Here is a 72,089-nt window from a genome sequence, read left to right as displayed (position 1 = left end):
GACTCCTACTCCATCTTAATCCTCCTCAACCGCTCAGCTGTCCTTGACACTGTGGACCATCACCTTCTCTTCAACACATTACCCAACCTTGGCTTCATTGACTCGGTCCTCTCCTGGTTCACCTCTTATCTCTGTGGCTGTTCATTCTCAGTCTCCTTTGAAGGCTTCTCCTCTGCCTTCCACCCTTAACTGCAGGGCTTCCTTAAGGGTCAGTTCTTGGTCCCCTTCTATTCTCCATCTACATTCACTACCTTAGTGAACTCATTTGCTCCCACGGCTTCAACTATCATCTCTATGTGGATGACACTCAAATCTATATCTCCTCCCCTGTTCTCTCTCCCTCCCTCCAGGCTCACATCTCCTCCTGCTTTCAGGCATCTCTACTTGGATGTCCTCCCGCCGCCTAAAACTCAACATGTCTAAGACAGAGCTCCTTATCTTCCCTCCCAAACCCTGTCCTCTCCCTGACTTTCCCATCATTGTGGACGGCACAACCATCCTTCCCGACTCACAAGCCCGCGACTTCGGTGTCATCCTTGACTCTGCTCTCTCATTAAATCCCACATATCCAGTCCATCACCAATGCCTGCCAGTCTGACCTTCACAACATCACCAAGATCCAACCTTTCCTCTCCATTCAAACTGCTACCACACTAGTAAAATCACTCATCCTATCCTGACTGGATTACTGCATCGGCCTCCTTTCTGACTTGCCAACCTCCTGTCTCTCCCCACTTCAATCCATACTTCACGCTGCTGTCAGAATTATCTTTCTACAGAAATGATCAGGGCATGTCGCCCCTCTCCTCAAAAATCCCCAGTGGTTGCCTATCAACCTCCATATCAAACAAAAACTCCTCACTGTTGGCTTCAAAGCTCTCCATTGCCTTGCCCCTTCTTACCTCACCTCCCTTCTCTCCTTCTACAACCCAGCCTGCATACTCCACTGCTCTGGTGCTAACCGTCTCACTGTCCTTTGTTCTCACCTGTCCCACTGCTGACCCCTGGCCCATGTCCTACCTCTGCCCTGGAACGCCCTCCCTCCTCAAATCTGCCAAACAATGACTCTTACCCCTTCAAAGCCCTACTGAAGGCTCAGCTCCTCCAAGAGGCCTTCCCAGAATAAGCCTCCCTTTTCCTCAGCTCCCCATCCCCTCCGTCACCCCAACTCGCTCCCTTTGCTCTACCCCCTTCCCCACCCAACAGCACTTGTGTACATATGTACATATCTGTAATTTTATTTATTTATATTATTGCCTATTTAATTGCTTTGATGTGTATATATCTATAATTCTATTTATTTGTATTGATGCCTGTTTACTTGTTTTGATGTCTGTCTCCTCCCTTCTAGACTATAAGCCCGGTGTGGGTGGGGATTGTCTCCATTGCTGGATTGTACTTTCCAAGCTCTTAGTACAGTGCTCTGCACACACTAAGTGCTTGATAAATACCACTGATTGCCCTTCAGATGGGAAGGTGATGATCACCTTGTATCCTCCCCAGCACTTAGAACAGTGATTTGCACATAGTAAGCGCTTAATAAATGCCATTATTATTATTTATTATTATTACCGATGGTGAAATTCGATGGGTGTGGGGTCTGGTGGGGATGATAGGACCAGTGCGAAACTGACAGTTGCTTTTGCATATTCTGCAGATGAAGATTGCCCTCTACTGCACTGTGGCGTTTGTTACCCACAGTGCCTGGCGCTGTTGTAGTTTTTCCTTCTTGGTATCATGATCTTCGTGAAGCCACTTTTTCAAGAGCGTCCCCCTAATTCTGACTGCTGCAAGCCAGACTGGCCTGTCTCCTGTTGCTGCCCACAGAAATCACCCCACAGTCATACCACCTTATTTGAGGTTTCTCTTCACTGAGCCTTTTTCCCTCCCTGTTTCCCAGTTCTTCCATTGCTCTGGAAGACACTCAATTCAACCTGGGAAGATGAGGCGGGGGATCCGGGGAAAGAGGGTGATGGAAGTGGGGACAGCAACCCCAGGAGACTAGGGCCCTTAATAATAATAATAATAATAATAATAATAATAATAATAATAATAATAATAATGATGGTATTTGTTAAGTGCTTACTATGTGCCAAGCTCTGTTCTAAGTGCTGCGGGGGATACAAGATCATCAGGTTGTCCCACATGGGGCTTAGTCTTCATCCCCATTTTACAGATGAGGGAACTGAGGCCCAGAGAAATGAAGTGACTTGCCCAAAGTCACACAGTTGACAAGTGGAGGAGCTGGGATTAGAACCCATGACCTCTGACTCCGAAGCCCAGGTTCTTTCTACTGAGCTCTCCACTCCCCTTCACCTTAAATCTACCCATCCCCATTCTCACTGCCTCCTTTCCAAGAGCTTTTGTAAATCACACTTAAGTGTGAATCACAGCCCACCACCCTCCCCATCTCCAAATTAAAATCACATCTCCTCCAAGAAGCCATCCCTGACTAATCTCCCATTTCCCTCACTTGCTTTTGAACCCTTGGTTCACCCCTCCCTGAGCCCCACAGCACTTATGTACATGTCCATAATTGATTTGTATGAACGTCTTTCTCCTCCTCTATAAGGTTTTTGTGGACAGGGAACGTGTTTACCAACTCTTTTATAGTGTCCTCCCCCAAGTGCCTAGTACAGTGCTCTGTGCACAGTAAGTGCTCAGTAAATACAATCGATTATTATTATTATTAGTAATAATAATAATGGCATTTATTAAGCGTTTACTATGTACAAAGCACTGTTCTAAGTGCTGGGGAGGTTACAAGGTGATCAGGTTGTCCCTCGTGGGGCTCACAGTCTTCATCCCCATTTTACAGATGAGGGAACTGAGGCACAGAGAAGTGAAATGACTTGTCCAAAGTCACACAGCTGACAAGTGGCGGAGCCGGGATTTGAACCCATGACCTCTGACTCCAAAGCCCATGCTTTTTTCCACTGAGCCACGCTGCTTCTCCTGAAATTAACTGATATCCCCAACCTATTCACCATCCCTTTTGCATCACTGAAGCCACTGGGTCCATACCCCTTTGATACCCATTTTGATATCCACCCCAACCCCAGCCCCACACCACAATGTTCATATCCTTATATTCTGCCCCTTCCCAGGTCTGCAATTTACTTTACTGCCTGTCTCTCCATCTAGATTTTAAGCTCCTTTAGGGAAGGGACCATGCCTACCAACTCTATTGTATTGTGTTCTCACAACCATTTAGTACAGTGCTCTACAGGTAGTGAGCAGTCAATCAGTACCACTGATTGATTGATGGATTGATGCTGTAGTAAGCACCAATCTGTGTGGCTCCACACTATGGACTTTTGAAATCTGCCCAGTCTGGGGAGCTTCAGCATTCAAGACTCCCTCAGTAGGTGGAAATGTTTACCAGCTAAAGATACAATGATGTACCCTATTAGACTCCTATTCACTTTACTGAGAATGTATTAGTCATTTTTAAAAGCATAATAATAGTAATAAGGTTTATACTTCAAGACTGTGAGCCCATTGTGGGTAGGGATTGTCTCTGTTGCTGAATGGTACTTTCCAAGCTCTTAGTACAGTGCTCTGCACACAGTAAACGCTCAATAAATACGACTGAATGAATAATTGTGGTATTTGTTATGAGCTTACTATGTGCCGAGATGATGATGATGGCATTTATTAAGCACTTACTATGTGCAAAGCACTTCTCTAAGCACTGGGGAGATTACAAGGTGATCAGGTTGTCCCACTGGGGGCTCACAGTCTTCATCCCCATTTGTCCAAGGTCATACGGCAGGAAAGTAGTGGAGCCAGGAATGGAACCTGGGTCCTCTGGCTCCCAGGCCCACGCTCTATCCACAATATCTTTCCCCTCACTGCCCATGGAAATTGAAAATAAACCAGTCTCATGGTATTGATTTGACAGACTTCCTGCCAAATCCAGAGAGGCCAGTTTGGAAACTGTCTTTGCCTTCAATTAATTATTAAAGTGTTGAGAACACGAGGCTTAATGAATTATGTTTGAATGTGAGTGGAGCCTCTAGGTGTTTCGATGTGAAATACACTTTCTCTCACTGACTCTAGACTGTAAGCTCATCATCATCAATTGTATTTATTGAGTGCTTAGTGTATGCAGAGCACTGTACTAAGCATTTGGGAAGTACAAGTTGGCAACATATAGAGACAGTCCCTACCCAACAGTGGGCTCACAGTCTAAAAGGGGGAGACAGAGAACAAAACCAAACATACTAACAAAATAAAATAAATAGAATAGATATGTACAAGTAAAATAAATAAATAAATAGAGTAATAAATATGTACAAACATATATACATATATACAGGTGCTGTGGGGAAGGGAAAGAGGTAAGATGGGGGGATGGAGAGGGGGACGAGGGGAAGAGGAAGGAAGGGGCTCAGTCTGGGAAGGCCTCCTGGAGGAGGTGAGCTCTCAGTAGGGCCTTGAAGGGAGGAAGAGAGCTAGCTTGGCGGATGGGCAGAGGGAGGGCATTCCAGGCCCGGGGGATGACGTGGGCCGGGGGTCGATGGCGGGACAGGCGAGAATGAGGTACGGTGAGGAGATTAGCGGCAGAGGAGCGGAGGATGCGGGGTGGGCTGTAGAAGGAGAGAAGGGAGGTGAGGTAGGAGGGGGCGAGGTGATGGAGAGCCTTGAAGCCCAGGGTGAGGAGTTTCTGCCTGATGCGCAGATTGATTGGTAGCCACTGGAGATTTTTGAGGAGGGGAGTAATATGCCCAGAGCGTTTCTGGACAAAGGCAATCCGGGCAGCAGCATGAAGTATGGATTGAAGTGGGGAGAGACACGAGGATGGGAGATCAGAGAGAAGGCTGATGCAGTAGTCCAGACGGGATAGGATGAGAGCTTGAATGAGCAGGGTAGCGGTATGGATGGAGAGGACAGGGCCGATCTTGGCAATGTTGCGGAGCTGAGACCAGCAGGTTTTGGTGATGGCTTGGATGTGAGGGGTGAATGAGAGAGCGGAGTCGAGGATGACACCAAGGTTGCGGGCTTGTGAGACGGGAAGGATGGTAGTGCCGTTAACAGAGATGGGAAAGTCAGGGAGAGGGCAAGGTTTGGGAGGGAAGACAAGGAGTTCAGTCTTCGACATGTTGACCTTTAGGTGGTGGGCGGACATCCAGATGGAGATGTCCTGAAGGCAGGAGGAGATGCGAGCCTGGAGAGAGGGGGAGAGAGCAGGGGCAGAGATGTAGATCTGGGTGTCATCAGCGTAGAGATGGTAGTTGAAGTTGGGATAGTTGGGAGTGGGCAGGAAACATGTCTACCAACTCTTCTATAATGTACTCTCCCAACCTCTTAGTACAGCATTCTGCACACAATAAAGCGCTCAATAAATACCACTGATGGATTGTCTCTTCACCTAGTGACAGTCAAATATTCCTTGGTGTGACCAGAGTCACTCTCTTGTTGAACTCTTGTATCTTCAATCACATATTAGCCAAATAGACTTACTTCTAATCTCTTGATAAACTAAACAGTTAGTGATTTCCAACGAACGGCTTTGGTGACTAATCTCATATAAGAGTACAATACCAGAGTGGATTAGAAAAGATTCACATCTTTCAATATTTGCCTTAAACTTGGCTCTGTAGTTGAATTTGATTTTCCACAACAAGAGGGCACTTTTAATAGTAAAATTATCCATCAGAAACACACACTTCTCACATAATAATTAAGAAACCTGAATTGAAGTCTGCCTGTAGCTTAGTCAAATGTTTGTCTAGCTCCCAAGCTTTTGTCCGTTGTACGGATGAAGATGGATACAAAGGTTATAGATTTCTTGGTATGTAATTTATGCTTGTTTATTAAGTGCTTGCTGAGTGCAGAACACTGTACTAAGAGCTGGAGAGAGTAAAATAGAGTTGATAGACATGATCCTTGCCCTTGAAGAGCTTACAAAGAAACTGAGGCTCAGAGAGGCAAAGAGACTTGCCCAAGGTCACCCAGCAGGCAAATGGCAGAGCTGGGATTGGAACTCAGATCAATTGATTCCCTGGCCTGTGCTCTTTCCACTAGGCCAGACTGCCTCATCCCTTCCCCTCTGGACTGCAAGCTCATTGTGGACAGGGGAAGTGTCTACCAATTCCACTGTATTGTACTCTCCCAAGTGCTTAGTAAAGTGCTCAGCACACAGTAAACATTTTTGGTTTTTGTTTTTGGGTGTTTTTAAGTGGTATTTATTAAGCACTTATTATGTGCCAGGTGATTCCCAAGCGCTTAGTACAGTGCTTTGCATACAGTAAGCACTCAATAAATACAATTGAATGAATGAATACAAGTTCATCAGGTTGGACACTGCCCCTGTCACACACAGGCTCACAGTCATCATCATCATCATCATCATCAATCGTATTTATTGAGCGCTTACTGTGTGCAGAGCACTGTACTAAGCGCTTGGGAAGTACAAGTTGGCAACATATAGAGACAGTCCCTACCCAACAGTGGGCTCACAGTCTAAAAGGGGGAGACAGAGAACAAAACCAAACATAATAACAAAATAAAATAAATAGAATAGAATAGAATAGTCCAAAACAGAACTCCTTATCTTCCCACCCAAACCCTGTCCTGTCCCTGACTTTCCCATAATTGTAGACAGCACCATCATCCTTCTGTCTTGCAAGCCTGTAACTTGTGTTATACTCGACTCCTCTCTCTCATTCAACCCACACATTCAATCTGTCACCAAATCGTGTTGGTTCACCCTTCACAACGTCACAAAAATCCACCAAACTGCCATCCTCTCCATCCAAACTGCTACCCTGTTAATCCAAACACTTATCCATTCCTGCTTTTATTGCTGTATCAGCTTCCTTGCTGATCTCCTGTCTCTCTCCACTCCCATCCATACTTCACTCTGCTGTCCAGATCATTTTTCTACAAAAACATTAAATTCATGTTTTGCCACTCCTCAAGAACCTCCAGAGATTGCCCTTCTACCTGCACGTCAAACAGGAACTCCTTACCCTCGGATTTAAAGCAATCACCTTGCCCCCTCCAACCACACCTCACTGATTCCGTACCACAATCCTGCCCGCATACGTCACTCCTCTAGTGCCAGCCTGCTTGATATGTTTCGATCTTGTCTATCTCACTGCCATCCTCTCAGCCACATCCTGCCTCTGGCCTGGAACATCCTCCTTCAGATCCAACTGGTGATCACTCTCCCCACCTTTCAAACCTTATTTAATAATAATAATAATAATAATAGCATTTATTAAGCACTTACTATGTGCAAAGCACTGTTCTAAGTGCTGCAGGGGGGGATGCAAGGTGATCAGGTTGCCCCACAGGGGGCTCACAGTCTTCATCCCCATTTTACGGATGAGGGAACTGAGGCACAGAGAAGTGAAGTGACTTGCCTAAAGTCACACAGCTAAGTGGCAGAGCTGGGATTTGTACCCATGACCTCTGATTCCAAAGCCCGTGATCTTATTTAAAGCACATCTTCTCCAAGAGGCCTTCCCTGACGTAAGCCCTCATTTCTTTTTGTCTCTCTTTCTTCTGCATCACCCTTGCACTTGGATTTGCACCCTTTATTTGCCCCTCCCTCGGCCCCATGGCACTATGTACATATCCTATTTCATTTATTTCTATTAATTAGAGAAGCTTATTAATTAGAAGCTAATTAATTAATTTCTATTTATTAGAGAAGATTATTGGAGAAGCAGCATGACTCAGTGGAAAGAGCATGGGTTGTGGAGTCAGAGGTCATGGGTTCAAATCCCAGCTCAGCCAATTGTCCGCTGTGTGACTTTGGGCAAGTCACTTCACTTCTCTGGGCCTCAGTTCCCTCATCTGTAAAATGGGGATTAAAACTGTGAGCCCCCCATGGGACAATCTGAGCACCTTGTAACCTTCCCAGTGCTTAGAACAGTGCTTTGCATATAGTAAGTGCTTAATAAACCACTAGTCAGCAGGGGTGGAGAGATGATTGTAAAGGGATGTATTCTGCCCTTATCCCAGTTTTCAAAAGTAGCTTTTAAACGCAGCCACTCTTACTAATTACGTTTTTGCTAACCATCTTTTAATGGCAATCTGAAAAATCAATCAATCAATCAATCAATCAATCGTATTTATTGAGCGCTTACTATGTGCAGAGCACTGTACTAAGCGCTTGGGAAGTACAAATTGGCAACACATAGAGACAGTCCCTACCCAACAGTGGGCTCAAACTCTAAAAGGGGGAGACAGAGAACAGAACCAAACATACCAACAAAATAAAATAAATAGGATAGAAATGTACAAGTAAAATAAATAAATAAATAAATAAATAGAGTAATAAATATGTACAACCATATATACATATATACAGGTGCTGTGGGGAAGGGAAGGAGGTAAGATGGGGGGATGGAGAGGGGGACGAGGGGGAGAGGAAGGAAGGGGCTCAGTCTGGGAAGGCCTCCTGGAGGAGGTGAGCTCTCAGCAGGGCCTTGAAGGGAGGAAGAGAGCTAGCTTGGCGGATGGGCAGAGGGAGGGCATTCCAGGCCCGGGGGATGACGTGGGCCGGGGGTCGACGGCGGGACAGGCGAGAACGAGGTACAGTGAGGAGATTAGCGGTGGAGGAGTGGAGGTTGCGGGCTGGGCAGTAGAAGGAGAGAAGGGAGGTGAGGTAGGAGGGGGCGAGGTGATGGACAGCCTTGAAGCCCAGGGTGAGGAGTTTCTGCCTGATGCGCAGATTGATTGGTAGCCACTGGTGATTTTTGAGGAGGGGAGTATTATGCCCAGAGCGTTTCTGGACAAAGATAATCCGGGCAGCAGCATGAAGTATGGATTGAAGTGGAGAGAGACACGAGGATGGGAGATCAGAGAGAAGGCTGGTGCAGTAGTCCAGACGGGATAGGATGAGAGCTTGAATGAGCAGGGTAGCAGTTTGGATGGAGAGGAAAGGGCGGATCTTGGCAATGTTGCGGAGCTGAGACCGGCAGGTTTTGGTGACGGCTTGGATGTGAGGGGTGAACGAGAGAGCGGAGTCGAGGATGACACCAAGGTTGCGGGCTTGTGAGGCGGGAAGGATGGTAGTGCCATCAACAGAGATGGGAAAGTCAGGGAGAGGACAAGGTTTGGGAGGGAAGACAAGGAGCTCAGTCTTCGACATGTTGAGCTTTAGGTGGCGGGTGGACATCCAGATGGAGATGTCCTGAAGGCAGGAGGAGATGCGAGCCTGGAGGGAGGGGGAGAGAGTAGGGGCAGAGATGTAGATCTGGGTGTCATCAGCGTAGAGATGATAGTTGAAGCCGTGGGAGCGAATGAGGTCACCAAGGGAGTGAGTGTAGATTGAGAACAGAAGGGGACCAAGCACTGAACCTTGGGGAACCCCCACAGTAAGAGGATGGGAGGGGGAGGAGGAGCCTGCAAAAGAGACTGAGAAAGAACCACCGGAGAGATAAGAGGAGAACCAGGAGAGGACGGAGTCTGTGAAGCCAAGGTCAGATAGCGTGTTGAGGAGGAGGGGGTGGTCCACAGTGTCAAAGGCAGCTGAGAGGTCGAGGAGGATTAGGACAGAATATGAGCCACTGGATTTGGCAAGCAGGAGGTCATTGGTGACCTTTGAGAGCGCAGTTTCCGTGGAATGAAGGGGACGGAAGCCAGACTGGAGGGGGTCGAGGAGAGAGTTGTTGTTGAGGCCACGGGCTAATCAGCTGATACCGCTGGGCTGGAATCATTTGGCAGGTAACTCTCTCCAAAAGGAGCATGGGCTAGGATGGAGAGAAGGGATTTCAAAAGAGGAGACCCAAGCATTCCCTCCAGTTCTACTAATCAATTAACTAATCAATCAGTGTTATTTATCGAGTACTTACTGCACGCAGAGCACTGTACTAAATGCTTGGGAAAGTGTAATAGTTAGTAGACACCATCCCAGCTCTCCGGGAGCTTGTAGCCACGCTTGCAGCAGCGTGGCTCAGTGGAAAGAGCCCGGGCTTTGGAGTCAGAAGTCGTGGGTTCGAATTCCGGCTCCGCCAAATGTCTCCTGGGTGACCTTGGGTGAGTCACTTCACTTCTCGGAGCCTCAGTTACCTCATCTGTAGAATGGGGATGATGGCTGTGAGCCCCACGCGGGACAACCTGATCGCCTTGTATCCCCCCAGTGCTTAGAGCAGTGCTTTGCACAAGGTAAGCGCTTAACAAATGTCATTATTATGATGATTATTATTATTACTGTGTGCAGAGCACTGGCCTAAGCATTTGGAAGAGCACACTAGAGTTAGAAGACATGATCCCTCCCCTCAAGGAGCTTATGATGATGCTGGCATTTATTAATAAATATTAATATTAATATTAATAAATGCCATCATCATCATTAAGCGCTTACTATGTGCAAAGCACTGCTCTAAGCGCTGGAGAGGTTACAAGGCGATCAGGTTGTCCCATGGGGGGCTCACAGTCTTCCTCCCCATTTTGCAGATGAGGGAACTGAGGCCCAGAGAAGTGAAGTGACTTGCCCAAAGTCACAGAGCTGACAACTGGCGGAGCCGGGATTTGAACCCATGACCTCTGACTCCAAGGCCCGGGCTCTTTCCACTGGGCCACGCTGCTTCTCTGAGCTTACAGAGCTACAGTCTACTTGGTGCAAAGCACTATACTAAGCACTTGGGAGAGGACAACTGAGTTAGTAGACACGCTCCCTGTCCTCAAGGAGCTGACAGTCAAGAGGAGAATAGTTTTTTGGGTTTTTAAAATAGAATTTCTTAAGTGCTTACTATGTGTCAGACACTGTACTAAGCCCTGGGGGAGATACAAGCTAATCAAATTGGAACCAGGCCATGTCCCACAGTCTTCATCCCCATTTTACAGATGAGGTAACTGAGCCACTGAGAAGTGAGGTGACTTGCCCAAGGTCACACAGCAGACAAGTGGCAGAGCTGGGATTGGAACCCAGGTCATTCTGACCCCCAGGCCCATGCTCCATCCACTAGGCAACACTACCTCTCTAGTAATTCCATGTTCCACACTGCAAACAGCACACTGATCTTTTGTCAACTCACAAATTGGAAAAGGTCTGGAGGACTGGACATCCAAAATATCAGGTCAGTCCTGAAATGGTTCCCAAAACATCATTTTGCTCTTTTTCCCCAAATTTTGAGTGTCAGAATCACACATGGCAAGAGCTGGAAGGAACTTCAGCTGGCCATTCCCTCCAGGCCCCTGCTTCCATGCAGATGAATGACAAAAATCATCCCACCTAGAAGGATAATAATGATAATAATAATGATGGCATTTATTAAGCGCTTACTATGTGCAAAGCACTGTTCTAAGCGCTGGGGAGGTTACAAGGTGATCAGGTTGTCCCACGGGGGGCTCACAGTCTTCATCCCCATTTTGCAGATGAGGTCACTGAGGCCCAGAGAAGTGAAGTGACTTGTCCCAAGTCACACAGCTGACAATTGGCGGAGCCGGGGTTTGAACCCATGACCTATGACTCCAAAGCCCGGGCTCTTTCCACTGAGCCACACTGCTTCCTCCAGGCCCCTGCTTCCATGCAGATGAAAAACAAAAATCATCCAACCTAAAAGGATGGTGCCTCCCCTATCCCCTCAGGCCGTGTTCATTCATTCATTCATTCATTCATTCATTCATTCGTATTCATTGAGCACTTACTGTGTGCAGAGCACTGTACTAAGCGCTTGGGAAGTGCAAGTTGGCAACATATAGAGACGGTCCCTACCCAACAGCGGGCTCACAGTCTAGAAGGGGATGTGATGATCTTGACTGTGAGCCCGCTGTTGGGTAGGGACTGTCTCTATATGTTGCCAGCTGGTACTTCCCAAGCGCTTAGTACAGTGCTCTGAACACAGTAAGCACTCAATAAATACGATTGATGATGCTGATGTGAGCACCAAGACAGCAAGAGTACTTATTGAGGCCCTCTAATAGTCTGGAACTTTGTATGGACACATTAACACACATGTCCACCTCCAATTTTAGTGAACAAGTGAATACTAACTTTAATGCATAATAAAAAATAAAACCTAGTGGGTATTTCCCCTGTGAGCATGACTTGCATTTGATTGCCTGTCCATTCCAGGTGACAATCACAAGTTTTTTGTTCTGATACTATTAGGAAGACCTTGTAGTTAGGAATTGTATCTACCACCTGAACTGCCCTCTCCCCAAGGATTAGTACACTGCTCTGTGCACCGTAGGGGTTAAATAATTACAACTGGTTGATTGGTGTATATATGTATATATGTTTGTACATATTTATTACTCTATTTATTATACTTGTACATATCTATTCTATTTTATTTTGTTAATATGTTTGGTTTTGTTGTCTGTCTCCCCCTTCTAGACTGTGAGCCCACTGTTGGGTAGCGACTGTCTCTATATGTTGCCAACATGTACTTCCCAAGTGCTTAGTACAGTGCTCTGCACACAGTAAGCGCTCAATAAATACGATTGATTGATTGATTGATTGATAAATGCCATTATTATTATTATTATTATTAAGGTCTGTCTCCCTCTCTAGATTGCAAACTCACTATGGGCAGGGAACATGTCTATCAACTCTGTTATATTGTACTCTCCCAGGCGCTTAGTACAGTGCTCTGCACACAGCTCAATGAATATGATTGATTAGTACAGTGCTCTGCACACAGTAAGTGCTTAATGAATATGATTGATCGATTCATTTTACAGGTTTGGGAATGAATTGAGAGGCCCCAGTGAGTGGCTAGTGTGACATCACAGTGGCCCTTTGCCCTGCTGCCTGTAGGAGACATGAGGGCTCCTGAAACTCACTTTGACTGAAACTGAACATCCCAAATCCACCTGACCTCCACATGACCTTCCCATCTTCTTCATTGAAAAGGCTCCCACCAAGGCTCAAGTTATTTATTAATTTATTTATATTAATGTCTGTCTCCCCCTCTTGACTGCATGCTCATTGTGAGCAGGGAATGTGTATACCAACTCTGTTATATCATTGTATTGTACTCTCCCAAGTACTTAGTACAGTGCTCTGCACACAGTAAGCGCTCAATAAATACCATAGACTGAGTGAACCCACTCCTCCCTGGGACTCGCTGGCTCCAGCCTTGTAATAACCTCTACCACTGTTCCTATCATCAAGGGCCTAGTATGGCCCAGCTCCATGTTCCACGCTGGGGTCGATTCGAGTGAATCAGATCGGACACGATCCCTGTGTCACGTGGGGCTCACAGGATGAGACGTCTTCCTGGAGCATCCCTTGAGATGAGTCTCTCCACTCCTCAGAGCCCCCCAGTAGACACCCAACCCGCTTCAGCCAGCGGAACCTCCCACCCGTTAGCCCTCAAGGCCCTCTGCCAAAGTTTTCCAACTGACACATCGGCCCCCTTTGTCCACTAACTCCCAGCTTGCACTGTTCGCTCTACTCACGTTGACTTGGAAACAGCCCACTCTCCCCCTCCCTTCCCCTCCTCTGGCCCATCTCTTACACAACAATAGGGGTAGGGTTGATTGGGCTGGATGGCTCCAGCTTCAAGCGCCACAAGGCAAGAACTGAGAAGGGAGCAAAGGTGACGTCACAGAGGCCCCAGGGTGGGTGGGTTATAAATACGGGCCTGGTGGGCTGTCTGAGCCTCAGTTGCCAACCAACTCCTGAGAAGACCTGACCTGATCGCGCCAACATGGCTAGGACCAGAAGAGCCAGACGTCGCTATCTTAGAAGACAAACTGAGATGGAAGAGAGAAGATTAGCCATGAAAACCACCCGGTCCAGACAGCGCAGAACTAGGCGGAGGACGAGAACTAAGAGAGGTAAGCTTGGGTTCCAGACGTGGGTCCGGATCACCTGGGGGGTGGGAAATGGATGCCCAGAGAGGCCTGAAAAATAAGCCTTTCTAATCAACCCCCCAAATCCCATCTATAGTTCCCAAAGGCAGCAGAAGGTGGTGTGCTATCCCAGGAAGACAGTGATCCTTCAGCTGCTCCCAACGATCACCCAGGCTCCAGAAGATTCCAGAAGAGCCATGGAATATCATCCCAAGATGACTGAATCCACGAGTGAATGGGTCCAACACCTGTCTTAGGAACCTATAATTGTAGTGTTTTCGGGTGGCATTAAACTGATTGAAACTAACTTTCCTTGGTTGTGAAAGTCTTTTCTCCAGGCCAGATGTGTGGATATGGGAGAAGGCCGGGGAGGGGAGAAGGTGGGGGAAACCTCCACCTTGGCTGCTGCCTCACGCGGTCCTGGTGCAGAAGGGGCCATGGGCCCAGAGCCCCCCAGCTTGAGGTCCATTCCCACAGCCCCGGCCTGCGATCGGCTCGGCGAAGGTGCCCCCCCCCCCCCCCACCCCCACACACAGACAGAAGGGGGGGCACCTGCCCCTCCTTGCCACCCTGTGGGCCCTCCGCCTGGTGCCCCACAGACCCCCTGCCTGCCCCTCTGTGCCACCCCACGACCACCCCTTGTGGCTCTGTGGCTTGGCCCCTCCAGCCCCTTTGGAAAATTCTGCCCAACCGACCAAATTGGAGGGAACACTTTATGAGGATTCTGTCTCTCAAGGACAAAGATCAAGTGGTGAGAGACCTGGAGGCGAATGAAATGCGGTGATTTCTGGTTGCTTTGGGCCGGGGCAAATAGGAAATCTCGAGCAGTATCGCGCACCCCCACCTGTCATTGCATCTGTTCTTTCGCATGTGGCTTTCACGAGGAGCTAGGATATGGCCAAGTGGCAGGGTTGCCTACCAGGAAACCAATTCCGATCAAGCACTTACAGCGGAAGACTGATTTTCAAATTTGTCACGACTTTACGCAGGTGGTGGTAGCCCACCACTTTTGCAGGGAGGTAGGGGGGGCGGGGGGGAACCTTTTTTTGTCCACAAACCAGCTAAATGCCATCACATCCATGGGCCATATTCATTCCATCTTGCCGAGGCAGGTCCTTGAGTCATGGTTTTGTTGAATTCATTTTCCATTATGCCTCCTAATACAATGTTTTGACCGTGTATGATTATAGAGCTCACTCCGAGTGGAGAAAATTACCCAGTCATTTAGAAAAGCATTCCACGTCTCAGTCTGCAGGAATCTGCTCTTCAGTTGAGAAAGAAATTTGCAGAATCTGATTGTTTTTGCGAGTGATAAGCATTGTTTAATGTTTTGACCTGTACTAGCCTGACACATTATAGAAGCAAATGTGATTTCCTGTCGGTGTCTCCATTTTTCCCTATGCCTCTCCAGGAATTCCAGTAAGTTCAGAAATAATCCTCCATTTTAGTTCAAGCCTGGTGCTCCTAACAGGCTATGGATAACTTGTAAATTCCCAATACACCCCCAATGATAATAGATCAATCAGTCATATTTATAGAGCACTTACTGTATATATGTATATATGTTTGTACATATTTATTACTCTATTAATTTTTTTTATTTTACTTGTACATATCTATTCTATTTACTTTATTTTGTTAATATGTTTGGTTATGTTCTCTGTCTCCCCCTTCTAGACTGTGAGCCCACTGTTGGGTAGGGACTGTCTCTACATGTTGCCAACTTGTACTTCCCAAGCGCTTAGTACAGTGCTCTGCACACAGTAAGCGCTCAATAAATACGATTGGTGATTGATTGTGGAGCACTTTATTAAGCACTTGGGTGAATGCAATGTAACAGAGTTGGTAGACACGTTCCCTGCCCACAATGAGTGTAAATACTACTACTACTACTTCTACTAAGGATGATTAATAATAATAATAATGATAATAATGGTGTTCGTTAAATGCTTACTTTGTGCCAGGCACTGTACTAAGTGTTGGGGTACATGCAAGAAAATCAGTTCCCAAATGGGGCCCAAATTCTCAATAGGAGAGAGAACCAGATTTGCAGGTCCATTTTGCTGATGACAGAAATGAGGCACAGAGAAGGTCAGTGACTTGACCAAGGTCAAACAACAGGCAAGTGGCAGAGTCAGAATTCAAACCCAAGGCCTCGGACTTGGAGGCCCATGCTCTTCCCACTAGACCGTGCTGCTTCCCTAACCTAGGTCTATAATTTCACAAGGTCAAAACACGGTGACTATTTTCCCTATGATAGGGGCAAAGTAGGCCACCCTGTCAGGGAATCAGTTGATCTATCAGTAGTATTTACTGAGCGCTTACTGTGTACGGAACACTGAACTCAGTGTCTGGGAGATAAACTACAACAGAGTTAGTAGACACAATCCTTGCCCACAAGGAGCTTCCAGTCTAGAGGGAAACTCGGCCATTCACAGGACATATCAAAAGGGTGCCCATCTTCAACATTGCTTGGCCAGACAAACCACCCGCAATATTGGGAAAATTGAGCATGCCATCACTTCATGCCACGGGCCCCTTCTTCCCAGACCTTCTGTAGAATAACTCTTGTCACCTAAACTCTTCTCATCCAGAGAAGCAGCATGGACCAGTGGAAAGAGCCCGAATATGGGAGTCAGAGGACCTGGGCTCTGATCTTGTTTCTGCCACTCATCTGGTGCTGCTGTGTGACCTCGGGCAAGTCACTTCATGTTTCTGTGCCTCACACCTACTCACTGTCCCTCGCTCTCATCTCCCCCACTGTTGACCTCTTGCCCACGTTCTGCCTCTGGCCTGGGACTCCCTCCTCCTTCACATCCAGCAGACCACCACTTTCCCCACCTTAAAAGCCCTGCTAAAATCATATCTCCTCCAGGAAGCCCTCCCTGACTAAGGTCTCATCCCCTAACCCCCATCCTATTTGCCCTCCTTACTGCCTCACTCATGCATCTAGTCTCACTCCCTTAAACACTTAGGTACTCACCCCACCCAATCAATCAATCAATCAATCAATCAGTCAGCAAATCAATAGACTTTTGGAGCACTGTGAACAAAGCACTATAGTGAACTTCTGGGAGAGCACAACACAATACCCCCTCCTACCTCACCTCCCTTCTGTCCTTCTACAGCCTAGTCCACACCCTCCGCTCCTCTGCCGCTAATCTCCTCACCGTGCCTCGTTCTCACCTGTCCCGCCATCGACCCCCAGCCCACGTCATCCCTCTGGCCTGGAATGCCCTCCCTCCCCACATCCGCCAAGCTAGCTCTCTTCCTCCCTTCAAGGCCCTACTGAGAGCTCACCTCCTCCAGGAGGCCTTCCCAGACTGAGCCCTCTCCTTCCTCTCCCCCTCCTCCCCCCTCCATCCCCCCGCCTTACCTCCTTCCCTTCCCCACAGCGCCTGTATATATGTATATATGTTTGTACGTATTTATTACTCTATTTATTTATTTTACTTGTACATATTTATTCTATTTATTTTATTCTGTTAATATGTTTTGTTTTGCTCTGTCTCCCCCTTCTAGACTGTGAGCCCACTGTTGGGTAGGGACCGTCTCTATATGTTGCCAACTTGTACTTCCGAAGAGTTTAGTACAGTGCTCTGCACACAATAAGCGCTCAATAAATATGATTGAATGAATGAATTAATTAATGAACAGAGTTAGGACACACAATTCCTGCCCTTAGGGAGCTTACAATTTAGTCAGAGGGAGACCATTATTAAAGTACATTGCCTTCTTGTCTTATGCCGTCGAGTCGTCTCCCACCCATAGCGATGCCATGGACATGTAATAACAATAATAATAACAATGATGGCATTTATTAAGCACTTACTACGTGCAAAGTACTGTTCTAAGCGCTGGGGAGATTACAAGGTGATCAGGTTGGCCCACCGGGGGCTCACATTCTTCATCCCCATTTTACAGATGAGGGAACTGAGGCCCAGAGAAGTTAAATGACTTGCCCAAAGTCACACAGCTGACAATTGGATTTGATCCCATCACCTCTGACTCCCAAGCCCAGGCTCTTTCCACTGAGCCATACTGCTTCCAGAACGCCCCACCTCCACCTGCAATCCTTCTGGTAGTGTATCCATAGAGTTTACTTGGTAAAAATACCGATGTGGTTTTTTACCATTGCCGCCTTCCACCGAGTAAACTTTAGTCTCCACCCTCGACTCTCTCCCATGCCGCTGCTGCCCAGCACATGTGAGGTTTGACTTGTAGCAGATTGCCTTCCACTCGCTAGCCACTGCCCAAGCTAGGAATGGAAATGCCTCTGCTTGACTCTCCCTCCCATAGTCAAGGCTGGTAGAAAATCGGAAACTCTCCTGGTGCGACCCTGAGAGGGGTAAAGTGAGTTACAGTTAGGGAAAGCGGCAAAGTATAAGGATATATATGTGAGTAATGTGGGGGGTGGGGTGAATATCAAAGTCCTGAAGGGATGCAGATGCAAGTGTGAAGGCCAAACAGAATAATAAATAATAATAATGGTATTTGTTAAGCACTTACTATGTGCCAGGCACTGTACTAAGTGCTGGGGTGGATACAAGCAAGGGAAGTAGAATAGGGTGGGGAAATAAATGGACAGTCAGGGAAGGCTTCTTAGAGGAGATGGGATTTTGGTAGAATTTGGAAGATGGGGAGAATGTTGGTCCACTTCCACAACACTTACATACACATCCCTATATTCGGTTGCTTCCCTTTTCTGAAATTTATTTTCATGTCTGTCTGCCCCTCTAGACTGTAAGATCCTTCAGGGCAGGGATTGTGTCTACCAACTGTTTTGTACCCTCCCATGTGCTTAGTACAGTGCTCTGCACAAAGTGCTCAATTACTATCACTCATTGATTGGGGGGTAAAATACCTGCTCTCCCTCCCTTTTAGATTGTGAGCCTCATCTGGGATAGAGACTATCTGATTATCTTGAATTTACCCTAGCGTTTAGCCCAGGGCCTGGTATGTACAACGCATGGCGTACATAGCAGTTTTATGATAAGGTGATCCAATCCTGGCTCTGCTAATTGTCTGCTGTGTGACCTTGGGCAAGTCACTTAACTTTTCTAGGCCTCAGTTCCCTCATCTGTAAAATAGTAATAATTATTATGGTATTTAATATGCACCAGGCACTGTTCTAAGTGCTGAGGTAGATACAAGATAATTGGGTTGGACACAGTCCCTGTCCCACAATCCCCATTTTACAGATGAGGGAACTGAGGCCCGGCAAAGTTAAGTGACTTGCCCAAGACCACACAGCAGACAAGTGGAGGAGCCGGGATTAGAACCAATGCCCTTCTGGCTCCCAGGCCGGTGCTCTATCCACTAGGCCACGCTGCTTGGGGATTAATATTGTGAGCCCCATGTGGGACATGGACTGTGTCTAACCTGATTATCTTGTTTCTACCCCAGCGCTTAGTACAGTGCCTGGCATATAGTAAGCGCTTAACAAATATCATCATTATTATCTGTCACCCACATGACAGCTGTTCTTTAGGGTGGGAGTGGCTGCATGTATGTCTGGGGAGGTATGGGGATTGGGACGAGAGGGAGAGTATGAGAGTGGGTGCTTTTGGTCTCTTTCTGTTCCTCTCATCTGCTCTCGCTCTCTCTCTCCCCCTCTCTTTCATCTGTCTCTCTCTTTCTGCTAATGTTGGACCACCAATCCTGCTCCCATGGAAACATTGTATCTGCAAGATCATCATAAAGAAAGGTCAAATCACCCATTTCATTTCCTTTCATTCATTTTAGTAGCAAGGCACTAGGTTGCTAATAATTGTACAAATAATTTATTAGAGATCTGCAGCTTTCTGAAAGTGGGGCCCAACGTACCGATCAACCACAAACAGATAACTCTCAAATCTCAAAGGTTAAATGAGATTTCTAAAGAAAGCAGAGGCAAAGTCCTGGGAGAATCATTCTGTCTTTAATTTCCCTCTAGACTGGAAGCTCCTGTGGGCAGGGAATGTGTCTTCCAACTCTGTTCTACTGGAGTCTCCCAAGCCTTCGTACAGTGCTCTGCACAAATACCATAAAAACAAACACACTGTAAACACTCAGTAAATATGATCGATTGATTGCATTCCTAAAAGCGCAACGCACTGTTTGTGGAGAGACCCAAATATCCCCTTTGCAGACCCAGGTCAAGTATGCCCAGAAAAAGTAGTTGCTTTGCCCTGTGTCTGTGGGGATTTCATAATGATAATAATAATAACTGCAGTATTTGTTAAGCGCTTACTATGTGCCAAGCACTGTTCTAAGAATCAGGGTACATACAAGGCAATCCGGTTGGACAGATCCCTGTCCCGCATGGGGCTCATACTCTTAATCTCCATTTTACAGATGAGGTAACTCATGCACAGAGACGTGAAGCGACTTGCCCAAGGCCATGAAGAAGACAAGTGATGGAGTCAGGGTTAGAACCCATGACCTTCTGATTCCCAGGCTCATGCTCTATCCTCTACACTATGCTGCTTCCCTTGTAAAGATGAAACTATCAATCGACTAATACATGGTATTACTGAGCGCGTATAGTTTTCGCACTCCATCCACCTCCACATCAGGCAGCAAGGCTCAGTGGAAAGAGCACGGGCTTTGGAGTCAGAGGTCATGGGTTCAAATCCCAGCTCTGCCAATTGTCAGCTGTGTGACTTTGGGCATGTCACTTAACTTCTCTGTGCCTCAGTTGCCTCATCTGTAAAATGGGGATTAAGACTGTGAGCCCCCTTTGGGACAACGTGATCACTCTGTAACCTCCCCAGCGCTTAGAACAGTGCTTTGCACATAGTAAGTGCTTAAAAAATGCCATCATAAAAAATAAATAAACAAAAACTCCTCACCGATGGCTTCAAAGCACTCAACCTCCTTGCCCCCTCCTACCTACTCCTACTCCAACCCAGCCTGCATACTTCAGTCTTCTAACCTTCTCGCTGTGCCTCGATCTCATCTACCTCGCTGCCAACCCCTCACCCTCGACCTGCCTCTGGCCTGGAACACCTTCCTTCTTCAAATCTGACAGACAAGCCTTTTTGAAGGCGCACCTCCTCCAAGAGGCCTTCTCTGACTAAGCCCTCCTTTCCTCTTCTCCCACTCTCTTCTGCATTGCCCTGACTTGGCCCCTTTACTCATCCCCCCTCCCAGCCCCACAGCACTTATGTACATATCTGTAATTCATTTATTTATATTAATGTCTGTCCCTCCCTCTAGACTGTAAGCTCAATGTGGGCAGGGAATGTTTCTGTTTATTATATTGTACTTTCCCAAGCGCTTAGCACAAGGCTCTCTCTGCATGCAGTAAATGCTCAATAAATATGATTGATTTGATTGCTTTGGGCAGGGAACGTGTCTACCGACTCAGTTGTATTGCACTCTCCCAAGCACATAGTAAAGGGCTCTGCACCCAGTAATACTACTACTAATAATAATGATGGCATTTATTAAGTGCTTACTATGTGCAAAGCACTGTTCTAAGCACTGGGGAGGTTACAAGGTAATCAGGTTGGCCCACGTGGGGCTCACAGTCTAAATCCCCATTTTACAGATGAGGTAACTGAGGCACAGAGAAATTAAGTGACGTCCAAAGTCACACAGCTGACAATTGGCGGAGCCGGGATTTGAGCCCATGACCTCTGACTCCAAAGCCCGTAAGCGCTCAATAAGTACCACTGATTGATTCAGAACTCTCCATTTCCAGCTGAGGAGGAAGAGTCATACTCCTTGTGTGAGGCTCAGGCAGAGACAGCATCCTTGAGTAGCAAAGGGAAACTGATGTGGTGTGGGGATTTTAAAGACGTTTTACAGAGGGGCCTGGGAGTCAGAGGTTGTGGGTTCTAATCCCCACTCGGCCACGTGACTGCTGGGTGACTTTGGCCAAGTCACCTCAATTCTCTGGGCCTCAGTTCCCTCATCTGTAAAATGGGGATCAAGATGGTGAGGGACAAGGACTGTGACCAATCTGATTACCTTGTATCTACTCCAGTGGTTAAAACAAGAGCGCGGGCTTGGAAGTCCAAGGTCATGTGTTTGAATTCCGGCTCATCATTTGTCAGCTGTATGACTTTGGGCAAGTCATTTCACTTCTCTGTGCCTCAGTTCCCTCATCTGTAAAATGGGGATTAAGACCGTGAGCCCCACATGGGACAACCTGATAACCTGCTTAGAACAGTGCCCGCATATAGTAAGTGCTTAATAAATACCATCATTATTATTATTGTATCTACCCTAGCGTTTAGAACAGTGCTTGGCACATAGTAAGCGCTTAACAAATACCATCATTATTATTATTAACAGTGCTTGGCACATAGTAAGCATTTAACAAATACCACAATTATTATTATTATCATCTGGGCTCTAATCCCGACTCTGCCCCTTATCTGCTGTATGACCTTGGGCCACTCATTTCACTTCTCTTTGCATTAGTTCCCTCATCTGTCAAATGGGGATGAAGACTGTGAGCCCCATGGGGGACAAGGACTGTGTCCAACCTGGTTACCTTGCATCTACTCCAGTGCTTAGAACTGTGCTTGGCACATAGTAAGCGTTTAACGAATACCACAATTTATTATTATTATTATTATTATTATTATTATTATTATTATTATTGCCTTGCTGAAACCCCAGGAGTGGGAAAAGGGGAGTCTGGGGGTTTCACCTCTTGCCCCAGCTGAATTTCTTTCTGTAAAATAAGGGAACGGTGTCTTCGATGACCATCTCCCAGACTTCCCAGGCCCTTACAGGAGAGGTAGCTTCTCACTGAGATAGCAAGCCTGGGAAATAGTGTGTTCACTTGCTTCGACCATTGCCTTTTGATCTCAGTTAGCCTGAACTTGATAGGTGGTTGTCATAGATGGGTTTCAGCAAGGTTGATTTAACAATAATTGTGGTATTTGTGTCTGTCCCCAGTCTCCTCTTCTATTCTTAGGTCATGAACCCCTTCAGGCCAGGGAAAATGTCTAATTTCCCCCTCTCCCTTCTTTTCTAGCACTTAGTACAAGTGCTCTGCACACAGTAAGCTTAATGACTACTACTACTACTATTACTACTACTGTACCACTACTACCACCGGCATGCTCCTGGGCCAATCAGGAACCATTCCAGGGAAGACACCTTGTAGATTTTAAAATAAAAGCCTCCACAAAAGGGCTTTCAGGTGAGCCACCTTTGGTTTGATTTTTTTATGGCATTTGTTAAGCACTTGCTAGGTGTCAGACACTTTTCTAGGCACTGGGGTAGATACAACTGAATTAGGTTGGACACAGTCCCTGTCCTGCATGGGACTCACAGTCTAAATAGGATGGAGAATAGGAGAACTGAGGCAAAAAGAAGTGAAGTGACTTGCCCAAGGTCACACAGGCAAACATTTGGCAGAGCTAGTATTAGAACCCAGGTCCTCCGACTCCCAGACACATTCTCTTTCCAGTAGGCCATGCTGCTTCTCATGAATGAAAAGGAGCCAGGGACTGTTCTATTGATGTAAATTTTGATTTATTTTTTCAAACAAATAGCTGCAAACCTGGCCATCACTATTGAAGTGAAGTAAATTGATCACATTGAGATAATTGCCAAGTCCCCCTCCAGGGGTGGGGGTGAGGGGACATGATAGATAAGGATCAAGCCATGGGGAGGGGGGTATCTTCCTATGCGCCAAGCACAACTATTTAATTATATCAACCCCTGAACTTAATACAATGACTGACACATAATAAGTGCTTAATGACTACCATTATTATTATTATTATTGCATTATCATTTTTAGATTGTAAGCCCCACTAGGGGCAGGGATTGTGCCCAATTCCCTCTAGACTGTAAGCTCACTGTGGGCGGAGAACGTATCTACCAATTCTATTATACTCTACTCTCCCAAGTGCTTAGTACAGTCCTCTGCACACAGTAAGTGCACAATAAATATGATTGATTGACCTGCTTATTCTCTCCCACTCATTGTGGCCAGGGAACAGGTCTACCAACTCTGTTATATTGGACTCTCACAAGCACTTAGTACATTGCTGTGCACACAGTAAGCCTCAATCAATAGGATTGATTGATTGATTAATACAATGCTCTGCACACAATAAGTGCTTAATAAATACTATTACTACTTATCCTTCCTGGATTTCAAGCTACAGAGAAGCTATACTTGGGCTCTGAGCAACAAGGAGTGCAAAAGAGAAAACTGAGCCCATTAATTCCTATTAAAAAGGGAAACGTTGTTTCTGCTACGTAATCATTTCAACCCAATCCTGGACAGCACAAACTTTAAATCACAATTACTCGTTGAAGTAATCAGAGTTTCTAGAGTTTCTTTGGGAGCTGTAATCCAATTCACCTAGCTTCCTTTCTGGTTGGCCAGAAGAGTCACAAGAGGTGAATGTTTAAACCGAGCTTCTATGGAGAGTCCTTTCTCAATCAGCCAGTTGCTGGTATTTCTCGAGTGTCTACTGAACGTCAAGTACTGTACTAAGCCCTCTTCCACTTTTCCCTTTTACGAGGTTTCTGTCTCTCTCAATCTCTACTCCACACGGCTGCATGGTTCATTTTGCTGAAGCTGGAAGCACACATCCTGTCGGTCCCACCTTCACAACATTGCTAAAATCCACCTTTTCTCTCCATCCAAACTGCTATCATGTCAATACAATCACTCATCCTATTCTGCCTGGATTACTACATCAGCCTCCTTGCTGACCTCCCAGCCTCCTGTCTCTCCCCACTCCAGTCCATACTTCACTCTGCTGCCCGGATCATTTTTCTATGAAAAACATTCAGGACATTCATTCATTCATTCAATTGTATTTATTGAGCACTTACTGTGTGCAGAGCACTGTACTAAGCTCTTGGGAAGTACAATTCAGCAATAGGCACAATCCCTGCCCACACTGGGCTTACAGTCTAGAAGGGGGAGACAGACATCAAAACAAGTAAACAGGCATCAATATAAATAAATAGAATTATAGATATATGCACATCAAAACAAGTAAACAGGCAATAATATGAGTAGAATTACAGATACGTACATATATGCACAAGTGCTGTGGGGTGGGGAGATGGGGGCAGATCAAAGGGAGCGAGTCGAGTCGAGGTGACACGGAGGGGAGGGGGAGCAGAGGAAAAGGGGGGTTTAGTTTGCGAAGGCCTCTTGGAGGAGGTGAGCCTTCAGTAGGGCTTTGACGGAGAGAAGAGTGATTGTTTGGTGGATTTGAGGAGAGAGGGCATTCCAGGCCAGAGGAAGGACGTGGGCCAGGGGTTGATGGTGGGACAGGAGAGAACGAGGCACAGTGAGAAGGTTAGCACCAGAGGAGTGGAGTGTGTGGGCTGGATGAAGAAGGAGAGAGAGGAGGTGAGTTAAGAAAGGGCAAGGTGATAGCGATCTTTGAAGTCAATAGTGAGGTCATGTCACTCCGCTCCTCAAAAAACTCCAGTGGTTGCCCATTCACCTCTGCATCAAATAAAAAATCTTCACCATTGGCTTTAAAGCCCTCCACCACCTTGCCCCCTCCTACCTCACCTCGCTACTCTCCTTCTACAACCCATCCCGTACACTTTGCTCCCCTCATGCTAACCTTTTCACGGTGTCTCAATCTGTCCTATCTCACCACCAACCCCTGGCTCACGTCCTGCCTCTGGCCTGGAACGCCCTCCCTCCTCAAATCCAACAGACAATTAGTCTCCCCCACTTCAAAGCCTTATTGAAGGCACATCTCCTCCAAGACACCTTCTCAGACTAAGCCCCTCTTTTCTCTTCTACCACTCCCATCTGTGTCATCATGACTTTCTCCCTTTGCTCGTGCCCCTTCCCAGCCCCACAGCATTTATGTACCTATCTGTAATTTTATTTATTTGTATTGATGTCTGTCTTCCTCCCTCTAGACTGTAGGCTCATCGTGGGCAGAAAATGTGTCTGTTTACTGTTGTATTGTACTCTCCCAAGCACCGAGTACAGTGCTCTGCACACAGTAAGCACTCAATTACAATTGAATGAGTGAATGAATGAATCATTGCCCATCGCCCTCCACCTCAAAGAGAAATTTCTGACTGTTGACTTCAAAACTGTCCACTGGATCTTGCCATCTTCTACCTTGGATCTCTTTCGTTTGCTACTCCCCAGCTGTTGCTCTTGCAATCTTCCAAGCTCAACTTCTAATTCTATCTCACTCTTGACTCTCCTGCCTCCATCCCTGCTTGGGGAAGCAGCATGGCTCAGTGGAAAGAGCACAGGCTTGGGAGTCAGAGGTCAGGGATTCAAATCCCGGCTATGCCAATTGTCAGCTGTGTGACTTTAGGCAAGTCACTTAACTTCTCTGGGCCTCAGTTACCTCATCTGTAAAATGGGGATTAGGACTGTGAGCACCCTGTGGGACAACCTGATCACCCTGTAACCACCCCAACCCTTAGAACAGTGCTTTGCACATAGTAAGCGCCTAATGCCATTATTATTATTATTATTATCCCAATCAATCAATCAATCATAGTTATTAAACACTTACTATTTGCAGAGCACTATACTAAGTGATGATGATGATTATGGCATTTGTTAAGCACTTACTATGTGCAGAGCACTGTGCTAAGGTCTTGAAAAGTATATTATAATCAGTCACATTTATTGAGCACTTACTGTGTACAGAGCATTGTACTAAGCACTTGGGATAGTACAAGACAACAGAGTTGGTAGATATGTTCCCTATTCATTTGTATTGTGGTATTTGTATTTTCATTTGAATATTTCATCCTGTCACTTGTGAGCTACTATCTGTTATATTCTTATTCGCCCTCCTTCTGCCTCTATTTAAAAATAGCCTAATCTGTCACCTCCCTCCATTGGATTGCAGTTATTTGAGGACACGGCTTGTGTCTTCTGATTATGATGTACTCATCCAAGTGGTCCTCTACTATGTAAACTCATTGCAGGCAGGGAACACGTCTACCAAATCAGTTACAATGCACTCTCCCAAGTGCTCAGTACAATGCTCTCTACACACAGTAAGCGCTCAGTAAATATGATTAATGCTGAAGGTACTCATAAAATTTCCCTGATTCATTGACTGAGCCTAATACATAAAATGTGCTCATGGAGGCAGCATTATTCTTTCCATTACTGAAGCACATTTTACTATTTTAGATTTTGTTCACAATCAATCCATAAAACCTGGTCCCTTAAATTCATTTCCCTTTGAAATTGGGACCATTACTTACCACCTCCCCCACCCCATCGTCCCCCAAAACCTCTCATCTACATGGCTGACCTCAGCACAGTATTCTGTTTGAAGTGAGTGGGTATTTCTTGTTTGATTTAGCTGTCTGCGTTCAGGTCTCCAGGGTCAAAGTGGAAAATTGTGGCAATTTAGGCACAAACACCGGTTTCATTTGAATTACCTGATCTACTTCAATTTACTTTGTCTGTGGAGGCTTGGCCTGTGGGTCCTGAGGAGAAGTAGCAGATTGAGAATGGGCTAGAGCAAGTTTCAAAGTTGAGACACTGGAATCTTTGCTTTCTCAACTAGCAATGCTTTTTCTGTCTTTTTTTTAATGTTCACTGTGGTAAACAAGTAAAAGGAGAAATGGAAGCTCTGTGTTGTCAGTGACCACAGAGCCTCTTTGCAATCTTTTCTGCTTTGTGCTCCTCTAATGGATGTGATTCCGCCTATTAAGAGTTGGGAGAGAAGTTATATGTTACAAAACTTCTACCTCCAACTTATTTACAAGGATAGGTTAGAGTTAGGGTTAAGATTAGAGTTAGAGTTAGAGTGTCTGTTCCTGTTGTTCATTCAACCGCTTAAGTATTTTCAGGGGTCATCTAGAATTTTAATGCCCAGTCTGCGGAATGAGGTGGCCATTCATCCACCAGTGTCATACCAGAAGGTCTGAGGGATTGGCCTGGTGTTTCTGGTTTGTGGGGGTGGGGGTGGGGGAGGGCATTTTCAGACCACTTAGCTGTTTTTCTTGGCAGTGGATCATTTGATCATCGTGAATTATTTCTCTCTTTTTTTCTGGTCAGGAAAATTTGCTGAGCTCTTAAACTGACCTCCCACTTGGTGACGACAGCGGCCCTGCTTCCCGCCCATTTCCCGTGGATATAAACTCAACTGCAGTAACCTGCAGCTCATTTTCAAGATCCATCTAGAAGCGGCTATCTGTTAGCAAAAAAGTGAAACGAGACAGGACACTGGACTCAACCATGGCTAATACTGAGGCAACACAGAAGGCAGCGTGGCCTAGTGGAGATCTTGGGCATGTCACTTAACCTCTCTGGGCCTCACCTGAAATTGGGGATAAGATATCTGCTCTCCCTCCCTCTTAAATTGGGAATGCTGAATGGCATGGGGACTGGGTTTGACTGGCTAATCTTGTAGCTATTTACCCCAGGGTTTCACAAATAGTAAGCGTTAAATGATGACCATCATTGCAAGACTCTGAGGCTGTTGAAAAATTGCTTCAGTGATTAATTCATTCATTCAAGCGTATTCACTGAGCGCTTACTATGTTCAAAACACTGTACTAAGTGCTTAGCAGAGTACAATATAGCAATAGACAGACACATTCCTTGCCCACAACCAAGCGACCTGGCCATAGATGTGGTCAGAGAACGTGGGCTCTCAACTCCGCTGCATTGTCCTCTCAAAAGTCCTCCGTACAATGGTCTGCCCGCAGTAAGCGCTCAATAAATACCATTGACTTACTGACTAATGTGGCAGCTTCTTCTTCTCATGACCGCTTCTGACAAGCAGGGACGAGGCAAATAGTGAATGATGGTTTTGAGAATGAGAAAGGAAAGGAAACCAACCCTTCAAGCCTTCTCCCACGGGATTTTCCCCTCATGCCATAGAAGTCGTGACAGTAAACTGGGCAATATTCTGCCTGAATATTCATTTAGGTAGGAAGCGGCTGATCCAGGTTTTTTTATTGGGTTTTTTTTTTTGGGGGGGGGAGATGGGGGGATGGCTATCTGAATAATAATCTGGGGTTAACAACAGTAATCTGTGTCTGCTTTTCATGTCTCTGGTGAATTTCAGGGAAAAAAAGAGTCGTAAACTACTTTCCATCTTGGAAACTTCTAGTGATTATATCGCATTAGAAAAAATAAAGTCTTTTCTGCCAAGAAATTTTCCTCCTATCACCCACAGCTCAGAAGCCCCCAAAATAAGTCTGCCAAACTTTCCATTTTAGGCTTTGGATTTCCATATTTTCGGAAGCAAATCTTCAGTGTCATTTAAAGCAGATATAATCTCCAAAGATTCCGCTTCTTATTAATGAGGAGGAACAGACTCTGATTAGTGTTGATTAAATGTGAAATTTATTATTGCTTTCCTGAGACATGAGGAAAAGGGACCTGTCTCAGAGAGTGAGACTTCACTTTGTCCCCGACCAGCTGTCTGACATTTTCAATTCTCTTGGAATCTGAGCTGAGAGAGCCTTTCTAGCAGAAACTGAATGAAATGTTTTTCCATCGGTTGAATTCCTTTTGATTTTCCTAACTCCAGGAAATATCTTTGGTCTCTTTGCTCTCCTTCCCAGGGAACCAGGATGGCCCAGTGGAAAGAGTTCGAGCCTAGGGACAGCAAATGTGTCTACCAAGAAGCAGCATGGCCTAGTGGAAAGTCTCCAGGCCTGGAAGTCAGACGACCTGGGTTCTAATCCTGGCTCCGCCACTTGTCTGCTGTGTGACCTTGGGCAAGTCATTTCACTTCTCTGGGCCTTAGTTACCTTATCTGAAAAATGGGGATTAAGACTGTGAGCCACATGTGGAACAGGGACTGTGTCTAAACCAATTAGCTTGCACTCCACCCCCAGCACTTAGAACAGTTTCTGGCACATAGTAAGTGCTTTAAAATTCCATTTATCATTATTATTATTATTAATAATAATAATAATCCTAGCTCCTCCACCTGTCTGCTCTGCAATCTAGCTCAATTCACTTCAATTCTGTGTGCCTCTGTTTCCTTGTCTGCAAAATGGGGATTCAATTCCTGTTCTCCCTCCTTCTTAGACTGTGAAGCCCATGTGGGACCTGATTATCCTGTTTCTACCCGAGCGCTAAGTACAGTGCTTTTTTATGGTATTTGTTAAGCACTTACAATGTGCCAGGCATTATACTAAGTGCTGGGGTAGAGACAAGGCAATCAGATTGGGGACAGTCCTTGTCCCACAAGGGACTCTCAATTTTAATCCCCAATTTACATATTAGGGGATTGCTATATAGAGAAGTGAAATGACTTGCCCAAGGTAACACAGCAGGCCAGTGGCAGAGCCGGGATTAGAACCCAGTTCCTTCTAACTCCCAGGCCCAGGCTCTATCCACTGGGCCACCCTGCTTCTTGGCACATAGTAAGCGCTTAACAAATGCCATGTTATTATATTGTATGCTCTCCCAAGTGCTTTGTACAGTGCTGTGCACACAATGAGCACTTAATAAACAGCACTGATTGATTGATAAGCACTTCATATTACTAGACTACTGTTAAGCACTTACTAAGTGTTAAGTACTGTACAAAGGCCTGGGATAGATCCAAGAACATCAGATTGGACACAGTCCCTGCCCTACAGAGAACTAGCCATCTAAGAGGTGAGAAGAGCAGGGACCTCATTCCCATTTTACAGATGAGGAAATGGAAGTTTAGACTGGTTAAGTCACTTGGCCAAAGTCATGCAGAAGGCCAAATGCAGAACTGGGTTTAGAACCTGCGTTTCCTGACTCCCAGATTCATACTCTTTCCAGAAAGGTCAGAGTACATAGAGAAGGAGGGCAAGTCAGTTCACTTCTCTGTGCTTCGGTTTCCTCATCTGTAAAATGAGCATCAAGACTGTGAGCCCCATGTGGGACATGGACTGTGTCCAACATGAGGAACTTGTATCTACCCCAGTGCTTAGTACAGTGTCTGGCACAAAGTAAGTGCTTAACAAATGCCATTAAAAAAATGGGGCAGGAGCTAGGCAGGATCCAGAATTCAGGAAAGGTTGGTGAACAGAGGGAGGCAGTGTCTCACAGCCATGAAATAAGTTGGATACAATTGAACTTCACACTTTCTTATGAACTTAAGGAAGTAGAAGCAGTATATGTGACTTGTTCAAAAATAATTATGAGAGAACAACATGAGAAATGTCATACAGTCATAGGGAGTCATCATCCACTTCATTGTCATGTAGTGGCAGTGTCTTCTTTGTGTATGGAGCTTAGATGTATGTATTGTTTTCATCATTGGTGGTTTGGGGTTTGTTCACCACGATTTGGAGGTGCACAGAATCCTGATGTTCATCTCATGAATATTTCATCCAGAAAATGGTATGCCAAGATTCCTACTTATTCCAAATGATCCTGCTTTTGCAAGAACAAAAGGTCAGTTCACTTCGACAAAAATATTGAATACTGTAGCTTTGACAGGCTTCTCTTCTACAATGAGATACAGAGATTGTCGTTAAATTGATTTTTATGTAAAGACCACATCCTAAAGTTAGTCATCTGAACTCAAAGCCCAACATTCAACACGTTCAATTTTCCTCATTTTTGGGGAATGGTATATTTTAATTGCCAAAGGATTAAATCAACCATACTGGTTCCTCCACCAGATCCAGATTCGGTGCTTAGAACAGTGCTTTGCACATAGTAAGTGCTTAATAAATGCCATTATTATTATTATTATCTAAGAAAAGTAATAGTAATCGAATCCACATAGAGGAAATACATCCCAGCCTCACAGGGTCACTCCCTAACTGCCATCTTCAACTGTTCACTCTCCAATGGCTTCTTTCCCACTGCTTTCAAACGTGCCCATCATCAATCGTATTTATTTATTGAGCGCTTACTATGTGCAGAGCACTGTACTGTACTGCCCATGTTTCCCCTATCTTAAAAAAAACCCTCCCTTGACCCCACGGCTCCCTCCAGTTATCTCCCCATTTCCCTCCTACCATTCCTCTCCAATGAATGAGTCAATGAATGAACACCAGGAAGATGGTTGTTCTTCCATTTCTAAAAGATGAAATAGAAGCCTCTATAAATGACCAAGGAAAACTGTTCCAGTATTTCGTAAAGTAGGAAAACTATGGTGAAAATATGAATCCTTTCTTCAGTGAGAGGAAAGTGTTCTCCTGATGTCTACAATTTGTAAGCATGCCTCTGTTCAATCATAAGCTCTTGGAGGGCAGGAACTGGGTCTTTTATGTGTATTGTGCTCTTCCCAAAACCCAACACAGTGCACTGCACAGAGTAGGCCCCCAGCTCAGGGCCCTACACACAGCGGACACACAGTGCAGCGCCTAGTGCAGCATACTTGTAGTTTGTGACTTTCTCCCCAGAGCTGTAATATGATTTCTGCTTGCAGGATTGTTGACTCATCAAACACCTGAGAAGTTCCAGGAACAAAATCAAGACCGCTACCTGCAAGTTGGCAGTTCCCAAGGGACTCTGAGCTGTCTGATCCTTTTGTCTCTTTAATATTTGTATAGGCCTTCTGAAATTTCTCTTGCCTAGTTCCTCATATCCCTAGCATTTTCCCTTTAAGCAATAGCCAGGTTCAGAAAAATTCCATGCCCATTGACTTTTCTCAGGAATCTTTGCCGTTAGGGAAGTTCTCCCTCCTACTAAGCTCCATGTGGGACAGGCATTAGGACCGACCTGATTAACCCCAGTGCTTAGATTAGTGCTTGACACATAGTAAAAACTTAACAAATACCATTTTAAAATGTGAAAAAAAGAGCTTGATACTGGTCACTGATCCCCCCTTGGAAAGATGCTTGACCCTCTGGTAAATCCAATAAAGCTGTCTTCCAGGTTATGTTTGCTAGTAAGGCAATCAACCAAGCAAGCAAGCAGTGGTATTTATTGAGTGCTTACTGTGGGCAGAGCACTGTACTAAGTGCTTGGGAAAGTATAGAGAACAGTGTTCAGTGCTTAGAACAGTGCTTGGCACATAGTAAGTGCTTAACAAATACTGTCATTATTTCAACATCAGAAACAATCCAGTGGCCCTCCCAAATCCCAAACAGGAATTAATCTCTCATGGAGAATAGCAAATCTACCACCACCGTTATAGAACTGAGATGATAGTTGGTGTTTTGTTTTTTCTGGAATTGAACATGAGGATTGTTCCCTGGAAAAAATGTTCTTTTTCTGTACTTTTATTTAAGAGTTAGAAAATGTTCACCAGCAAATTCTTTAATACTTTCCTTGGGCAAATCATCCCTATGGTGCACTGTTTCATATTTATGGAGTGCCACCCATGGTTCTGCATCAGATAGCATTTAAAACACAAAATAGACATAATTCCCCACTTGGAAGGTGAGATTCTAATGAAGACAGAAGGAGAACTAGAAGAAAGTGCTTTCATCAACAACAGAATTCATCGAGTGTGGACTAAGCACAAATCTTGTTATTAGTTCCTCTGGGAATAAGAGAAGGCAAGGCACAGCTTTGTCCTTCAAGGAGTTTGCAATCTACTGGGACAAAAAAAGTACCCAAAAGGCATTGGACACTTGCCATTTTATCCATCTTTAACTTGAGAATAGATAAAAACAGGTGCCAATACTTGCAATTAGTTGTAATATTTTCTACTGTTCCTTGTGGGCAGGGATTAGATCTATGAATTCTATTGTTTTGTGCTTTCCCAACTGCTCAGTTCAGCACTTAGAGCTCAGTACGCACTCAAAAGATACCCTTGGTAGATGGCATCGAGGGTTTGGAGGTGGCTATGGGATACTTTGGCTCAGAGAGCCATGTTTGAAGCAGAGCCAAGTTTGAAGCAATGAATGACCATCCAGTGAGTCGAGTTTTGATCTTTCAAGCTCTCAACTCACAAACAGTTCGACCTCGGCGAAGGGAAGAGCTGGGACATGGGTGAGAGGCAGACGAGAGAGGCCGAGGAGCTGACGGGAAGTCAATCAATCCGCTGTATTTACTGAGCGCTTGCTTTGTGCAGAGCACTGGACAAGGCTCTTGGGAAAGTTTAACAGATTGGTAGATGCAATCCCTGCCCACAAGGAGTTTATAATCTACAGGGAACCTAGTTTACAGCTGAAGTGGTTGAAACAGGGACGCGAAGGCTGGCATTAGGGAGTTTCTCAAAGAGCTGGAGTAAAACCAGGGAGACTTGAGGGGAGCAAGTTGGAAGCTGCCACAGGGCAGAAAGTCAGAGGACTTTCTGCGTGGAACCTTTGAAGCCCGGTGAATGGGAAGATTAAAATTGGGGGGAGTAGTAGCAGACGTAGCCGTACTTACTGAATGCTCATTTGGCTCAGGCAAGCAATTAGTGGTATTTATTGAGCACCTACCATGTGTGGAGCACTGTGCTGAGTGCTTCCGGGAGTACAATACAATAGAGTTGGTAGATACGATCTCTGTCCACTAGTAGCTTACAGTTTAGAGCGGGAGACAGACATTAAAATAAATTACGGGAGTGTACATAAGTGCTGTGGGGCTGAGGGTGGGGTGAATAAAAGGTACAGTTCCAAGTGCAAGGGTGATGCAGAAGGGAGAGGGAGTAGGGGAAAGAAGGGCTTAGTTGAAGAAGGTTGCATGGGAAATAATGTTTAATAAGGCTTTGAAGGTGGGGAGAGTGATCATGTATCATATATGGAGATGAAGGGAGTTCCAGGCCAGAGAACAGATGTGGGTGAGGGGTTGGCAGCGAGATAAGATGAGATCGAGGTGCAGTGAGTAGGTCAGCATTAGAGGGCATTGGGCTAGGCTTTTGGGAAGTACAGAATGAAGAAGTGACAGGTTTCCTGCCCACATGGAGTTTCCACTCCAAAGGAGTAGATTACATTCATAGGGTTTTTTTTAATAGTATTTGTTAAGTGTTTACTATGTGTTCAACACTGTTCTAAATGCTGAGGTAAGTACAGGTTAATTAGGTCAGACACAGTCCCTGTCCTGCATGGGGCTCACAGTCTAAGCAGCTGGCTCATTGGAAAGAGCATGAGCTTTGGAGTCAGAGGTCATGGGTTCAAATCCCGGCTCCGCCAATTGTCAGCTGTGTGCCTTTGCGCAAGTCACTTAACTTCTCTGTGCCTCAGTTACCTCATCTGTAAAATAGGGATAAAGACTGTGAGCCCCCCATGGGACAACCTGATCACCTTGTAACCTCCCCAGCGCTTAGAACAGTGCTTTGCACATAGTAAGCACTTAATAAACACCATCATTATTATTATTATTATTAAGTAGGAGGGAGAACAGGTATTGAATCCCCATTTTACCATTGAGGAAACCAAGGCCCTTAGAAATGAAGTGACTTGCCCGAGGTCACACAGCAAACAATTGGCAGAGCTGTGATCAGAACCCAACGTCCTTTGAATCCCAGGTCCGGGTTCTTTCCACTAGGCCATTTCGCTTCTGTTTTTACTAACAGAGTGAATTATTATTAACTCTATCACTCATGCAGACTCAGCTGGACTTTCACAAAACTCACCGTATGACGCCATGCCGTGATGCAGAGCACACGCAGTGTCCCGTGTGTCGGGGTGGCAAATTGTTTCTCGCCTCAGGACGGCCAGATGTTTGATGCCGTGCCTCGGACCCCGCGTAAAAGCCGCCCTTCCCCCAAATCACCACGAGGCAGAGGAAGCGGCCGATGAGCAAAAATTGGAGTCAAGCAGGCACCTTTGCAACTGTATGAGCTCTTTTGGGCCAGACGACTCTACTACTGTAATAGCTCAGATGCACTGCTTTATGAAGGGAGCGCATCTGGATAATTACATTCTAGGAGAGAATCCGCACTTTCTGACTTCATAAAACCCCCATAAAATATACTATCCTGATCCACAGAAAACACAACCACCACTGAGAATATTGAACAAAGCCTTCGGAGAGAGGCACCAATTAGTGCAATGACCTGAAGGCTGTTTTCTTTCATTTCCTCTTTATCCTCAGGCAGCCACAACATAATCTTTGAAAATCTCCCTCAAAGGAGGGACTGAGATGACCTCCAATTTACAGAGGGTTGGGAGGCAGAGAGGACTGTCCAACTGGGAACAACCGGGAAGCAGCGTGGCCTAGTGGGAAGAGCCCAGGCCTGGGATCCAGCGGACCCAGATTCTAATACTGGCTCCACTACTTGTCTGCTGTGTGATCTTGGGCAAGTCACTTCACTTCTCTGAGCATGAAGTTCCCTCATCCGTAAAATGGGGATTAAGACTCTGAGCCTCATATGGGACATGGACTGTGTGTCCAACCTGATAAGCTCATATCTATCCAGAGCTCAGTACAGTGCCTAGCATAAAGTGCTTAACAAATACCTTAAAAGAAAAAAATAAACAAAAATAAACCTGTGGAGAGAGTGAGTGTGGTCTGGTGGAAAGGATAAAGGCCCAAGAGTCCGGAGACCCAAATGCAAGTTTTGGCTCTACCCCAGGCCCACAGTGTGACCTTGGACAAGTCACTTCACCTCTCTGGATGCTGGCAACCTCATCTGAAGTAATGGCTGCCTCTCTGTATCTCCCAGGGATGTTGTGAGGACAAAATGAGATGTCATGTGAAAGGGCTTTGGGAAAATGGAAGGTGCAGAAAGCATTACTACTGCCCGTTAGCCCAGATTTTCAGTGAGTAAGATCAGCAGAAAAATCAATGGCAATGCTTCTTGGTTCCTCCCAGTTCTCCTGTTGATCAATCAATCAATCAATGGCATCAATCAATCAATCAATCTATCAGTCAATCAATCAGTCAGTAAATGGCATTTACTGAATACTTACTATATGCAGAGCACTGTACTAAGCACTTGGGAGAGTACAATGTTACAGATTTAGCAAACATGTTCTCTGCCTATAATGAGTTTACAGTCTAGAGGAGGAGACAGACATTAATATGTCATTTATAATATATAATTAAATCTCTAGACTTCTAGACTGCAAACTCATTGTGGGCAGAGAACATGTCTACCAATTATGTTATACTGTAATAACAATAATAATTATAGTATTTGTTAAGTGCTTACTATGTGCCAAGCACTGTACTAAGCGCTGGAATGTATACGATCAAATCAGGTTAGACACAGTCCCGGTCCCACGTGGGGCTCACAGCCTCACTCCCCATTTTACAGATGAGGTAACTGAGGCCAAGTGCTTAGTACAGTGTTCTGCACACAGTAAGTGCTCAATAAATACAACTGACTGACTGATCAATTGGCATAATGGGGATTCAATACCTGTTCTCTCTCCTACTTAGACTGTGAGCCCCATGTGAAACCTGATTATCTTGTATCCACCCCAGTGCTTAGAACAGAGTGTGGCACATAGTAAGTGCTTAAAAAAACCCATTGTTATTATTATTATTATTAAGGTTGTTAGTATTATTACCAGAGTCAGTAGACATGTTTCCTGCCCACAAGGAGCTAACAGTTTAGAGGGGGAGGGGGGAAACAGACGTTAATATAAATACATAAAATGCAAATATAGACAAAAGTGAAGTGGGACTGAATAATAACAATAACAATGATAACAAAAATAATAATAGTTATGGTATTTGTTTAGTGCTTACTATGTACCAGGCACTGTACGAAGCACTGGGATTCATTCATTCAATCATTCAATCGTATTTATTGAGCGCTTACTGTGTGCAGAGCACTGTACTAAGCGCTTGGGAAGTACAAGTTTGCAACATATAGAGACGGTCCCTACCCAACAGCGGGCTCACCATCTAGAAGGGGGATAGATACAAGCAAATCTAGTTGGACACAGTCGCTGTCCCACGTGAAGCTCACAGTCTCAAATCCCCATTTTACAGATGAGGAAACTGAGGCACAGAGAAGTGAAGTGATTTGTCCAAAGTAACACATCAAGAGCTCGTAGGGTACCGATCCAACAACCACCCCTGTGTTCAGCATAGTGTTTGGCACAGGGTAAAATGCTCAATAAATGCCATAAAAATGCCACTGTGCCTAGGTAGCATGGCTCAGTGGAAAGAGCCCAGGCTTGGGAGTCAGAGGTCATGGGTTCTAATCCCAGCTCTGCCACTTGTCAGCTGTGTGACTTTGGGCAAGTCACTTAACTTCTCTGGGCCTCAGTTCCCTCATCTGTAAAATGGGGATTAGGACGTGAGCCCCACGAGGGACAACCTGATTACCTTGTATCCTCCCTAGCACTTAGAACAGTGCTTTGCACATACTAAGCACCTAACAAATGCCATTATTATTATTATTATTATTATTAGGTAGGGCAGATTTCCACAGGCTTAGCTATTTCAAGCGCTTAGTACAGTGCTCTGCACAGAGTAAGCACTAAATAAATACGATTGAATGAATTAATTTGGTGAATCCACTTATGTTTACTCTGCTTTCCATCGCCCCTCTTATTGCTCTGGAAATGTAGGGGCAAACAGGTTTCTAAACACATTTTTGGTGAAAAAGTTCCATAAAATCGACTGAAAGGGTAATGGTAATGAGGAAACATACCAACCCGTGTGAAATCAAATAAGAGAAATTAGTCATAAGCTAGTTATGGTATTTATTCTCCACCTCCAGACTGTCAGCTCCTTGAGGGTGAGGATCATATCTATCAACTCTATTGAGTGGTGCTCTTCCAGTCAATTGTATTTATTGAGGGCTTACTCTGTGCAGAGCACTGTACTAAGCGCTTGGGAAAGTACATTACCACAGAATTAGCAGGCACATTTCCTGCCTTCTGGACTGTGAGCCTGTTGTTGGGTACGGACTGTCTCTATATGTTGTTGACTTTATACTTCCCAAGGGCTTAGTACAGTGCTCTGCACACAGTAAGTGTTCAATAAATATGATTGAATGAATGAATGAATGAATGAATGAAAGAATGAATGCCCACAACGAGTTTACCCTACCCAGGGAATGCTGGTGGTGGCAACCATTGATTAGCTCAATAAATACGATTGATTGATTGATTGATTGATTAGCTACTGGAATGGATTGATAGCCCAGCAACCAATGGAAGGCCATGGAAGATTCATTCATTCATTCATTCAATCGTACTTACTGAGTGCTTACTGTGTGCAGAGCACTGTACTAAACGCTTGGAAAGTACAATTCGGCAACAAATAGAGACAATCCCTACCCAATAGGCATGGGGTCAATAATAATAATAATAATAATAATAATAATAATAATAATAATAATAGCATTTATTAAGCACTTACTATGTGCAAAGCATTGTTCTAAGCACTAGGGAGGTTACAAGGTGATCAGGTTGTCCCACTGGGGGCTCACAGTCTTAATCCCCATTTTAGATGAGGTAACTGAGGCACAGAGAAGTTAAGTGACTTGCCCTAAATCACACAGCTGACGATTGGCGGGGCCAGGATTTGAACCCATGACCTCTGACTCCAAAGCCCGTGCTCAAGGAGAGGGATTGGGTAAATGTTCAAAATAATAAAAGGGCCAGATTTGTACTCAACAAGTGCTCAGCGCCTGGTTCTATGGAGGCCTTCCGGCAGGGTGGGAATAAAAGTGCTGGTTTGAGAATGAGTTGCTGTTCACCTGTTTTTTATGCTAGGCTCTTCCAGGAGGGGTAGCAATAATCTAGGTGCTAAGTGCTGAGGTAAATAATCACTTTGGACACAGTCATCTCTTCCACCTGGAACTGACTTGCCCAAATTCACACAACAGGCAGAAAGAGATCCAGGACAGCTCACTTCCTCCAGGAGGCCTTCCCAGACTGAGCCCCCTTTTTCCTCTCCTCCTCCCCATCCTCCCCCAGCCCTATCTCTTTCCCCTCCCCACAGCACTTGTATATATTTGTACAGATTTATTACTCCATTTATTTTACTTGTACATATTTACTATTCTATCTATTTTGTTAATGATGTGCATATAGCCATAATTCTATTTGTTCTGACTATTTTGACACCTGTCTACATGTTTTGTTTTGCTGTCTGTCTCCCCCTTCTAGACTGTGAGCCCGTTGTTGGGTAGGGACCATCTCTATACGTTATCGACTTGTACTTCCCAAGCACTTAGTACAGTGCTCTGCACATAGTAAGCGCTCAATAAATACGATTGGATGAATGAATGAATGATTCTCAGTCCTCTACCCTTCCCACTAGACCACACTGCTCCTTCTCTAGAATACTTACAAAAGGACAGATAAAATCCTCCAGTCAAATCAAAGCAAATAAAAAAGATTATGCTTCTAATTATATCAATTCATCTTGACTAATCAGCTACATCAACATAAATATCAAAACATATAATCTTATGACAGACCATATAAAGAACTCTGTCGAGCAGAAATAGGATCTGGGTCAAAATCACTCAGTAAAACACATTAGTTTTTTTCAGGATGTTTTTTTTCTTTGTGTACTGATGAAGTTAATTATAATTCTTATTTGAAATACATTTGATGAGCACAAAAACTTTTTTTTCAGCTCCTTTGCCTTCCATGGCACACTTTTCCAGTGAGCATTCAGCTAAGAAGGGATAGAAACAGATCTTTATTAGCGGTTGTCTATTCTTCCATCTTCTCCTCCACCTCCATATATGCTTTTGTGGCTTTTACGTGTTGTAAGGGAAACCGGAATCCAAATGACTTTGAGTGAAACATGATCAAGTAGCTTTCTGAAAACCTCCAATGTTTCATTTCTTTGTGATTTCTTCAGTTGCACAATTAATTTGTTTTCATATTGGATTTCACTTTTGGTTTTTCCCCAAGTGCTCATCGAAAGTACCATCCAAGGAAGGTCACACAAGACAAACCTTGAACCATTATGCACAGGCAATGCAAGAGGGTCTCACCAATTCAAATCCACTGCGAATGAGATTTCCAGTTTATTGTGGTATTTAGTTTGTGCCCACTGTGTTCCAAGTGCTGGGGGTGATACAAGATATAATAAGATCAAACATAGTCTCTGTCCCACATGGGGCTCACAATCTATCTCATCGCCATTTTACAGATGAGTAATCTGAAGCCCAGAGACTAAGCCACTTGAGAAGCAGCGTGGCTCAGTGGAAAGTGGCTTTGGAGTCAGGGGTCATGGGTTCAAGTCCCAGCTCCGCCAATTGTCAGCTGCGTGACTTTGGGCAAGTCACTTCACTTATCTGTGCCTCAGTTACCTCATCTGTAAAATGGGGATTAAGACTGTGAGCCCCCCGTGGGACAACCTGATCACCTTGTAACCTCCCCAGTGCTTAGAACAGTGCTTTGCACATAGTAAGCACTTAATAAATGTCATAATCATTATTGTTCAGGGTTCATGCAGCAGGCTAGGAATAGCAGGGAAGGTTTTAGCGTGTTCCGTGTTCATCTTCCCTCTGCTCCTCCCATTTCCCTACACTTATCTTGGAGGAGAGGAAGAAAGAGGTGCACTGTGACTCCATTACGGAGCTTCCAGCTCAAAGAAAGGGGTTCTCTCTACCATACCCAACTGGAAGGGGGAATCAGGAAAAGAAGGAAAGGTAGGTTCCCTCTCCTGGGTATCAAGAAGGGCACGGATTAGTAGTGTTTAATTAATTAATTAATTAATTAATTAATTAATTAATTTTTTAAGTGGTATTTGTTAAGTGCTTACTATGTGCCAAGCACTGTTCTAGGCACTGGGATAGATACAAGGTAATCAGGTTGTTCCACGTGGGGCTCACAGTCCTAATCCTCATTTTACAGGTGAGGTAATTGAGGGACAGAGAAGTTAACTGGCTTGCCCAAGTCACACAGCAGACAAGTGGCGGAGCCAGGATTAGAACCCACGTCCTCTGACTCCCAAACCCGTGTTCTTTCCACTGAGCCACGCTGCCTACTGGGTACTGAGCACTGTACTGTTTGGGAGAGGACCATAGAGTTAGTAGACAGGAACCCTGCCCTCAAGGAGCTACTGTGTCTACTGTGCCCTGTGTGCAGGCCACTGGACCGAGTGCTTGGGGAAATACAATAGAGTTAGTTGACATCATCTCTGCCCGCAAGGAGCTTGAAGCCCAATGAGTGTAGAGTACTGTATTGAGCACTTGGGAGAGAAGAACATGATTATTAATAATAATAATGATATTTCATAAGTATGATATTTGTTAAGCACTTACTATGTGCCAAGCACTGTTCTAAATGCTAAGGTAATATTAATAATAACAATGGAATTTATTAAGCACTTACTATGTGCAAAGCACTGTTCTAAGCACTGGGGAGGTTACATGGTGATCAGGTTGTCCCACAGGGGGCTCACAGTCTTAATCCTCATTTTACAGATGAGGTAACTGAGGCACAGAGAATTTAAGTGACTTGCCCAAAGTCACACAGCAGACAAGTGGTAGAGCTGGGATTAGAACCCACGTCCTCTGACTCCCAAGCCCGTGCTCTTTCCACTAAGCCATGCCGCTTCTCTGTATTTGTTAAGAGCTTCCTATGTACCAGACACTGTACTAAGCACTGGGGTCGATACAAGCTAATCAAGTTGGACACAGTCCATGTCCCACATGGGGCTCACAGCCTTAATCCCCATTTTTCAGGTGAGGTAACTGATGCCCAGAGAAGTGAAGTGACTTGCCACTGTCACACAGCAGACAAGTGGAGGAGCCAGGATTAGAATCCAGGTCCTTCTGATTCCCAGGCCAGTGCTCTTTCCAGGATGCCACTCTGCTTCTCTACTCTATGCTACCGCGGGGAGAGAGGGTCCTTGGTGGGCCCAGGAACTCTTTATCTTCCTGCCCTGAATTTCCCAGGGCTGTCCAGGAGAGGAACAATTCACTGGCAGGTGACAACCATTAAAAAAAAATCTCAGCCTAGAGAAAAGACCGGAGGACCTACTGTGTGACCTTGGTTAAGTCCCTTAACTTGTCTGTGCCTCAGTTTCCTCACCTGTAAAATAAGGACTAAAGACACACTTTCCCTCATACTTAGACTGTGAGCCCCCTGCAGGACAGGGACTGTATCCAACCTGATGATCTTGTATTTACCCCAGCACTTAGTTCGGTGCTTGGCACATAGTAAGTGATAAATAAATACCCCCATTACTATTATTCATCCCCCAAACATCTCCCTGAGGACTACCACACTTTGTAAACCAACCAGCAGAGTGGAGGGGAAAAACCAGAACATCAAAAGATGCTGATTTGCACGTGGCAGGCAGAGACGGATCATAAACTGAGGCAGAACAACTGTCTAAAATGAAATCCTCAGACACCCATCACCTAATGTTCACTTTGACAGCTCGGTCTCTGTGAAAAGCGGGGGTGGCCTACGAGTCGGCCCCCCACCACTCAGAAACTTCTCCACCCAAAAAGACACTGAAGGTTTGATCCTGACTTGTTTTCATAATTGTGGTATTTGTTAAGCACATACTGTGTATTAATTTATCTGTACTCAAACAATAAATTTGTTAATTCATTAATTCATTCATTTAATGATATTTATTAAGTGCTTACTGTGTGCAAAGCACTGCAATAAGTGTTTGGGAAAGTACAACACAACAACAAACAGTGACATTCCCTGCCCACAGTAAGCTCACAGTCTAGAGGGGGGGCGACAGATAAAATAAAATTAGAGATATATACATAAGTGCTGTGGGGCTAGGGTGATAGTGAGGGGTGGGGGGAAGCAAAGAGACCAAGCCAGGGAGACGCAAAAGGGAGTGGGAGATGAGGAAAAGTGGGGCTTAGTTGGAAAAGATCTTTTGGAGGAGATGTGTCTTCAATAAACCTTTAAAGGACAGGATGAGTGATCGTATTAACATGGTAGCAGTTTGGATGGAGAGGAAATTGAGGATTTTAGCGATGTTGTGAAGGTGGGACCGACAGGATTACTTTGTGTTGATCATTGTACAAAGCACTTGGGAGAGTCCGATATAACAGGATTGGTAGGCACGTTCCCTAACCACAAAGAGTTTACAGTCTAGAGGGTATGACAGACCTGAAAATCAATGACATAGATGGACGTAAGAGCTGTGGGGCTGAGGGAGGGTTGAATGTCAAGTGCCCAAATGCGAGAGATCCAAATGTGTAGTTGACGTAGAAGGGAGAGGGAGTAGGGGAAATGAGGTCCATGTCAGTGAAGGCCGCTTGGAGGAGATGCGATTTTTAGGAGGGCTTTGAAGGTATGGAAAGTGATCGTCTGGTCTAAGTGCTGGGGGAGGGAGTTCCAGGCTGGAGGCAGATCAGGAAAAGGGTCGGAGGCGAGGTAGGCGAGATCAGGACAAGGTGGGGCTAGAGGAGTGAAGAGTGAGTGTTAAGCTGTAGTAGATCAGTGAGATAAAGTAGAGGGGGCCAGCTGATGGATTGGAAAGGAGTTTCTGTTTGATGTGGAGGTGGACAGGCAAGCACTGGAGGTTCTTGAGGAGTGGAGAGTCAGGGATTGAACTCTTTTAATAGAAAAACAAACCAGGTGGCAGAGTGAAGAATGGACTGGAGTGGGGAAAGACTGGAGGCCAGGAGGTCAGCGAGGAGGCCAATGCAGTAATCAAAGTGGGAAAAGACAAGTGTTTGGATCAGTTTGGATGGAGAGGAAAAAACATATTTTAGCAATGTTGCACAAGTAGACCTGACAGGATTTGGAGACAGATGGAATATGTGGGTTGACTGAGAGAGACGAGTCGATGACAACTCTGACGTTATGGGATTGTGAGATAGTGAGGGTAGTGGTATTATCTACAGTATTGGGAAAGACATAGGGAGGACAAGGTTTGGGTGGGAAGATGAGGAGTTCAGTTTTGGACAGGTTTAGTTTGAGTGTCAGTGGGACATCCAGTGGAGGAAATGTGAGACTGTAAAGAAGGCTGGAGATGTAGATTTGGGAATTATCTGTATGGAGATGGTAGTTGAAGTCATGGGAGTGAATGAGTTCTCCAAGGGAGTGGGTGTAGATGGAGAAAAGAAGGGGACCCAGATCTGAACCTTGAGGGATACCCACAGTTAGAAGATGGAGACAGAGGAGGAGCCCGTGAAAGAGACTGAGAATGAGCGGTCAGAGAAATAGGAGGAGAACCAAGAGAGGACAGTGTCTGTTGAAGCCAAGGTTGGATAAAGTTTCAATGAGAAGGAGGTGGTCAAAGGCATCTGAGAGGTCTTGGTGGATTAGGATGGAGTTGGGAGTTGCTTAACAAATACTAGAATACCATCATCAAGAGAAGCTCTTCACGGGTCCTAACTTGTGAAGCTGTTCTGGGAAACAGTCCGAAACCTGGTGACCATACTGGAACTGAGGCTTTGAAAAGATGGTCACATCAAAAGGGAGAAACAAAAACCGCATCTGACACTCCGGAATACTTGTAAGCCATGGGGAAGGGATTGTCAGCTAAGCATCGGTCTTGCCCCACCCAGAAACACTGATAAAATCTCACCGCCAGTAACCATCAGCTTGAAATCCAAAAGACAACACATAATCTCTCTAGCTCTTCCTGTCTGTACATACATATCCATGCCTACCACGTTGTGGACTCCCACAATATCTCAAACATTAATTATGTCCATTAGTCATTTGGACCATAAAATTAAAAGACACATCCTTTCCAAACTAATTGATAGATAGTTTTTAATATGTTGAAAATAATTGGTTATTTTTGCATGACTCTAGAGTTTAATAGTTTATTCAAAATTCAATACCTCACATTTTCTCTGAAATCTAGAGGCCCCAGATTTTGTATTAATGCATTAAATGAAACTGCAGCTCATTATGCAGTTTCCTACATCTTATACATTTTTGTGACTTTTTGACCCTTTAACCTCCCATTTTCATGGGAATTAAATCACTTTTGAACCCTTTTGATTCCATTAATCTCAGCTGTGGATAATAGGCCTATCAGGGACCTATTTCAGTGATTGGTAACTTGAACTGGAGAAATTCAGTCAGTGTCTTCTGTCACCACCCACTCCGAGACATGAACTGGTCAGGGCGGGCTTGCGGAGGGGGACGCCGAGATTGAGCAGTCTGTACTTTGAAATAATTCTCAAGATTTCCGAGGGAATGGACAAAATAAGAAAGTGAAATCCAAAGAGGCCCAAAGGGGCATGAGTCCACAAAGGGGGTTCTTCCTTTTTTGAAGATGTCACACAGACATGGTGTGTGTGTAGGTGGCTAAAAAAGTCTGTGGTTTGACTGACAGTCCAGTCCATGTGACATACTATGAAGCGAGCACTGCTGTGCTAATAGGTCAATTACGGTACTTAATTATTTTTATTATCAGGTAGTCAGTCAATCGTTTTTATTGAATGCTTACTGTGTGCAGAGCACTGTATTAAGCCCTTGGGAGAGTACAACACAACAATATAACTGACCATTCACTCATTCATTCATTCAATTGTATTTATTGAATGCTTTACTGTGTGCAAAGTACTATACTAAGCGCTTGGAAAGTACAATTCAGCAATAGAGACAATCCCTGACCACACCAGGCTTACAGTCTAGAAGGGGGGAGACAGACATCAAAACAAGTAAACAGGCATTAATATAAATAAATAGAATTATCATCATCATCATCAATCGTATTTATTAAGCGCTTACTGTGTGCAGAGCACTGTACTAAGCATTCGGGAAGTACAAATTGGCAACATATAGAGACAGTCCCTACCCAACAGTGGGCTCACAGTCTAAAAGGGGGAGACAGAGAACAAAACCAAACATACTAACAAAATAAAATAAATAGAATAGATATGTACAAGTAAAATAGAGTAATAAATATGTACAAACATATAAATAAAATAAAATAAATAGAATAGATATGTACAAGTAAAATAAATGAATAGAGTAATAAATATGTACAAACATATTTATGTACATATATATATATATATACAGGTGCTGTGGGGAAGGGAAGGAGGTAAGTTCGGGGGGATGGAGAGGGGGACGAAGGGGAGAGGAAGGAAGGGGCTCAGTCTGGTAAGGCCTCCTGGGGGAGGTGAGCTCTCAGTAGGGCCTTGAAGGGAGGTCCTACTCCCTTCAATTATATAGAATTATAGATATATACACAACAAAACAAGTAAACAGGCATCAATTTGAATAAATACAATTACAGAAATGTACGTATATACACAAGTGCTGCGGTATGGGGAGGGGGGGTAGAACAAAGGGAGCGAGTCAGGGTGACATAGAGGGGTGGGGGAGCTGAGGAAGAGGGGGGCTTAGTCTGGGAAGGCCTCTTGGAGGAGGTGAATCTTCAGTAGGGCTTTGAAGGGGGAAGACTGATTAGTGGATTTAAAGAGGGAGGGCATTTCAGGCCAGAGGTAGGACATGGGCCACGGGTCGACGGCAAGACAGGTGAGATCAAGGCACAGTGAGAAGGTTAGCACCAGAGGAGCGGAGTGTGTGGGCTGGGATGTAAAAGGAGAGAAGGGAGGTGAGGTAAGAAGGGGCAAGGTGATGGAAAGCTTTGAAGCCAATAGTGAGGAGTTTTTGTTTGATATGAAGGTTGATAGGCAACCACTGGAGATTTTTGAGGAGGGGGGTGACATGCACAGAACATTTCTGTAGAAAGATAATCTGGGCAGCAGAGTGAAGTATGGACTGAAGTGGGGAAAGACAGGAGGTTGGGAAGTCAGAAAGAAGGCTGATCCAGTCGGGATAGGATGAGTGATTGTACTAACGTGGTAGTGGTTCGGATGGAGAGAAAAGGGCGGATCATAACGATGTTGTGAAGGTGAGACCAGCAGGTTTTGGTGACAGATTGGATGTGTGGGGTGAATGAGAGAGCTGAGTCAAGGATGACACCAAGGTTACGGGCTTGTGAGACAGAAAGGATGGTTGTGCCATCCATAGTGATGGGAAAGTCAGGGAGAGGACAGGGTTTGGGAGGGAAGATAAGGAGCTCAATCTTGGACATGTTGAGTTTGAGGTGGCAGGAGGACAGCCAAGTAGAGATGTCCTGAAAGCAAGAGGAGATGCAAGCCTGGGGGGAGGGATCAACTCTACTACCTCTATTGAACTGTACGCTCCAAAACTTTTAGTGCGGGGATTTGCACACAGTAGACTGTCAGCTCCTTGAGGACAAGAATAGTATCTACCAACTCCATTGTTTTGTACTCTCCCAAGTGTTCAGTACTGTGTTCTGTATGCAGTAGGTGCTCAGTGAATATGACTGATTGCCTGATTCATGTCAGCTCCCCATGTAGAAGATTGAATTGCCTTCTGCAAACGTGAACTTGGAGTTTACACTCTAATGGGGCACACAAATGTAAAAACATTTAAAAGAGTAGTAAAAATAGATAACTGAATGTACAGGCAAACATAAATATCTATTAAATAAATATATGTGCATATAAATGAGTATAGAGTGTACGCACCTTTTAGGCAGGGCACATGTGACTTCACAATTCTGTGCTTCCCAGGTTCTGAGCCCAGATTACCACACCAAGTGGGTGCTCAATAATAAATACTACAAGAGTGCTAAACACAGGGATTATTTCATAAAACAGAACTGCTCATTTTTCCACCTAAACCTTGTCCTCTCCCTGTCTTTCCCATTCACTGTACTCAATATCACTATCCTCCCCATCTCACAAGCCCATAACCTGGGCATCATCTTCGACAAATCCCTCTCATTCAACCCACATATTCAATCTGTCACCAAATCCTGTCAGTTCTACTTTCTCAATATCACTAAAATCCTCCCTTTCCTCTCCATCCAAACTGCTACCTCGCATCCCACCTTGACTACTGCATTGGCCTCATCACGGACCTCCTGGCTGCCTGTCTCTCCCCACTCCAGTTCTCACTTTGCTCTGCTAGCTGGGTGGATCATATTTCTAAAACAGGTTCAGTACTCATCTCCCAACTCTTCAAGAACCTCCCGTGATTGCCCATCCGCCTCCACATCAAACAGAAACCCCTTACCATAAGCTTTAAAGCATCCAATCACCTTGCCCCCTCGTGCCTAAGATCTGTACCCTATAAGCAGTTGATATTAAGCCCGCCCTCAGCCCCACAGCATTTATATACATAACTGTAATGTGTTTTAATGTCTGTCTCCTTCTAGATTGTAAGATCCTTGTGGGCTGGGAATGTGTCTACCAACTCTGTTGAACTGGACTCTCCTAAACACTTAGTACTATGTGCTCTGCACACAGTAAGTGCTTAATAAATACGATTGAATGAATACAGTATTCACAGTAAGCACACAGTACAGCACACAGTAAGCAATCAAGAAGCAGCATGGCTCAGTGGATAGAGCACAGGCCTGGGAGTCAGAAGGACCTGGATTCTAATCCCAGCTCTGTTGATTACTTGCTGTGTGACCCTGGGCAAGTCACTTAACATCTCTGTGTCTCAGTTTCCTCATCTGTAAAATGGGGATTAAGAATGTGAGCCTCATGTGGGATAGGGACTGTGTCCAACCTGATTAACTTGTATCAACCCCAGCACTTCAAACAGTGCTTGGAAAACAGTAAGCAATTAAGGAGGACCGTAATTATTATTAATAGATGCCAATGATTGATTGATAAGTGCTAGAGTTGGCTGTTGGGTTTGAAAGGCATAGGGCACTGGGAATTTGTGACTGGGGTCCTTGTCTTGGCCAGGGGTAGCTTTCAACTCTATAAGCCCCCATCATGGCCAGAACATATGAAAAGAGTTCACCCCCCATTTCCTCCACCTGTAATTTATTTTACTATCTACCTCCCCCTGCTAGACTGCAAGCTCCTTGTGGGCAGGGATCACACCCACCAACCCTGTTCTACTGTACTCTCCCAAGCGCTTAGTCCAGTGCTCTTCACACAGTAAGTACCCAGTAAACACCATCGATTGATTGACTGATTGAGGGAGTTCCAGACTTGGAGAAATGCCGTGAGCAAGGGTACAGAGGTGGGAGAATAGGAACAAGGTACAGTGAGAGGGGATGAAGAGAGCAAGTTGAAGTGCACTGGGAGAAAAGGAGAGACCCAGCTAGTGGTCAAGAGGGATGTCAAGGGAACCGAGGGGAGAACTATGCTCCCAGAGGAGCCCCGATGTGCTGTAAGAGAGATTGTTTGTTCTATATTGGCAGGGATGGTGCATTTTCTCACTGGACCCTCGCAAGCACTTAGGACAGGAGTTGGCATACAGCAGGTGCTACATAAATATTAAAGATTGTTTGACAGACTCATGCCACAGTTCTCGTTTTCAAGGAAAAGCAGCGTGGCCTCGTGGAAAGAGCCTGGGCCTGGGAGTCAAGAAGACCAGAGTTCTAATTCCAGCTCTGCCACACTTGTCTGCTGTGTGACCTTGGGCAAGTCATTTCACATCACTTCTCTGGGTCTCAGTTCCCTCATCTGTAAAATGAGGATTAAAGACTGTGAGCCCCATGTGGGACAGGGATTGTGTCCAATATGAATAACTTATATCTACCCCAATGCTTAGTACAGGGCCTGGCACTTAGTCAGTGCTTAACAAATACCAGGGAAAAAGGAGAAAGGGGAGGCTACTATAGTGGTCTAGCACACTTGCATGCCAACTGGTGAGGTAAAACAGGAGGGGGCAAGGTGATCGAGTGCTTTAAAGCCCATGGTAAGGGGCTTCTGTTTGGTGCAGAGGTGGATAGGCAACCCCTGGAGGTTCTCGAGGAGTGGGGAAACAGGGACTGACCGATTTTGTAGAAAAAATGATCCGGGCAGCAGAAGTGTAGACCGGAGTGGGGAAAGACAAGAGGCAGGGAGGTCAGTGAGGAGGCTGATGCAGTAATCAAGGTGAGATATCTTCATATTATTTATTATAATTGACCTAATTTACTCATATTAATGTCTGTCTCCTCCTCTAGACTGTAAGATCGTTATGGGCAGGGAATGTGTTGGCTAATTCTGTTTTGTACTCTCCTAAGCAATTAGTACAGTACTCTGTACATAGTAAGTGTACATGATTGATTGATTGAGTGGATAGGATAAGTGCTTGGATCAGCTTAGTAGTATGGTGGGCTAGACACTGTATTAATCACTACAATCAATCCAGCCCCTGTCCTCCACACTACTCACAGCCTAAAAAGAGTTGAATAGATATTTTATCCCCGTTCTACAGATGTGGCAAATGAGGCCCATTACAGTAAAGTACCTTATCCCAACTCAAAGGGCAGGTCAGTGCTAGAGCCAGGGTTAGAACCCAGACTTTCTGACTCCCAGCCCTGAGCTATTTCCACCAGGCCACATTGACAGATGTACCATTTTTTCTGGAGAGACAAAGTGCTTTCAACCCTGTTAGCTATTCTTTGGTCCAACGCCTGTCAACCAATCTGCCAAAGTGATGTAAAGTGTCTGAGGCAAGGGAAGGTGGGTGGGAAGAGAGAGGACAAATAATGTGTCTATTCTTCTTGGTACCTTATGTATAAGCATGCCCCTCCCCCCCACCCCCCAACTACCCTCCACATTCTGTATTGCTTGATTTCAGTATCTCAAAATCTATTCTAGCTCTTCAAAATCTATTGGCTAGGTGGCTAGCAAAATCAATTATAACAGAGACAGAGAAAAGGCTGGAATCTTTTTAAAAGTATAACTAGGTTAGATATAAATCCTTTTGTAATTATAGCGGCTTTGGAATTTTAATGCAAAATTGTGTTTCAGTTTACAAATGGGCCTCCAAAACCTGTCTTTTTCAGAATAAAGGAAATGTTTTCATTCTATTGCAGATTTTTTTTACACTTTTTCCAAACCCCTTAATACTCAACTGCAGTTCAATTTAAATAATGCCTGATAATTCTAAATGAAAATCTGACAGGCACAAATCCCCTTTGATCTTCTTTCATCTTGAAAACTGCCTCCAGCTGATCAATTTACTAAAACTGACAATGTCAAACAGTTTCCAACTAACTCCTAAGGATGGTGTAGTTTCTTTAGACATTAATGAGAAAACATATTTATTTATGGGTTTTTTTTACCTCAGTGGAGCCAGTGGCCTGGTGATTTCAGAGAATAATTGTTCAATTAGTGTTTCAGATCCAAGTGATGCAAGCCTTGGTGCAACTTTAGTGTCAACATATCCTCTTGAAGGAGATATATATTTGGGCCCAGAACTGTTACTTGTGGTAATCAGGAATGCATTCAAATGAAGAAAAGGGATAAAGTTCAAATGAAGATAATTCAGAATTCATTTGGAGAAGCAGCTTGGCCTAGCAGAAAGCACACTGGCCTAGAATTTAGAGGACCTGGGTTCTAATCCACCTGGCTGCTGTGTGACCTTGGGTAAATCACTTCACTTCTCCTGCTTTTGTTCCCTCATCTTTAAACTGGGGATTGAGACTGTGAGCCCCATGTGGGACATGGACTGTGTCTAACCTGATTATCTTGTATCAACCCCAGTGCTGGCAGATAGTAAGCACTTAACAAATACCATTAAATTAAAAAAAAAATGGAAGGAAATTGTGTTCGTCTTCCCAGACTTGGCTTTAGCACCAAGGACAGTGGAACTTGGTCCGGGAGGGTCTGTTTTTCATAGGCAGCTTGTTATAATGTAAGTTACCTGACACTTGGGAGATTGGATCTATTTCTTATTTGCTCAAAACATTGACTGTCAAAATGGCATTCCCCAGGACCAATTCTTGTTTACTTGCTCACCCCCTCAATCCATCTCCCACGAAAATGAGCTGCTCCGGCTTTGGAGCAACCTCTGCACTGAAGAACCTTTTCCAACCAAATGACTCCGAAGATTGATGCCCATTTTTGCAATGTCACCATCCCTCGGCCCCGGACCACCCAGCTCATTTCATCTGCTTCCACCCTTACTGCGTTTGTATTTCCTTAACACCGAGGTAGCAACAAGCTGTTGAAAATCCCCTCGCTGCTGGATAAGCAAATCTGGGACAGCCAGCCCTGTGTTCTGTGACTGACAAGGGCACCAAAGAATGCCGCAGGAACAGTGTCTGGCTTGATTGCCATGCCTGACACCCAGCTGCATGGGTTTGATTGACAGCTCTAGATCGTTTTCTATTTTGCTTTATATGACCATATTTACTCACCTACCCTCAGTCCTGCATCACTGATGTACACATCCCTAATTTATGTCATTGTCTGTCTCCCCCTCTAGATTGGAAGCTCCTTGTGGGCAAGGCACGCATCTACCAACTTTTGCCCTAGCTCCTTGGCTCAGTCACGTGTGGATAAATGGAAGATTGAGGGAGAAGAAATTTTTCCTGTCAAGGTCAGAGCAAATGGAAGGATGAGCAGTGAAGCAGGTCACTAAGTGCCACCGCCTGCCAACTGCTTCTCCGCTCCACTGGCTCTTCTTCCTCCAGTGCACTGGCTGTAGGTGGAAAAGGTGGAGTAAATCATTTTTACAAAGGAAGAATGAAAAACTAGACCCGTTTACTCTCATAATCACTCAATCAATCAATCGTATGTATTGAGCACCTACTGTGTGCAGAGCACTGTCCTAAGGCCTTGGGAGAGTACAATATAATTATAATGATAATAATTATAATTCTGGTATTTGTTAAGCACTTGCTATGTGCCAAGCACTATTCTAAGCATTGGGGTGCATACATGGCAATCAGGTTGGACACAGCCCTTGTCCCCTGTTGGCCTCATAGTCTTAATCCTCATTTTACCGATAAGGTCCCTGAGGACCAGAGAAGTGAAATGAATTGCCCAAGATCACACAGCAGACAAGTAGCAGAGCCGAGATTAGAACTCACGTCCTCTGACTCCCAAGCCCATGCTCTTTCCACTAGGCAACAGTAAGAGAGTTGATAGGTACATTTCTCGCCTGCAGTGAATCTGATAACCATGAAGTCTCAAGAAGCAGTGTTGTCTCTTGGAAAGAACACAAGTCTGGGAGTCAGAGGACATGGGTTCTAATCCCGGTTCCGCCACTTGTCTGCTGTGTGATCTTGGGAAATTCATTTCATTTCTCTGGACCTCAGGGACCTCATCACTACCATGGGGATTAAGACTATGAGCCCCACATGGGACATGGACTGTGTCCAAACTTAGTACAGTGCCTGGCAGAAGGTATACGCTTAACATGGTATGTGCCTGGAAGACCCTCCCTCCTCATATTCGTTCATTCATTCATTCAATCATATTTATTGAGCGCTTACTGTGTGCAGAGCACGGTACTAAGTGCTTGGGAAGTACAAGTTGGCAACATATAGAGATGGTCGCTACCCAACAGTGGGCTCACAGTCTAGAAGGGGGAGACAGACAACAAAACAAAACATATTAACAAAATAAAATAAATAGAATAGTAAATATGTACAAATAAAATAAATAGAGTAATAAATATGTACAAAGATATATACAGGTGCTGTGGGGAGGGGAGGGAGGTAAGGCGGGGGTATGGGGGTGGAGGAGGAGACTGATAATTGCTCTCCCCCACTTCAAAGCCTTTTTTAAGGCACACCTCCTCCAGGAAGCCTTCCCTGACTGAGCTTTCCTCTCCTCTTCTCCCACTTCCTTCTGCTCCACTCATACTTGCTGCTTCATTCATCCTCCCTCCCTTCCCCACAGCGCATATGTATATATCTGTAATTTATTTATTTACTTATTTATTTATTTATTTACTTATTTACTTATATTAATGTCTGTCTGCCCCTCTAGACTGTGAGCTCGTTGTGGGCAGAGAATGTGTTTGATGTTATATTGTATTCTCCTAAGCTCTTAGTACAGTGCTTTGCATTCAGTAAGCGCTCAATAAATGTGATTGAATGAATGAATGAATGAACAAATACCATATATAAAAAACCAAAAAGAGATCTTTTCTTCCCAGGGATGGTCCCCTGGCTCTCAACTGTGTTTATCAGAATCTAAGCAGAGGAGGGGAATGAGTCTGTTTATTGTTATATTGTACTTTCCCAAGTGCTTAGTACAGTGTTCCACACACAGTAAACACTCAATAAATGTGTTTGAATGAATGAATGAATGAATGAATGAATGAGGTAGTCATCAGCTACCTTCCTGGGTTGAAACTCTGCCTTCCCCGCAATGACAATGGGAAGCTTGTGAAGCAGGACAGCAAAAGCGGAGCAATTGCTGTGGCTAAACCCTAGCCTGCGTCTGTCTCATGTCACAGGGCCTCTTCGATGTGGGTGGAATTCCTATTAAAAGGTGTTGTGTGCTGAGATGAAAATGTACATCTACCATGTACGATTTCATTTTGGGAAATTGAAAACAATAGCTGTTGTGTCTTGGAAACCAATTACATTACGATGGATCCTGGGCTTTGGGAATTCATAATGGGGGAGCGAACATTTTGCCTTCAGGACACACAGGCAAAATCAAGTCGGGTTGGTAGTGAACAAATCCCATCTGAAAGCTAGTTTGTAACCTATATTGTCCACATCCAAGCTTGGGGAAATCAGATCTGAAGCTCTAATAAAAGGCTCGACTCCCAAAGTCGCAGCACCTCTAGCAGTATCAGTGTCTCAGAGACACCAGTTCATCATGGTGAAAAGAACCCGGGCCCGGGAGTCAAAGGACTTGGGTTCTAATCCTGACTCTGCCGATTGCTTGCTGTGTGATCTTGGGCAAGTCATTTCACTTCTCTTTGCCTCAATTCAACTGTTCTCCCTCATACTTAGAGTGTGAGCTCCACGAGGAACAATAATAATTATGCTAGTTGTTAGACACTTATTCTGTCCCAAGCACTTTTCTAAGTGCTGGGGTAGATACAACTTAATCATGTTGGACACAGTCCCTATCCCACATGGGCCTCACACTCCTAATCCTCATTTTACAGATGCGGTAACTGAGTCCCAGAGAAGTGAAGTGACTTGCCCAAAGTTACACAGCAGACATATGGTGGAGCCGGGATTAGAACACAAGTCCTCTGTCCACTAAGCCACACTGCTTGTGTCCAACATAATTAACTTGTGCTTAGAACAGTGTTGGACACAAGGTAGGCCCTTAACAAATACCATAAAAAAATAAAATGCACCTAAGGGGCAAGGAGTCAGGTGGCAGCAATTGCAGACCAATAACAGTGCCACCATCTCCTTGCATGGCAGCCACTTTGGGACAGTCTCTTTCAGGCACTCTCTGAAAAATGCCCCTAAGGAGGAGCCATAGTGATAAATCAAGAGGGGGCATTATTTCTGGGGACCCTCAAGACCCCTCTCTAAGCCCAAGGCCCCTCCCTGGGTTGCAGCCCCGATGGCCTGTGTTAATCAAGACCTGGGCATGGAGATCTGCCTACTATACTGACGCTCATATATTCACCTGTATATATGTATATATGGTTGTACATAGTTATTACTCTATTTATTTATTTATTTATTTATTTTGCTTGTACATTTCTATCCTATTTATTTTATTTTTTTGGTATGTTTGCCTTTGTTCTCTGCTTCCCCCTTTTAGACTGTGAGCCCACTGTTGGGTAGGGACTGTCTCTATGTGTTGCCAATTTGTACTTCCCAAGCGCTTAGTACAGTGCTCTGCACATAGTAAGCGCTCAATAAATACGATTGATTGATTGATTGATCAAACAGTCAAACCCCAAACGCAGAATCTGGCCAAGAGGTTGAGATTCCCGTTCCCACAGCCTGCCGCCAAAGGACAGGAGAAAATGGGGTGTGAGCTTGGGTCGATGGAGGGGTTTCATAATAATAATCATTATAACAATTGTGGTATTTGTTAAGTGTTTACTACGTGCCAAGGACATAGTACTAAGCGTATTGACTTTGTCACTCTCTAATGGGACTAAGTTAGGCATTCATGTGCAGGAAAAACAGAAGCTATTATAACATTAGGTCACACTGTTGGAAAGCAGAAAGAGCACAGTCCTCAAAGTCAGGAGACCTGGGTTCTAATCTGCCATTTGCCGGCTATGTGACCTTGGGCAAGTCACTTCACTTCTTTGGTCTCAATTTCATCATCCATAAATGGGGACCCAATATCTATTCTCCATCCCCTTATACTTATACTCCTTGTCTTCCCTCCCAAACCCTGCCCTCTCCCTGACTTTCCCATCTCTGTTGACGACACTACCATCCTCCCCGTCTCACAAGCCTGTAACCTTGGTGTCATCCTCGACTCTGCTCTCTCATTCACCCCTCACATCCAAGCCGTCACCAAAACCTGCTGGTCACAGCTCCACAACATTGCCAAGATCCGCCCTTTCCTCTCCATCCATACCACTACCCTGCTCGTTCAAGCTCTCATCCTATCCCATCTGGACTACTGCATCAGCCTTCTCTCTGATCTCCCATCCTCGTGTCTCTCCCCACTTCAATCCATACTTCATGCTGCTGCCCGGATTGTCTTTGTCCAGAAACGCTCTGGGCATGTTACTCCTCTCCTCAAAAATCTCCAGTGGCTACCAGTCAATCTGCGCATCAGGCAGAAACTCCTCACCCTGGGCTACAAGGCTGTCCATCACCTCGCCCCCTCCTACCTCACCTCCCTTCTCTCCTTCTACAGCCCACCCCGCACCCTCCGCTCCTCTGTCACTAATGTCCTCACCGTACCTCGTTCTCGCCTGTCCCGCCATCGACCCCCGGCCCACGTCATCCCCAGGGCCTGGAATGCCCTCCCTCTGCCCATCCGCCAAGCTAGCTCTCTTCCTCCCTTCAAGGCCCTACTGAGAGCTCACCTCCTCCAGGAGGCCTTCCCAGACTGAGCCCCCTCCTTCCTCTCCCCCTCGTCCCCCTTTCATCCCCCCGTCTTACCTCCTTCCCTTCCCCACAGCACCTGTATATATGTATATATGTTTGTACATATTTATTACTCTATTTATTTATTTATTTTACTTGTACATATCTATTCTATTTATTTTATTTTGTTAATATGTTTGGTTTTGTTCTCTGTCTCCCCCTTCTAGACTGTGAGCCCACTGTTGGGTAGGGACTGTCTCTATATGCTGCCAACTTGTACTTCCCAAGCGCTTAGTACAGTGCTCTGCACACAGTAGTGCTCAATAAATACAATTGATTGATTGATTGATTGATTGATTAAGCACTTACTACGTGCAAAGCACTGTTCTAAGCGCTGAGGAGGTTACAAGGTGATCAGGTTGCCCCATGGGGGGCTCACAGTCTTAATCCCCATTTTACAGATGAGGTAACTAAGGCCCAGAGAAGTTAAGTGACTTGCTCAAAGTCACGAAGCTGACAATTGGCAGAGCCGGGATTTGAACCCATGACCTCTGACTCCAAAGCCCATGCTCTTTCCACTGAGCCACACTGCTTCTTATGGCTCAGTGGAAAGAGCCATAAACCACATATCATCAACCACATATTCTAATATGAAGAAGTAATGGATAACGCATGGGCCCGGGAGTCAGAATGACCTGGATTCTAATCCTGACTCTGCCACTTCTCTGCTGTGTAACCTTGGGCAAGTTGCTTCAGTTGTCTGTGCCTCAGTTCCATCATCTGTAAAATGGGGATTAAGAGTGTGAGCCCCATGTGGGCATGGACTGAGTCCCACTTGATGAGCTTCTATCGACCCCAGAGCTTAGTACAGTGTCTGGCATGTACTAAGCGCTTAACAAATACCATAAAAAAAGAACTATACTGAATTCATAGGAATCCCTAGCTTGGACCTCTCTCTACTTTAGAAGTCATGGTAGTGGTATTCATTAAGCATCTACTGATTTTTTTAGTGGTATTTGTTAAGCGCTTACAATGCATCAAACACTGTTCAAAACAGTGGTGTAGGTTGAAGTTATTTAGGTGAGGCACAGTCTCTGTCTCTCATGGGGCCCCTAGTCTAGATCAGAGGGAAAACAGATATCCCCATTTTACAGTTGAGGAAACTGAGGCACAGAGAAGTGAAGTGATTTACCCAAGGTCATGCAGCAAACAATTGGCAGAGCTGGGATTAGAATCCATATCCTTCTGACTCACAGGCCTGTACTCTCCCCACTAGTCCATGTTGCTTCTCACTAACTTGTGTCTACCCTAGGACTTAGAACAGTGCTTGACACATAGTAAGAGCTTAACAAATGTAATTAAAAAATAATCCAAAACCCTACTGAAGGAAATGCACAGCACTAGGTATTTGGAAAAGTACAATGAAAGGGAAAGACCCAAGGAGCTATTGATCTAAAAAAGAAGACAGGCATGAATTGAATTCCTACAATGCAAGCAGGAGGACAAACCTAGATACAACTAGCAGGAGCGAAAGGATGGAAAAACAAAAAAATCAGTTACACACCCAGTGTACGCACATGCTTTCACACACACACACACACACACACACACACACACACACACACACACACACACACACAAAGTGCTACCCACTGGTGGGCAGCTTTCTTCCCTTGTGGGCATGGAATCACTTATAAGTTAAAGTCCCAGCCTTGAATACCTGCACATCCAAGGGTTACAGAAATCTATCATCATTCATTCTTTCATTCAATCGTATTTACTGAGCACTTACTGTGTGCAGAGCACTGTATTAAGTGCTTGGAAAGTAAATATTGGCAATATATAGAGACGGTCCCTACCCAACAACGGGCTCACAGTCTAGAAGGGGAAGACAGACAACAAAACAAGCTATCATCGCAACTCTTCCACATCCCAGGCCTTTTTAGCAGTCATGCTGCTCTTCTCTTCCCAGAACCTGAAAACTCATAACATAAATGTTTATGGTAGCCCAATTGAAATGTGAATCACTCATGCTAAATTACTGCAGCCTTAAAACTCAATTTGGATTACCTGGAAATATTTGAGATAATACAAATGATGTTCTTCACTTAAAAGGCTTTTAAGATCAAAGAGCCACAGTTTAGTCACATTATAACTCACATTAATGAGGCAAGCATGATTTTCCAAGAGCCTGATCTCATATCAGGATGTCTTAACAACATAAAGAAATGCCGTTTAAAGCAGGATTAGTGGGATAAACTTCCATGTAAAGTGAATTATGACAAGAAAAAGGTCACAGAGAGAATGGGTGATAAGACACTAAGCACACTTTAAAAATCCTAATTGAAATGCATTTTAGACCATGTGTGCATATATATCTATATATATATCTATATATATATATGTATATATATATATATATCCATATATACATATACAAATATATATACGTGTATTCTCGATGATATAGTTTTTATTTAATCAAAATGTATATTTAAGTACACCCTGCTCAGTGTCTGTACATAAGTGTGAAATAGAAAGAAAGATAAACTCTTAATGGAGGAAAAAAACATTTATAATCATTTTACCAGGCTGTGTTGGAGCTGCACTAAGCTAACAGGCCGCACTGCACATCTTCGATCCAATTCCTGCTCAGTTATGGCAAAAATCATTCGCTTACTTCCCATTTTTCTATATTATGCTAATATGATGCAAATAGAAATCAGAAAAGGAGAAACCATTTCAGTGTGAGTTGCAGCCCAAATCTCTTCAACCAAGGGGAAACTGTGAATTTCTGCAGGGATTGTGACTAGCTTTCTAAAACACTGATCGGAAGTGGGCATGTGTTGCCTTCATACATTTTTTGTTTCTTTACTGCTATTTGTTAAGAGCTTACCATGTGCCAGGCACTGTACTAAGCGCTGGGCTTGATACAAACTAATGAGATTGGACACAGTCCATGTCCCCTGGCAGGCTCACAGCTATAATCCCGATTTTTATAGATGAGGTCACTGAAGCCCAGAGAAGTTTAGTGACTTGCCCAAGGTCACACAGCAGACAAGTGGCGGAACTGGGATTAGAACCCAGGTCCTCGTACTCCCAGGGCCTTGATCAATCCATTAAGCCATGCTGTTTCACATGCATTTGGTCCCCTTTTCAGCTCTGTTCCACTGAACCAAGAGAAAAAAGCAAATTTGCTTTTCTAAAGTGATATCCATATTTAATGACATTCAACAGTGCAAAGGAGAACAACTGATTCTCACTCCCCTAGCGACTTGAACTGTGAAGTCCTTTGAAGGTTAAAAGACTGCAGATGCTTGGGGAGTAATGGGCAGGGAAGATCCGCTCCTGACACCCGCCCCTCCTTGTAGTTGACTATTCTCCAATGAAGGCTAATTGGTCCATACCTGGGCATTTGGGCCCAGGAAAGTCACTGGCTTGAAATTTCTAGGAACAAAGGTGTGGATGTGACTCTGGAAAGGCCATTGAAAAGACCACTGCTAAGTGGGAGCCCCTGAGATCTAGATCATTTAGGAGGAAAATCGCATTCTGGGTGGCGTGGGGAGATCTGTCAGGTAGAAAAGACCTCATGATGTTTACAAAGCATCATCATTTCCCTGGAAGAGTTTTCTCCTTTCTGGAGCAAATCCAAATGGAAAAGCCATCACTATGGCACTTATTTGAACTCTTCTCTTCCCCTGGGGATTGATGCTCCTGGGTGGAGACAGAGGAAATCTATGGGAGGAAATGACTTGTCCAGGGTCACACACCAGGCAGGTGGCGCAGTCAGGATTAGAACCCAGATCCTGTTACTCCCAGGCGCGGGCTCTTTCCACTCAGCCATGCTGCTTCACATGCAACCAGTCCCCATTCCAACCATAACAAGATGTCAGTCAATGTTTACAGCCAACTGAAATTCAGGGGTTGGTGGTGAAAACCTGGTTTCATTTTCCTTCTTCTTCATAGTAGTAAATCCCCTTCCAGTTTGTGCCAAATAACTCCTTAACCCTTTGGTCTCTACTCAAAGTCAATTTTCTTCCCCTAAAACTCATTTCAATGCTAAAAGTCTAAGAGGGAAGATGGCCCCACGTTGACTTCTCTGGCAATTACAAGCAGGTCTGAATAGCTAAAATTCAGAAACTTCATATATGTAGTGAGCCAAAGACTAGGTTTTTCTGTAAAGCCTTTGGGGAACTTGTCAGCTAAAAATAAAAGCCTTCACTGGCTCTTCAAATGACACAGAATAGAGGATGAGGGCAGAGAGACCTGTGGTGGAGACTTGAATTGGCGATCTTGAAGTCCATGAAATGAAAGAGAGATTTAAAGACGAAAGACATGGTTGCCTGGGAAATTGATTATAATCTCCATATCACTCTGAGTTTTGAAAAGGTAAGAGAAAAAAAGGGATATTATACAGATTCTCAGTTCCTTTTTGCCCCATCAGCTCAGAATTCTGATGAACCTCTGACACACTCTGGGCCGTGTACTCTTAGGGCGAAAGGGATATCAGGGAGGCAGTGTGGTCTAGTGGAAAGAGCATGGGATAGGGAGTCAGGAGACTTGGCTTCTTCTCCTAGCTCTGGGCGACCTTGGGCAAATGGTAGTTTAAATTATGAGACCCCCCTCAAGGGGCAAGGACTGTGTCTAATTGTCACCTGTGCATTCTCTCCCAGGATGTAGTACTGGATGCTGCAAAGTTAGCACTTAATCAATACTATTACTACCACTATTACTACTCTCTGAACCTCATCTTCCTCATCGGTAAATGGGGATAGGATCCCTGCTCTCTGTCTTGCTTGGGTTGTGTCCGCCCTAACATGTACCTAATAATAGTTATTCTTAATAATAATTAATAATTAGAGAAGCAGCATGGCTTAGTGGATGGCACTGTTGACTGCACTACCATCCTTCCCATGTCACAAGCCCGCAACCTTGGTGTCATCCTCGACTCCGCTTTCTCATTCACCCCTCACATCCAGGACGTTACCAAAACCTGCTGGTCTCAGCTCCGCAACATTGCCAAGATCCGCCCTTTCCTCTCCATCCAAACCGCTACTCTGCTCATTCAGGCTCTCATCCTATCCCGTCCGGACTACTGTATCAGCCTCCTCTCCGATCTCCCATCCTCTTGTCTTTCCCTGCTTCAATCCATATTTCACGCCGCTGCCCGGATTGTCTTTGTCCAGAAATGGTCTGGACATGTTACTCCCCTCCTCAAAAATCTCCAGTGGCTAGCAATCAACCTACGCATCAGGCAGAAACTCCTCACCCTCGGCTTCAAGGCTCTCCATCACCTCACCCCCTCCTACCTCACTTCCCTTCTCTCCTTCTACAGCCCAGCCCGCACCCTCCGCTCCTCTGCCGCTAATCTCCTCACCGTGCCTCTTTCTTGCCTGTCCCACCATCGACCCCCGGCCCACGTCATCCCCCGGCCTGGAATGCCCTCCCTCCCCACATCTGCCAAGCTAGCTCTCTTCCTCCATTCAAGGCCCTACTGAGAGCTCACCTCCTCCAGGGGGCCTTCCCAGACTGAGCCCCCTCTTTCCTCTCCCCCTCCTCCCCCCTCCATCCCCCCTGCCTTACCTCCTTCCCTTCCCCACAGCACCTGTATATATGTCTATATCTTGGTACATATTTATTACTCTATTTATTTTACTTGTACATATCTATTCTATTTATTTTATTTTGTTAATATGTTTGGTTTTGTTCTCTGTCTCCCCCTTCTAGACTGTGAGCCCACTGTTAGGTAGGGACCATCTCTATATGTTGCCAACTTGTACTTCCCAAGCGCTTAGTACAGTGCTCTGCACATAGTAAGCGCTCAATAAATATGATTGATTGATTGATTGAAAGAGCCCGGGCTTGGGAGCCAGAGGGTGTGGGTTCCAATCCCAGCTGTGCCATTTGTCAGCTGTGTAACTTTGGGCAAGTCACTTAACTTCTCTGGGTCTCAGTTACCTCATCTGTAAAATGGGGATTAAGACTGTGAGCCCCACGTGGGACAATGTGATCACCTTGTATCCCCCTCAACGCTTAGAACAGTGCTTTGCACATAGTAAGCGCTTAACAAATGTCACCATTATTATTAATAAGTGTTTAATTAGTAGTAGTAATAATAATGATGATTGTGGTATTTGTTAAGTTCCCCTCTCAGGATCGCAGCTGGAGAGTTTCCAGTACTGTACCAGTCTCAGCCACGGAAGGGAGAGTCAAGTAGAGGCCTACCCATTCTATTCCTAGTTTGGGAAATGGCTAGTGAGTGGAAGGCAATCTGCTACAAGTCAAAACTCACCTGTGTTGGGCAGCAGAGGCACAGGAAAGAGTCAAGGGAGGAGATTCAATTTCACTGTGCAGAAGAAGGCAGTGGTAAACCACTACAGTATTTTTACCAAGAAAACTCTATGGATACACTACCAGAATGATTGCAGGTGGGGTGTTCTGGGAGAGATGTGTTCATGGAGTCGCTACGAGTCAGAATCGACTCGACAGCATAAACGAGACAAGATTTATTATGCACTCACTATGTAACAGACACTGTACTAAGCACTGGGGCAGATAATCAGGTCCCACATGGGGTTCACAATCTAAGTAGGAGGGAGAACAGGTATTGAATCCCCATTTTGCCGATGAAGGAACTGAGACACAGAGAAGTTAAGTGAGTTGCCCAAAATCACACATCAGACAAGTGGTGGGGCTGGAATTAGAAGCCAGGTCCTCTGACTCCCAAGCCCATACTCTTTCCACTAGGCCATTCCTCTTCTCCATAAATACTGTAATTAGCAAACAGAGACAAGTGTGACACTATATTCAATCAGTCTGCATACTCATCAGCTTTATATCTTTCCCATCTGGTGACTAGAAAATTCTTAGAAGATAAGGTGCCGATATGTGATTCACTTCCTAAGGAACTGGACAATGAAAGATGCAGTTGTCAAATGTCAAATACCTATGTATTGGTATAAAACTGGAAACAAGGAATTCCATCTTTTTTTTATAAGTCCATATCCAACATGGGGCTCACAGCCTTAATAATAATAATAATAATAATAATAATAATAATAATAATGATGCAATTTGTTAAGTGCTTACTATGTACAATGCACTATTCTAAGTGCTGGGGGGGATACAAGGTGATCAGGTTGTCCCACATGGGGCTCACAGTCTCAATCCCCACTTTATAGATGAAGTAAACTGAGGCAGAGAGAAGTGAGAAGCAACATAGTCTACTAGATAGACCTTGTCTAGTAGTCTAGTAGATAGTAGATAGTGCATGGGCCTGAAAGGCAGAAGGAACTGGGTTCTAATCCTAGCTCCTCCTCTCATCTGCTGTGTGACCTTGGGAAGTCACTTCATTTTGGGGAGCTAAGCTGCCTCTTTTGGAGTCATTTGATTTGGTGAGAAACCTGCCCAAAATCCAGAAATCGTGAGTCCATTCAGACGGTTGCAATTTGTCAGTGTGTTTTCCTGAACAGCTGGTTTTCTCTCAACACTTTATCTTGATGAGAAAAACTGAGGAGGTAGTTTCAAATGTTTCTTCCATAGAGGTGCCACAGCGGAGTCTGTGTCTTTGTTCAGATTCCATCAATCCATTAGTGGTATTTATTGAGTCCTTCCTGTATGCTGAATAATGAACTACTAGGAGAGCAGTGTGGCCCTAGTGGCCTGGATTCTAATCCCGGCTCCACAACTTGCCAGCTGTGTGACCTTGGGCAAGTCATTGCATTTCTTTGTGGCTCAGTTACTTCATCTGTAAAATGGGAAGGAAATCCAAATCCCTCCTACTTGGATGGTGAGTCCCATGTGGGACCCAATTATCTTGTATCTACCCCAGATCTTAGTACGGTACAAGGTACATAGTATGCACTTAACAAGCACAATAATAATGATGATAATAATAAAAATAATAAGTGCTTGAGTGAGAACACTAGAGTAGGGAGATACAATCCCAACCCTCGAGGAACTTGCAATCTAGTCAGGGAGACACACATTAAAATAAATTATGGGTAGGGAAGCAACAGAGAATAAGAATATATGCACAAATCCTGGGAGGGATGGGGTGAGATCAAAGTTCTTTGGGGGTCAGAACTTCAGTGCATAGGTGATGCTGAAGGGAGGGAGAAAAGAGTGGAAAAGGAACAATGATATTTTGGATGCCCTACTATGTGCAGAGAGCTGGACTAAGCACTTGGGAGAGTAAATGGAGGTAGACTATATGATACCTGCCCTTAAAGAGTTTACAGCCTAATGAAGGGAGATAGCTAAAATTTTTCATAGAGGGGGAAGAGGAGAATGGGGCTCACAGTATTAATCCCCATTTTACAGCTGAGGTAACTCAGGCCCATTGAAGTGAAGTGACTGGCTCAAGGTCACACAGTAGACAAGTAGTGCAGCCGGGATTAGAACCCAGGTCCTCCTGACTCCCAGGCCCACACACTAGTCACTAGGCCACGCTGCTTCTGCTGAAGACAAGAGAATTTTCAGGGAATCCTTAGTAATACCCAGGTCATTGTTATCTTGGCAAACTAGTTGCTGAGTTACATGGGGATTTGACACATTCGCATATGTCTCTCTAAATCTTCCCTTTGGCATCTGAGTCTGCTGGATGCGCTTTTAGTTAGCAATGGGATTCTGCTATCCAACTCTGCTTCATGTTGTCTTTTTCCATGTCTTCCGGTTCCTTGGGGGAGAAATACTTGGGGTAAAGGGAGAGTCAAACCCTCCTGGCCTTTCAGCCTGAATCCTGCATCGCTCTGTCCACTGGTCTTTCCCTCCCCCAGCCCCGCAGCTACCCGTCCTAGGCTCAGGTGACCTGGGGTAGACTTCCGCACCATGTGGCTGGTGTAAAATCCATGACCTCCCAGGCACCTGTCCGGTATCTGTGAGGGTCGACTCTGAAACACATGGCGTCGGTCCCAACTCTCAGGGAGTCTGTTGTTTCCCCAAACCTCTGACTGGTTTCTTCCACTAAAAACTTTGGCCCATAGAACTATTGCCACTGTTCTCTCCTTGGTGTCTCGGCAGTCAAGATTCGATTGGTTTTAGAAAGCTGGCCGGGAACCAGTCACGTGACATTACCCACCTAGCTATGATGTGTCATCAGCATCGATCTCCCAAATGACAGCCGCAAGGTGCAAAACAAGGAAGACCACTGGACTGGAATGAATGGCAGTCATTACAACCCCCATCTAGCTTATCTGACTCTTGCTTATCAGTGTGGTCCACAGCTTCTTGCTGTTCAGAGTTTCTCAAAAACTGGAATACCCCAGGCCGACTGAACTGGATGCTGCCTTTTCAGCTGACATTTTGAGTCCTTCTTTTGTCCTGGTACTGTCCTAGACAAGGAGAAAATCACAGAACATGGAACAGAACCCAAAGAGCCAGGCCGATCTTGGCCATGTCATTTTTCTGGGTCTTTGTGAGCCCACCCAATTTTTATTATTCACCTACCTACCTCCTGGGAATAGCCACAGTGTTAAAAAGCCCGTGCTGTGCTGCTAAAATAATGAATAATTATGGTATTTACTAAGAGCCAACTACATCTCAAGTACTGTTCTAAGCACTGAGGAGATACACAATAATCAGGTTGGACACAGGCCTTGCCCCACATGGGGATCACAGTCAAAGGAGTAGGGAGAACAGGTATTTTTTGAAACCTCATTTTACAGTTGATGAAACAGGCACAGAGAAGTGAACTGCCTTGCCCAAGGTCACACAGCAAGCAAGTGGCGGAGCCGAGATTAGAACTCAGGTCCTCTGACTCGCGGGCCCGTGCTCTTACCCCCAAGCCATGCTGCTTCCCGGGGTTCAGTATAAACCCTGCCTCATCCACACTTGTCTAGTACAGGCTCCCAACTGTCAATCACAGGCAAGGGCTCAGGACTACTGTGTGGCTTATGCTAAACTACAGTAGCAGGCCAAGGAAAGGGACCAATTAAGACTCCATCTCGGTTGAATGGAGGGAGGGGAAGTGTTGATTGCAAAATTATCATGTTCCTTCAAGAGCTACAGAACAGGTTTCCAGGCTGCACACTCATTTCAAACATCTGAAGCTGAGCCTTCCATTCCATTCATTGGGTTTGCTTTACCTTTAGTCCTTCCCTGACATGACTTCTTAAAGGTCCTTAGAAGGATGTGTGAAAAAATCATCTGGAATCTATTCACACAACACATCCTCCAAACAGAGGGTGTTGGATTATTTCACATTTGGACTCAATCTTGAATGAAGGAGAGAAATGGTCTTGCACTTTGTGTCTAGACAAGCAAAGTCACAGTCAAGATGAGAGCTGAGTAATTATGACAGAGACTTGTTTTTTCTTCCATAACAGTTTTTTTTTTCCAGTCCAATCATTTGGTTTTAGTCCAGCTGAGCGTAGGGGCCAATTTTTGGTGGGGAAGCTGGCAGGGTGCAGGCTTTGAAGAACAGGCATTCATTCATTCATTCATTCATTCATTCATATTTATTGAGTGCTTACTGTGTGCAGAGCACTGCACTAAGCTCTTGGAAAGTACAATTCGGGCAACAAATAGAGACAATCCCTACCCAATGGGCTCACAGTCTAGATACCACCATTTTGGGTCTTTCCAACCTGACTGGAGATTCTCTGGTCTTGGCAGAGACTTGAGCCAGGCTGAGGGACTCCAGTTTCACAGCTGTGTACTATCCGTTGCCCTCTTTGGAGTTCTGCACACTGGAAAGCAGCGTGGCCTACTGGAAAGAGCAGGGGTCTGGGAGTCCAAGCACCCGGGTTCTAATTCCGGCTCCTCAACTTGTCTGTGTGATCTTGGGGCAAGTCTCCTTACCTTTCCCTGCAAAATGGGGATTTAGTATTTGCTTACCCTTCTACTTAGACTGTGAGCCTCATGTGAGACCCTAAGCCCTCATTTCAGCCTGAAATGCTGAAATGCTGCTGCCCATACTTCATGCTGCTGCCCGGATTGTCTTTGTCCAGAAACGCTCTGGGCATGTTACTCCCTTCCTCAAAAATCTCCAGTGGCTACCAATCAATCTGTGCATCAGGCAGAAACTCCTCACCCTCGGCTTCAAGGCTGTCCATCCCCTCGCCCCCTCCTCCCTCCCCTCCCTTCTCTCCTTCTCCGGCCCAGCCCGCACCCTCCGCTCCTCTGCCGCTAATCTCCTCACCATGCCTCGTTCTCGCCTGTCCCACCGTCGACCCCCAACCCACGTCATCCCCCGGGCCTGGAATGCCCTCCCTCTGCCCATCCGCCAAGCTAGCTCTCTTCCTCCCTTCAAGGCCCTACAGAGAGCTCACCTCCTCCAGGAGGCCTTCCCAGACTGAGCCCCTTCCTTCCTCTCCCCCTCGTCCCCCTCTCCATCCCCCATCTTACCTCCTTCCCTTCCCCACAGCACCTGTATATATGTATATATGTTTGTACATATTTATTACTCTTTTTATTTATTTATTTTACTTGTACATATCTATTCTATTTATTTTATTTTGTTAGTATGTTTGGTTTTGTTCTGTCTCCCCCTTTTAGACTGTAAGCCCACTGTTGGGTAGGGACTGTCTCTATATGCTGCCAACTTGTACTTCCCAAGCGCTTAGTACAGTGCTCTGCACACAGTAAGCGCTCAATTAATACAATTGATTGATTGATTGATTTCCCCTTTTCCCACTCCCTTCTGTGTCGCCCTAACTTGCTCCCTTAATTCATCCCCAGTCCCAACCCCAAAGCACTTATATACATATCTGTAATTTATTTATTTATATTGGTGTCTATCTCCCCCTCTAGACTTTTAGCTTGCTGTGGGCAAGGAATGTGTCTGTTATATTGTTGTGTCGTACTCTCCCAAGCACTTAGTACAGTGCTGTGCACAAGGTAAGCGCTCAGTAAATACAATTGACTGATTGTTGATCTTGCATCTACCCCAGAACTTAATACAGTGCTTGGCACATAGTAACCACTTAACAATTGCCACAATAATAACTGTTATGATTTATGCAATGATTGACCTTTCCTCTTCCCATCAAGCTGGAACTCTTGACCACTGGATTTCAGGAACTCAATCCATTCTATCCCTCTTATCGCTCCATGCTCTTCCCCTGATATGCCCCAGCTCGTATGCTTCATTCCTCTAGAAGCAACCTACTCCCTATGCTCGTGGCTTAGTGGAAAGAGCCCGGGCTTGGGAGTCAGAGGTCATGGGTTCTAATCCTGCTTCTGCCACTTGTCAGCTGTGTGACTTTGGGCAAGTCACCTAACTTCTCTGGGCCTCAGTTCCTTCATCTGTAAAATGGGGATGAAGTCTGTGAGCCCTACAAGGGACACCCTGATTACCTCATTTGTACCCTCAGTGCTTAAAACAGTGCTTTGCACATAGTAAGCTCTTAACAAATCCCATTATTATTATGATTCTTATTATTATTGTTATTATGCTGCACTCATGTCTCTCTCACTGTAGATGGGGAACATTTCTACCAACTCTGTTGAATTGTACTCTCCCAAGCACTAAGTGTAGTGCTGTGCACACAGTAAGCACTCAGTAAGAAGAGGCAGTGTAGCCTAGCAGAGAGAACTCGGCCTGGGTTCTAACCTCTGCTCTGCTACCTGTCTGCTGTGTGACCTTAGGTGTGTCACTTCACTTCTCTCTACCTCAGTTACCTCATTTGTAAAATGGAAATTAAGATTGTGAGCTCCAGGTGGGACATGGACTGGGTCCAACCTGATTATCTTGTATCTCCCCCACTTCTTTGTACCGTGCCTGGCATATAGTAAGCATTCAACAAATTCATTCATTCATTCAATCGTATTTATTGAGCGCTTACTGTGTGCAGAGCACTGTACTAAGCACTTGGGAGAGTACAACAATAAACAGTGACATTCCCCGCCCACAATGGGCTTGCAGTCTAGAGTAGGGGAGACAGACATCAATACAAATAAATAAAATTATAGATATGTACATACCATGAAAACAAAACAAAGAAAGTCTCTCACCTCCCCACCTTTAATCCCCCAACTCACTCACAACTCCCAGTAGAACTTACCTAGGCATCTTATGCACTGTATTCTTCCTCCTATCTGTAATATCCTTTCTTGTCAGCCTCCCCCACTAAGCCGTAAGCTTCTTGCAGGCAGGGCTCGTGACTACTAACTCTATAGTCCTCTCCCAAGTGCTTAGTATGGTACTCTGCACACAGTAGGTACTCAGGAAATAGTTTGATTTGACTATGGACACAGTGCCCCGGCACCAGTACCATTTCTGAAAGACTTCCCGGAAACAAAGTAAAATGCCAAACTCTCTCGTTCGAGGAACAGGCGTGACATATTTCTGGTAAAGGGAAAACACTGGAAGGAAAAAATATGTCTTTATAAAAACGAAATAGCAAATCTCCAGCTCTGGATTATGGTTATTCTTAATGATTTCCAATTAGCCAAACCCGGGAATGGCATACAGTCTGAAGGAGAATTTTCTCTGGAGAGGGTGTGATTACTGATCCCTTCAGCCTCCTACTTTATGACTATTCCCCAGTCGGTGGGGGAATTTTATAGACAGAAGTCATCGCAAATGAAATCCAATTCTAATAGCCCTGAAGAGACCTTCCTCCTAAGAATTCCTGTCATGACTATTTGGCTGAGGGACTAAGACAGGTGACTTACACTGAGCACTCTAGACATTTTGGTACATCAGTAATTTTGCGACAAAACTGAACCCACCTGTTCTGGTATGAAATCAATGTAGACAGGACCTGCTTTCAGAGGGATCCTATGCAAACTTGTTATTTTAGACAGTCTGTTCAGGTTTCACATGAAAGTAGGGCAGTGTGGCCTAGTGGAAAAAGTCAATAAATACGCCTGAATGAAAGAGCATGGGCTTGAGTGTCAGGAGATCCAGGTTCTAGCCCCATCAATGCCCCTGGACTGCTGAGCAGCCTCAGGAAAATGAATGAAGTACTCTGGGCCTCGGTTTTTTCTTCATCTGTGAAATGGGGATATAATGCTTGTTCCCCCTTCCTGTTAGTCTGGGAATCTGGACTACAGTAAACTATCCAATACAATCGACTGATACTGGCCGTATTCTGGGCTGGGTCCTCTTACCCCTGCAGTCAGCCCTTCTCCCCTTGCTAGATGGAATGGGAAGGGGAGGGGAAAGAGGGGAGGACAAGGGAGTGGGGGAGGGGAGGAGAAGGGAGAGGGGAGAAGATGGGGAGAAAGGATGGGAGGGTGGGGAAAGGGTGAGGGCAAAACAATAATAATTGTGGTATTTGTCAATCACTTGCTATCTCCCGAGTACTGGGGTAGGTGCAATACAATTGGATCAAACACAGTTTCTGACTCACGTGGACTTGCAGTCAAAATGGGAAGGGGTACAGGTATTGAATCCCCATTTTACAGATGAGGAAACTGAGTCCCAGAGAGGTCAAGTGACTTGCTCAGGGTCACAGAGCAGACAAGTGGTGGAGCCGAGAATAAAACTCAGGTGCTCTGACTCTCAGCCCCATGCTCTTTCCATTAGGCCATGCTGCTTCTCTATTGCAGAGCTAGACAAAGAGATGGACAGCAGAATTAAGAGGATGGTGCATCCTTTACGAGGCATAAAGACAGTGTGGTGGCAAGATTGAGACTCAGCTGAAGGGTTCTAAGGCAACTGTAATGTTATCCAACTTTTTCTTTTTTTTTTATTTTGGTATTAGTTAAGCACTTACTATGAGCCAGGCACTGTATAAGTACTGGGCAGATAAGACAGAGAGAAAAAGAGAGCACAATTTGTTCAGCCATACAATCGCTCAACCAATCTATCATATTCACTGAGCACTTACTGTGTGCAGAGCACTTTACTAAGCACTTGAGAGTGTAAAATATAACCGAGTTGGTAGGCACATCCCCTTTCCATAACGTGCTGACAGTCTAGACAGCCTAGAAGGGTTCAATTTCCCTGACCCATTTGGGGCTCACTGTTTTAATCCCCATTTTACAGATGAAGTAACTGAGGCCCAGAGAAATGAAGTGACTTATCCAAGATCACACAGCAGACAAGTGGCGG

General features: G+C 45.0%; 1 long non-coding RNA gene and 2 other non-coding genes across 3 annotated transcripts; 2 read left to right on the top strand and 1 right to left on the bottom strand.

Annotated features, from left to right (window-relative positions):
- Positions 1-13,586: 13,586 nt before the first annotated feature.
- Positions 13,587-14,071, top strand: LOC119949802. The gene is made up of 2 exons (XR_005457318.1): positions 13,587-13,749; positions 13,862-14,071. It is a non-coding gene; the product is annotated as an uncharacterized LOC119949802 (long non-coding RNA).
- Positions 14,072-17,980: 3,909 nt separating this feature from the next.
- LOC119920080 lies at positions 17,981-18,113 on the bottom strand. The gene has a single exon (XR_005447847.1). It is a non-coding gene; the product is annotated as a small nucleolar RNA SNORA7 (small nucleolar RNA).
- A 45,119-nt stretch (positions 18,114-63,232) lies between these two features.
- LOC119920108 lies at positions 63,233-63,370 on the top strand. The gene has a single exon (XR_005447873.1). It is a non-coding gene; the product is annotated as a small nucleolar RNA SNORA7 (small nucleolar RNA).
- The last annotated feature ends 8,719 nt before the right edge of the window (positions 63,371-72,089 follow it).

The sequence above is a fragment of the Tachyglossus aculeatus genome, chromosome X1, assembly GCF_015852505.1.
Source record: "Tachyglossus aculeatus isolate mTacAcu1 chromosome X1, mTacAcu1.pri, whole genome shotgun sequence".
NCBI classification, from domain to species: domain Eukaryota; kingdom Metazoa; phylum Chordata; class Mammalia; order Monotremata; family Tachyglossidae; genus Tachyglossus; species Tachyglossus aculeatus.
Note: the sequence above shows the minus strand (reverse complement) of the source record. Positions and strands in the feature narration are given on the sequence as shown.